This window comes from Capsella rubella, unplaced genomic scaffold, assembly GCF_000375325.1.
Source record: "Capsella rubella cultivar Monte Gargano unplaced genomic scaffold, Caprub1_0 scaffold_13, whole genome shotgun sequence".
NCBI classification, from domain to species: Eukaryota; Viridiplantae; Streptophyta; class Magnoliopsida; order Brassicales; family Brassicaceae; genus Capsella; species Capsella rubella.
In genome coordinates, this window is record NW_006238911.1 from 40,926 (window position 1) to 112,646 (window position 71,721).

At 36.0% G+C, this 71,721-nt stretch overlaps 4 protein-coding genes and 2 long non-coding RNA genes across 6 annotated transcripts; 3 read left to right on the top strand and 3 right to left on the bottom strand.

Annotated features, from left to right (window-relative positions):
- The first annotated feature begins 2,899 nt into the window (after positions 1-2,899).
- On the top strand, positions 2,900-4,269 carry LOC17874540 (prefoldin subunit 1). Its single transcript, XM_023778356.1, has 6 exons — positions 2,900-2,986; positions 3,091-3,144; positions 3,581-3,686; positions 3,775-3,781; positions 3,866-3,950; positions 4,046-4,269. Exons 1-6 carry the CDS (start codon positions 2,963-2,965, stop codon positions 4,154-4,156), a joined length of 387 nt encoding a protein of 128 aa, XP_023634124.1. The 5' UTR covers positions 2,900-2,962; the 3' UTR covers positions 4,157-4,269.
- Positions 4,270-4,394: 125 nt separating this feature from the next.
- LOC17874531 lies at positions 4,395-14,686 on the bottom strand. The gene is made up of 27 exons (XM_023778351.1): positions 14,592-14,686; positions 14,213-14,503; positions 13,868-13,927; positions 13,693-13,785; positions 13,321-13,540; positions 12,810-12,916; positions 12,514-12,576; positions 11,964-12,064; positions 11,708-11,802; positions 11,554-11,574; positions 11,217-11,312; positions 10,972-11,092; positions 10,753-10,890; positions 10,416-10,606; positions 9,609-9,880; positions 9,201-9,302; positions 8,767-8,943; positions 8,501-8,689; positions 7,498-7,739; positions 7,244-7,390; positions 6,581-6,809; positions 5,960-6,088; positions 5,744-5,872; positions 5,329-5,382; positions 5,049-5,231; positions 4,826-4,885; positions 4,395-4,730 (listed from the first exon to the last, which is right to left on the bottom strand). The coding sequence occupies exons 1-27, from the start codon at positions 14,595-14,597 to the stop codon at positions 4,656-4,658; spliced, it is 3,591 nt and encodes a 1,196-aa protein (XP_023634119.1). The 5' UTR covers positions 14,598-14,686; the 3' UTR covers positions 4,395-4,655.
- Positions 14,687-27,763: 13,077 nt separating this feature from the next.
- On the top strand, positions 27,764-30,565 carry LOC111829380. Its single transcript, XM_023778377.1, has 6 exons — positions 27,764-28,439; positions 28,567-28,712; positions 28,788-28,874; positions 28,934-29,139; positions 29,329-29,632; positions 29,765-30,565. The coding sequence occupies exons 1-6, from the start codon at positions 27,764-27,766 to the stop codon at positions 30,563-30,565; spliced, it is 2,220 nt and encodes a 739-aa protein (XP_023634145.1).
- A 5,272-nt stretch (positions 30,566-35,837) lies between these two features.
- On the bottom strand, positions 35,838-36,555 carry LOC111829386. Its single transcript, XR_002832872.1, has 3 exons — positions 36,474-36,555; positions 36,260-36,387; positions 35,838-36,146 (listed from the first exon to the last, which is right to left on the bottom strand). It is a non-coding gene; the product is annotated as an uncharacterized LOC111829386 (long non-coding RNA).
- Positions 36,556-38,639: 2,084 nt separating this feature from the next.
- On the top strand, positions 38,640-46,945 carry LOC17874538. Its single transcript, XM_023778381.1, has 9 exons — positions 38,640-38,647; positions 38,716-38,866; positions 43,282-43,549; positions 44,245-44,329; positions 44,415-44,544; positions 44,634-44,827; positions 46,242-46,365; positions 46,450-46,662; positions 46,748-46,945. The coding sequence occupies exons 1-9, from the start codon at positions 38,640-38,642 to the stop codon at positions 46,943-46,945; spliced, it is 1,371 nt and encodes a 456-aa protein (XP_023634149.1).
- An 8,959-nt stretch (positions 46,946-55,904) lies between these two features.
- On the bottom strand, positions 55,905-57,357 carry LOC111829387. Its single transcript, XR_002832873.1, has 2 exons — positions 57,314-57,357; positions 55,905-56,213 (listed from the first exon to the last, which is right to left on the bottom strand). It is a non-coding gene; the product is annotated as an uncharacterized LOC111829387 (long non-coding RNA).
- Positions 57,358-71,721: the final 14,364 nt, after the last annotated feature.

Here is a 71,721-nt window from a genome sequence, read left to right on the forward strand (position 1 = left end):
TTGAACATGTTTATCTTTGCAAGACGAATCAAGAAATTAACTGGGCTACCTTCTGCCTTTTCACATTCATCCCACATGTTTTCATCAAATCTCCCCCACAAAGTAAATGATAAACGGTTATCACTGCATATTTTTGACGTCACAATATTATAAGAGACCAATAAACCGGACATACAAAAGCAAATATCCATTATAGTTCGCATTACCTTGTGTCTTTGAGTTCTATTTCCAACCGTTTCGATATTTTTGCCATTTTGATCATGAGTTTTCATAGCTCTAACGCTCACGACCTGTCCTAACACATCTGTAATGTTTTTCATATGCAAAGAATCATTAATATCCGCACATACGTAAATGAACAGCCGAATTCGAAAACGTAATTTATAAAGCCGTTATCTCACAAGATCGTTTTATGGTTAAAAAATCTTACCAATCAAAATGTTCTCATTGAGACCATTCTCATCGAGGATGCTTCCAAAGCCAGCCAAATAGAGAAACATATCATCGAATAGGGTAGGTGAGCGGCCTATGACCGTCGTGTTAGTGAAGGTCATCTTGAACACATGTGCTCTATTTTCCCCCATTGATTTAGTGAGCTGAAAATTCTCAAAAGTCCTCCACTTTCCTAACACAATCATTATGTGAAACTAGTTCACTTGTTGCTTCTTAACAGTTGCATGGATCAGTGTTCCCTGAAAAATGGTAGTATTTAGTTAGTATAAAAACGCAAACAATTAAACATTAACTATATTTAGTTAGTATAGTTAATGTTTAATTGATTAAGCTGTTATACATGTGCTAATTAATGTAGGATTTTTTTATATATAGATTTTCCTTATATTGAGTATTTTTAAAAAAATATAATCTGCTGGAAATTAATTGGAAAGATCGAAACAAAAGATTTTGAAAATTTAAAGATCCGATTTTTTTTAAAAAATATCGGATATATATGTTTCTAAGGAGGTTTGGCTATAGATTTGGGATTACATAAAATGTAATTGTTTTTTAAGATTATATCATTTTTGAAAATTTAATGATGTAATTATTTATGTTATATATTTCTTCACATTTTATGCTATGTACAATTTTATTAGTCGCTTATTCATAATCTAACATAATTGTTTTTCTTTTTAATTTTCATAAAATATGATATTTCATTTTCTAATATATATGATCATTTTTATTAGGTGTTAGTGAATATAAATTATTATTTCTAAAAAATTTACAAAAGACATAAAACGAAATTAATATATTTAGATATTTTCAATTTTGAATTTAATAATCCAATTTTTATGGTAAACAAATCAATATTATTTCCATAAATATAGTAGATAGTTTTATTCAAATTTTTTTTGCTGTCTTTAAATGTGTTTGGCTACATGGTTGGGATCACATTTTATTTCATTCTTTTTATTTATTTTTGTTTGGCAACACTTACAAAAAATGCTTCCCTTTTAATAGTATAGATCATCTTATATAAAATGCTTCCATCTATCTTAACATTTTTGAAGTACATTTTGTACTAAAATCTATTTTGGGTTATAACCTTTTATTTGGTAATATTTGCATAATCAGACCCTTGTCATCTCAATAAATAACAAAACTTAAAAGTAAAATTTGTAATTAAATCACAAGCAAATAGCAAAATTGGAAACAAATATTTATTACATCAAAAACATTTCCTAGAATATATCTAATAAATTCAATCTCTCTCCAATATATTTATATAATCTTATTTGTTTTAAATTTATATTATTACATAAAACATATTTATAATAAAAAATACAATTTTTTTCCGCACATTTGCAATTAAAGTTTTTGAAAACGGACGTATATAACTCAATTGATAAAGGAAAAATATATGTAGAAGTAGAAAATTTTAGATAATAGTTTAAAACCATTACAAATAGTATTAATATGCTGCCAACTACAAATGAGCATGAAGTTTGATTTTTCAGGCATCCAAATTAAAAAAAAATATTCAGTTTCATCTGGTTCTTTATTTAAGAAATTTTTTTTTAAAAAAATTTCAAAATATTATATTTTTTTTTAAGTTTAAAATGTTATTAAAATTAAAAATTTCAAAAGCTTCAAATATTATCATATTTAATTAAGGTTTATAGACTATTAAAAATATTTAAAGTCTACAAAAATTTAAAGTCTACAAAAATTTAAACTATTATTTAATATTTTAACTCTAAAAAATATTCTAATATTTTACATAAATATGATTGAACGAGTTTGAGTTCACATAAATATGATTATATTTTTTTACAGATTGCCTATATTTAAAATCTTTTACGGGTTAAAAAAAAATTATAAAAAATATAATTTTTTTTATAGAAAAATTGTCTCGCGGTGTGCAGTGGTTTGACCACATATATCTATGAATATACTTATAATACAAATTCATAAAATTATATAAAATTAAAATGAAATAAACTAATTACAAAAAGACTAATTAATGAAATATATTAAATTATGGACCCGTGGTGTACCACGGGGTAAATCCTAGTTTTAATAGTATAGATGGAACCAGATAAGTTTTTAATCTTTCGTGGGTAAATCCTAGTTTTAATAGTATAGATGGAACCAGATAAGTTTTTAATCTTTGATTGTAGCCTAAGAAAAAAAAATCTATATAGTATATGCATAACTTATGTGGTTGACAAAAAAAAAGTATATGCATAACTTATGTGAAACACACAAAAATATCTGACCTGACTATTAAATTGATGTTGGGTTGAATTGGTTACGTTGCAAACACTGAATTTTTAGTTCGAGTTGAAAATTTACAAATGGGCCGACTGGACCTTAGTAAACCCTTGACAAACCGGGCTAATCCGCCTGAAACCCGACCCGGCTGGTGCGAACCCGAAAGTTGCAACTTTTTTCACCCTAAATCAAAAAGACCCATCTTTCTTTAGCACGTTCGGAGTTGGGAAGATCAAGATCTGCAGACATGGCGGACGAAGCAAACAGAGCTGTAAGTTCCTCTTCCGCTCAATTTCTATAACGGCTCTGAATCTTCTTGTTTCCCCAAATAAGAGATGTTGCCCAAAAATGGATTTCTAATGTGTAAAGTTACAGGCTTTTATGGAGATTCAAGCAAGCATGATTGAACTCACTGGGAAGCTGAAGCAGGTGAATCTTCCCTACATTTTGATTTTTCAATTTAGTGTGATGTTGTTCATTTGAGATTTGACAATAGTTTCAGTATGACCCATTAGTTGCTTTGTTAGTTCTTGAACTATGTTTTGAGTTTGGAATCCAAGTTGTGACTTGTGATTTTCAATGGTAGATTAGATTGGTATGAATATGATTCATTGTCACCTTCCTAGTTTGAAGTCTCCAGTTTCCAAATTGTATAACCTTGTTTTGCTTATGGTTTGTGTTAATATGATTCAGTATCTATGAAGAGAGTTACCTCTATCTATAAAAACTCTAGAACTTTGGTTCATGCTTAGTATCTGCTTGGGATCATGCGACTGGAGGGTGTAGAGACGTTACTATAATTGGAAGGACTGATGAAAAAAATTAGCTGTTGAAACTGACATTTGAATGTGTATGGCTTTTATAGGTGCAGAATCAGATGCGAAACAAAGAGGGAGATAAAAAGCGAGCTTTCTTAACGTTGGAAGAGCTGCGGCCATTGCCTGAAGATACAAACACCTACAAGTCAATAGGCAAATGATTCTCTTCTCTGGTTAGATAAGCATCGTAGTTTTTTGGTTTTACCATGTCTAACTTGTGTTAAATTATTCTTGTTTTCAGGAAGAACGTGAGTGGTTAATAGTCCTGTCCAACTAGGACCTTTGGAGAATTTTGAAGGCTGATTATAATTTGCTTCGTATATGGTGAACAGGTTTGTTCTAGAGCCCAAGGCGGTGCTGCAAGGTGAACAAGAGCAGAAATTCAAGGACAGTGAGGCTGCCATTGCTTCTCTACAGGTACATTATTTCCCGCTTTTAGATAGAGATCATCTTCGAGCTAATGGGTTATTGAAATGCTGATATATATAACATGTTTGCGGGATGATTGTCAGACATCGAAGGAGTACTTGGAGAAGCAGACAGCAGAGGTGGAGAACAACTTGAGGGAGCTGTTGCAGCAAGAACCTGGCATTGCTAAACAAATTATGTCCATGTCTATGTAACTTGTTATCCAAACCTTGAACAAAAAAAGTACACTCATCACTGAGTTTAGTTCTGCTTTATCAGCGCTTCTGGGATTGAAACCATACAAATGCCTTCTTTAATGTTTGTAAGATTCTCACCATGTTTTGTCAGCAGAGAATTATTTCAAAAAGTCTCTGGTATGTTCTGACAAGTAAACTGAGATGGCATTTAACATTTCGAACATCAACAATGTTAATGAAATCAGTGTTACAATAGTTAAAACTTGAAGTATATGTTTCTTTAGTTTTTGGTAAAAACTTAGTTGACCAATAAAAAAAGCATGGTAACACTAACAACAAGTGTCCAAAGACATACACAAACATATCAAACCCCAACAAATACATTCCCTCATGTACATGATTTTACACTACCTCTCAAGGAAATCATGGATCATAATGTCTGGGCATCTAAGCAATCTACTTAAGATGTCCATAGTGTTGGCTTCTACGTCTAAAGCCGTTCCCAAAAAAACCCGATTCAAGACTGATTGACGTAAAGGACAGGAACAAGTCCTGCCATCTTCCCATCTCTTCCAGGCCGCTTCTTCTTTACCTGTCATAGTTTATAAGTTGATCAAGGTTAGGTTTTAAAAAGCTTTACTCCTCACAAGACTCATGTGTTGTCTGCCTAAACTAAGTACTACTTACGTAAAACCAGCCATCGACTTCATACTCTATCTCCAATTCCTCTTCTGCCGTCAAGTTTAGCTGCAACATACCCAAATGTGTTTTAATGCTTCCATCATAGCGCATCATTCAAGAAGAAGATTACCACATCGGTTTTGTTGAATGGATAATATTGAACCACATATCACTGTTTAACTGGGGTTTTCCAGTACATACCAAGGGAGAAAGACAAAAGCAAGCTTACCTCATCATCTCCTCCCGCGGTGAAGTCATAGAGCGCTGTTCCAAATCTTGTACCAGTCGATTTCCTAGGTTCTTCATCATCTGATTGATAACTTCGAGAACCAGACCCTGCTACAGGGTTCTCAAACGATTCACGACTTTGTGGCTCAGAATATGAATACGGAGGAGGAGGCTCTTCTCTAATCTGAAAGGGAGTGAAGGAAGAATAAGAAATGGCCATGATAAAAAAGAATCAGCTCATTTCACAGCATACACAAACAGATAAAAGAATATCAGCTTACTGGGGAACCATAGCCTTCATATGTGGGCTGGTATTTGCTTCCACCCGATTTTGCCTATATGCGTTACCACATTCATATAGTTAAAATTAAATATTTGAACCTTCTTTATGCTTAAACTATACTCATGCCTTTTCCTTTTAAGACACAACTTGCATGCATATTATTATCTCTAGTTGCTATTGTTTATGAAGAACAGACTTCAGAAACATTTTCACAGATATTTATACTTTGTCGTCGAAGCATATTTAGTTGTCATATTGGTTTTCAGTTTTCATCGTGACTAAGACTTAAGGACATTAAGAAAAAACTTACTGAATGACAATATTCTAGCACCATATCACCGTATACCTAAAGGAGAGTCTCTGGCCAATACTAGGTAATACAGAATAAACATTAAAGGAATTCTGTGCCCTACCGTTGCTTGTGAGGAAGGCTTTGAGCTGAACAATGATGGGTAGTTCATTCCACCAAAGTGAGATGATATAGAGCTTTCCACTGATCCAGTAGAATCTGGAGACGATGAACCTGATCTAGCATCTTCTTCCTGTTAATACAGCAAAGTCATGTTTTAGCACCGCTAGAACAAGTCATTTTAAAGAAAGCTCTAAGATGGATAAAGTTGACAGTATACCTCCAATTCTGAAGTTTCTAATAGAGTCTTAGCCCACATATCATCATAGCCAACTGAAGGTCTAGAGAAGACATTCTCCTCCTCAACATCTGGTGCATCTGTTCCGACTCCAGCAAGGAATTCATTGACCTGACAAGTATTATATAGGTCTGAGTTTCATTTGGCGACATAAAATAGTAAGTACCATCTATAATGTCATTGTATGAACGATTACCGATAAATCATAAGTTCACATGACCAGAAAACCAGATGAATAGTAACTACTACTGAAGCCTTAATAGCATGTAAATGCAAGTAGGATCACATCTACTTTTACTGAAAAAGTCAACACTAAAACTAATCATCACAAGTATAGTCCCAAAGCATTCATTATTGACCCCATTCAGAACAGTTCCGGACAAAGTCATGGTAGTCTATTGTAATGTGAAAACGAGTCTTATTATAATTGGTAATCTACACAACCAATCAACTATTTATTACTTTCTGATTCCTTATCAGATTTTTTTGTGCCCCATATCCTTCATCTAACAATTAGAAGAATTTATCCATAGTACACACCGGCACTAAACTGCACACATGCTAATCTGTTATCTTAAAAGTTAGATAAAAATGGCAACTGACCCTACTCATTGCTGGGGCATTGTTTCCAAGAAGACCATCATCGCCAAGGTTGGCAGCCCAAGCATTCACCAAATCATCATCCAGACCACTTGAGTTTGAGGCAGCGGGAGCAGGCTGAGTGGACTCATAAATTAAGTCTGAAATTCCAGTAGCAACAACAGCTGGATCGGTGGACCCAGTAGATGCAGTGATATTGTGCTTTGTGCGGTATCTGTCAATCAGCTTTGCGCTTCATCGGTTACAAGGAAAAAATGAGTGTTATCATACGAAACGAGAATAGAGACAGAAAAGCGCCTAATGAATTAAAATATGATGTGGGAGTAAGCATGCAATATGCACAAAACAGGTCGACAGCAAGATAACAAAACATTAATAAAATGTTAATATATTGGTGACGACATCAAAACAGGTATCACATTCTTGATTTTTGCCAGAATCTGTGTTCAAATTCAGGTTACTTATATGCAACGCAGCAAACTCGGTTGAACTAAGCATACGACAAAACAAATATAATACAGAAAATCTTTTGGAAATATAAAAAGGGTTCAATGTTTCCTATTATTCCGTCCCATCTTCTCTATGCAAGATTAGTATCACAAGTAAGTATTACTTACTAGAATGGCTAGGCTGTCACTGGTTGATATAATGAATTCAGAATGCTACCTTATCGGGCCTAGGGGTAAATACTTGGCTCTCGGAATGTAGCAAAACATGGATACAAAATCGAGCAGCCTTTCATGATTTTCGTAGAGTTTTTTCAGCTCCTCATCCTTCCATTCTTTGTTTGCATTATCGTGATTTCGTATTTCCCTTACAATCACGGAAAAAGTTATATGTCAACCATTGTATCTCATATACAGGTTTCATGCATGAATCACAGGAAAAACACATAAAAGAAGGTAAGATTTCTTCCTTACTTAATTAATTCGTCTTGTCCTATGTACATTTCATCCAGAACTTTTAACATTGGAGTTATTAAAACTCCAAGTCCTGTACCACTAGCTCCTTGGTCTTCCCCATTACTCAAGTGCATTTCAGAAAGTTGAGACTGTACACCACCCTCTGCCAAGGTGTACAGAAACTCGTATATCTGGAGCCTGAAAGGTTCACCAGATCTAATGGCTATCGTTGTAAGAGCTTGAATTGCAACAATTCGGACCTGTGTATAAACCAAACATAAACACTTAGGCGGGAAACCGTAGAAGAAATACTCATCTTAAAAGCATATCCTGAGGGCATATCATGTCTATGCTTCACAAAAACTCTAACTAAAGTGCTTGGAAGATAATCATATATAGAATGTAATTAAGAATCAGAACATATAATCAGCGATTTTCAATAACAGTAAAGGCCTGGACAGTAATGAAGCTTTAAACAGATTGATAGACCAAACGAGATCATTCAAGTCACCTTAAGTTAGTTTACTTTTATAGTTTCTGGTCAGACACAGTTACTCCAGATTTCAAATTTTATTGCATGTAAAAAAAAAAAAAGAAAAAATGAAACCTGAAAAAGAAACAGCCACTAAAAGCTAGATAAACTAGACCATTCTATTTGTGTCAACTTAAAAAAAAAAGGTCTCAAGATATGGTATTTGCTCTAGAGTGTAAGTACAAATAGAGAACGGTGCACCACCACCCAAAATGCTCTGACACAAGGTTTAGATCAAAGATGTAAGACAATCAGTCATCTATAAATTAATAAGAATGTGGGTATGAAAATATCCCACATTAGATAGGAGAGGAATAAATCACAGCATTTTAGGACCTAAGGGAAACCAATCCCTTAAGCTAGCTTTTATAGTGAGTTCTATCTAAGGGTCTTTAGGGGTTTGGTTTCTGCCCAAGTCCTATGACAATTTCTCCAGTCAAAAACAATAAATTCAAATGAAAATATATCCAACAAAACATAGTTGTATACCTCCCAGCTTCCACTAAATGCACATCTCTGGAGGCGAGTTAATGCACCAGCTAGGGTAGGATTGCGAGAACTGGCAGCAGCAACCATTTTATCTGCATCCAACATCATAAGTGCAGTGCCTGGTGGAGTTGCAGATTCCCATGCGTATTCTGAAGCGGCGTAGTTTGCATTTTCTCCAAGGAACCATACCTGCCACAGTATTCGTTCTAAGATAAGGTGTTGAAACCATTACTAAAAGCATGTAAAACAATCTGATGAATGCTTACTGCTGCTTGCACCAATTTCTGCAGCGCCAGAGCTGACTTAGGATCTGATGCAGAGACCCTATCAATTGATGTCAATCCTGCCATGGATCCCGGCTGTGGAGGTGGTAAATCAAGTACTATAGTGACGGCTTCCAGAGCTGTGTGCTTCCCGTCAGGACCAGCTCCAACAAGACATGTCTAGAAGTAGATCAATTAATAACTTGTATCAAATAAAGTACTAGAGGAAGCAAAGTTCATCAAAATGTCCCACAATAATTTGAGCCTTACAAATCGACTTGCAATTACTTTTTTTTTTTCCAAATTTATAGCTACCAAAACTAAACAAGCATACAAACTTGAAAATGTCTTATAATGAAATATGAAACAGGAAGATCAAACAACAGCTGTAAGTAATATTAAATAGCTTTAGAATTAAATCAGCAAAAAGAGAGTACCTTCCAGAGAAGCTGTAAGACATCAGCGTCGATTTTCCCGGGAACTTTGGTGGCAAATATTCTGGCAATTTCGAGAAGAATAACCGCCATATCTGGAGTTGCCTGAGAAAGTAAAATAAAAAAGAGTTAACTAGACAGAAGAAAACAGTTCACATTTCATTCTTCAAAAAATCTGTTCAAATTTGTCTTCAGTTTCATCGCAAAAGATGAAATTTGTCGCAAATACCTAGGTGTAGAAATTTTCTGCCATATACCTCTTGTTACAAAATCTAAAAAATTAAAGGGATTCCCTACTTCAAAAAACTATTATATACGTCCTAGTTATAGCATTGTGACAACCAATAGAGCTGCTAAAACTTGTAAGTACTTTTCAAATACAAATCAAAAAGACAAGAAAATATTGTATACCTTAAAGCGAGCATGCAAAGTAAGCAAAACATCATTAACTAGAGCTGCGGGCCAAGAGGGATCTGAAAGCTCTGACGCAATGATTGATTTCAACTCATCCAACGATTCATCCGGACTTTGCATCCATATCAATGCTTTGATAACCATTGCCCGGACATACACACACTCGCATGCTACTGTTGTTCGAACCACCTCCATTAATGCAGCCAATAAACTTGCAATTGTATCATTGCGACCAGGCCCTGCGGATATGGATGATGTTCTCCGTATTCCTATAAAAGTCGAACAAACTTGATTGATAAAAATGAGGGTACACATGTAAACAAAGAGCGGGAAAGAAGATAAATGAAGGTGATTTGGAACATATTAAAACTCGGAAAAAGAAAAGATATCCTACATAGGTAAATAGTTCGGTAAAAGAAAATCAAAGTGATAGGAAAAACATGTTCCTCTATATAGGTTAGAAAAGAAGATTGGTAACCCATCATATCATTATAGCACGGACATCAGATCATTAAGTTTACTCACATTTGTACTTTTGTGACGATTTGAGCTACAATAAATCAGTCAGATAATATTGAAGCACCATCCAAGTATAGATGCAATGACATAATTCACATTTGTAGTTGGTGACCTTTTAAGGTATGATACTACAATAAAATTGAACAAAACTTTTATAGACCAAAAGCTTGCATAAATGTTGATGTTCCATATGAAATTAGAAATATATTTGTGCATCTGTTATATATCTAACAAGATAAAATAAAAAGACTGTACTTCATGTTAAAGAGTATATTGACAACGTACCTTCTGGGTGAGAATTTTCATTGGTCTCAGCGTCATCTAGAGCGTCAGAAAATGCATTTACATGAACGGATTCATCAATGTCCTGTAGTCCCATAGCAAATGCTGCTGCCCTGCTCTTTCCCATTTCTTGCACAACCCTTGCTGCTGCATGAAGTACTGGTCTTGAGAAACTGCGAAATGAGCTTTCTAACCTAAAAGAATACAATCAATTAGAGAAGTTCTTCTGCAGTTAATACAACCATAAGATTCATTACAATCCAAAGCAACGTTCTAGTGAAGAAAGGGAATCTATAAGATCTGCAATTATAGATATGGTCTTCCAGCAAGCTAGGATTACCTCCTCATTACAAGCTTAATAAGGGGCTGTGGACGCTTGGTTTTATGAGATTTATCCTTGGAGGACAAGGATGGTGCTTCTGGCAGCTTAAGGATCTCCCTGGTCAAGCGATACCACCCAGCAGCACGCTCATCCATCCTAAAAGATGCGGTAAATTTTTAATTAATCAATACCTTATAAAGAATGAACTAAGAGAAATCAAAGTCAATGAACTCATGCCTTTCAGTGCTATCGTACTTTCCCAGAATGCACAAAATCGCCTCATAGCAGACCCTTTCGCTTGGATCTAGGAGTAGCTGATAGAGAATTGAGTTGAACTGAGACCTAATATCAGGCCTCTCTGTAAGAAGATTGAAACAAAACTAGTAACTCGTAAGTCCTCAAAACAAGCTCTCCTATATAGCCAGATAAAAATAACAAGGCGAGAAGGGGCAGTAGAAAGAGAAAGAGCTCGATATACTTACCATCTAATGCCCGAGCTCTAGATATCGAGTGGCACAACCTAGCCAGGGAAACCCTAGCAAGAACATCATTCATATGTAGGATATCTTGCAATGGCCCTAGTTTGGTGTACAGAAGAAAGGTATATCAGCTAACCCAGATATGTTCTGAGCTCATCGTAATGGTCATATAAAGGAATTTGCTTGTGATTAGAATTAAGAGTATGTCTCATACGAGGACCAATATGTATAATGCATTTAAGACTCATGTTCCAGAGACGTCTTTATAATTAGAACAGGTAAACATGAAGTAACCAACAGACAAATTAATGTTAAGAGATAAAAGGCCTTGAAGGGATACCTGCTGGAGACGCAAGCTTTTCTGCAGCAAAAAGATCAAGAGATAGATCAAGTTTTGAATGACAAACAATTATGTGTCTAAAGATAAATAGAATGGAAAGACAATTTTAGTGGGAATAGAAAACAATTTAGGAGGAATAGAACAAATTATTCACCTAATGTCATTGCTACTGTATAGGGGTCTCTTGTGGCTAACTCAGATAGAATCTCCAGAGAATGCCTCACTGCAACAGGATCAGCAAAGGAAACACTGCAACATAACAGAGTGAATAGCAGAATAAGTATTTAATATACTGCATAATTAGGAATAAACTAAAAGTCCAATTGCTCTTGTGAAAACCACGTAGCTATAATTAATTCCAATACTATCACTTCAATAGAAAGTAGAAAGAACCCAAATTAACTTCTTACCCCTGGGCAGCACGGTGTAGAAAAAGTGGATTTCCTGGATCAAGAGGGAGTCTTCTCAGTGCACTCATAGCGGCATATTGCAAGTTACTCCGCATAATTGACTAACAAAAAGGAGATAAAACGCACAAGTTAATAAAAAAGTTTAAGCTCTGCAATCCAGAAGCTGTATAGTCAGTGGAAGACATATTGTATTTGACTGGGTAGATATCTAGAAGCTAATAAGCTATCAAAATTTTCAAAGTTTTCCATTCGCTTATGTAGAATTGTAATGTTTTAAAAAAATGGTATTATCAAAACTCAGACCTTAAAAAATCTGATAGCCAATAGCCAGAGTCTCCCAGATGTGCAAAGTCAAATCATTAAAGAGTAACTATGATATACTCTCAAGTTCCTAGTAGCCATCGAAAAGAATTTTGAGAAATCTATACCCCACAGCACGGGAAATTATATATAAAAAAAAGTACAAAAAAAAACTATGATATGCAGGGGACAGGACTTGTATGGAAGCCTTAAGTCTTTTATTGGGGAACCTAGGAGTTGAGAAAGATACCTCTTTATCACCCCCTTTTGTCCCAAAGACACCTTTCTTTCGTTTATGCGGAACATCACCAACCTGAAAGCGACATGAAACATAAATCAGTGCCTCTACATATAACTGGGAAAAAATCGAAATTAAACCACACTGATATGAAAACCGATAAGAACAAAGTAGTATAACCGTAAAGATAAAAAGCTAGGACTAAGGTTAAAATCACACCAAGTGTAGAAAATGAACTACACCAAGGCATATGGAAAATAAACAAAGTATCTTGTTAAACATCAGAGAGCACTGGCAGTAAGACAAACCTTTTCAAGAATGCCAAATACAATCTCATACAATTTTGACAAAAGCTCAGAATTGCCTGACGGTGAATATGTCAGAGCTTTTAGAGCTTGCAGTCGTCGAGCATGAACTGAAGAATAACATATGATAAGGTTAGAAATTCATCTGTATTCACATGGCAGATGGAAAATTGCAGGAGAATGTTACAAAGTAAGAAATAAAGTTCTCTCCACATGATGTCGAACTGTTAATTTTTATTTTCTGTCTTAGATGTTTAATCACTTCAATAACCCCCAAATTAATTAATTCCACACCATATCTAACATAACTATCTTCTGGCATCACTGCTCTCAGTATCTGGATCCATTATGAGAAAACTATAAGGGTACTGGGATATTTCTTAAGAAACATTTTAAAGCAATGAGATACTGACATGGCATTCATCTTCTAAGGCAGGAATATATAAATAAAAGAAAACACTAAAGCCTGAATCTGAAACCATGATGGCCAAATGCGGATGAAAATAATACTCACATTCGAATTCAGAATTTGTAGCTTCGGTTGTAAGTTGATTGACTATACGAGGAACAACATCGGCTCTTGTGACTCCTCCACCAGCATCAATATCTGCTAGAGCATCCCAGTTAGGAGTGGGGATACCACCTCCTGGAGTCATGCCAGTATCGGACAAAATTCTAGCTAAGTAATAATAGACATAACGTAGCACATTCCTGTCTTCACATTGCTGATTAAGCTGTATCAATAACAAGTGGAAAAACTGCTAAAAACCTGGTGCCTCTCTTTGACATATAGTTTTTAAAAAGCACATTTTTAGAGTCATGAAATATTAATGGGTAAAGAAAAAAACAACTATAAGCTGGTTGTCCAGCAAACAAAGCCACATACCATAAGAAGAGATGGGGCCAGAGAAGGATCAACGGAGTTGTACACAGCAAGCTTAGGGAACACATGATTCACAAGTTGTTTCTGAGAACTTTTCTGCTCACAAGAGAAGAAAAAATTCAGATACTACTTACACCAACAGCGGTGTAAAGGAAGAGAATAAGAACACAAACTTAACCTGATCCAAGGTGGCAGCTAATTCGTGAATACTCCTTGCAAGTTGCGAATAGGAAACTGGCTGTGAAGTGATTTCAAACATTAAAAAATCATGTTAACTACATCGACGAACAATACAATACATAAGTAGAGTTCATTTCTCTACTATTCTTATAACATCGAACAACGACACAAAAGTATATTGTATTCCTCCTGTCAACAGTTCAAATCTACAACTAAGCCTTCCCATACTTATCTTAGCTCCAATAGTCCAGGTTTCACTATGCTTAACGACTAAGGGAGTTCAAATGTGCCAAACAAATACTCCACACCAATTGGCACCAAAATTTCAATTAATAGATCGAACCTTCTTTTTCTGTCTCTGCCTCTGCGGCATGATATTGGCCTTAACAGGATTCAGTGCAGCTTTAGCAACAGATATAGTATCGTTCTGGATCTGCATCAAAGTGGCTCTCTTCGATTTCCTCTCACCCAGCGTCGTCTTCGTCGACATTGGATGGTTCAGATGCGAAGCCGCCGATGAAGAAGCAGGAGATGGCTGAGACGCAGTGGTAGATGCGGACGAAGAAGTAGATTGTGCAGGAACTGGGGTTGGATCTGCCGAGATCAGATCCATTAGCGTCATACCAGACGATTCCTGTACAAAATTGAAAATGGAATATAGGTAAACTTGGATATTCCGGTGAAGCTTAGAAGAAATACGGTGGAGATCCGGCGATGTTTACCGCCATAACTAGTGGCAGATCGGAGGAGGATTCTCGGAGACGATTTTAGTGACGGGCGATTCAACAAGGCAACGCAAACTTTAGAATTGAAGAAAATAAAATCAAAATTCTTGAAAGTTTTTGTTGAATTGTTACGAAGCACATGAGATGCACGTGGGTTTTTTTTTCAATTTGTTTTCGAATTTTTCTGGGTTTATTCACGAGAAAATAGTAGAGAAAATTGGGATTAATGCCATAAACAGTAACAATTTTTATGTGTATTGCCATTTATTCTATTGTCTTCTCATCTCTGCCATATAACACAAAACAATGATAATTTTACCATTTTAAGAATAAACATCTTAAATTTATTTTTTCCAGCGACGTGTCAGTTTACTTCCCCACATTTGACTGTTCACTGCAACACATATTTTTCTTCAATGGACAAACAACTATCACTAAATAATTTTTTTCATTCAAAAATTGCTCACACCATATTTTACTTTCGATCTAGTTCTATATTCTCATATGGAAGGTGAAGAACACAAAGTTGAAATTTCCAGATTTCCAGAAGACAAAGATTTTCTCAGCCTGATACCTAGACAAAAGTTGTTCCCAGAACTCCTCAATGTAAATTTCAATGGACCAGATCTACTGCACCTAACATGTCCATCAACACAGTTGTCCATATCTTTTACGATTTTTTTTCTTGTGTTTGTCCTTCACCCAGTTAAGAAAGCTTATGTTATCTTTACCAGAGTACAATAGTCTACTCACCCCGCATCGGAGGACACGCAATAGAGATGTCATTCGATACCCGTCGAAGTAAGTTTTTGATGGACCAGATTTACTTCATATATTTTGTCCAACAAAAATTCTACGATATCGTCTATAATCAACTTGTCTAGTAGTTTTTTTTATCACTCGTCCATCATTCATGTTGTCTACCTAGCTAGATCTCCGATGTCCATTGTACATGTAGTGGACGACAATATACATGTACTCACACAAACAAGTATTGTCCGTTAACTATCCCCATTTATTTATTTAAGTTGTCTACAAACATTTTATGTTTTCTAGTTGTCCATCGCAATCTCGATCTCCGGTGGACAAAACCGAAGCTAGTTGTCCATCGATACATACCCACCATTTCCAGAATAATTCTCTGTTACTTATCTTCCATTAAAACACACTCATATTTTATTTTATTTTTATTTTTTTTTTGCTCTAAAATCACTCACTTTATCAATTATCTTCTGGGTATTAGCCTATATTGTCTTTATTAAATGCTCTATGTTGCTGCTGAAAAACATGTCCCATCTAGTAATATTTTTTGAATCCAATGCATCCTCTCTTCTGCCAATAAGGGTGTTTTAGTCAACTGCTCTTATATTATTTAACCTAATATGGCACTAAAGAAAATACTTAATGGAAAGTGGCAATTTTAGTTTTTTGAGTTTCAAAAGTGGCATAGAATATAATAATCCCAAAATAGTATGTATTGGCATGAACAGTACCCAAACTTCTCGAAAATGCCACATTCAATACAATTTTTTATAAAATGTCATAGGACTCATTTTTAAGTCATTCAATTGACAAATTTATCTTTCTAAACCTATCTCTTTTTCTTTTTCATCTCATTTCTTTCTTTCTTCTCTTTCTTTATCTTTTTCTTTCATCTTTTTCTTTCTCTTCTTCTTTCATCTTTTTTTTTTCTTTCTTCAACAACAAATATCTTAACAATTCGGCGGACCAGTTCCGGTTTCAACGGACCAGATCCGACACATTTGTCTATAGATGGACTAGATCTGATGGAATAGATCCAGTGGACTAGATCTGATGGACTAGATCTGATGGACTAGATGTAGTAGACCAAATCCGATGAAATATCATGGACAAGAATTCATGACATATTCGAGCCATCAGTTGTCCATATACGAGTAAAATAGAAAAGTTGTTTTCCCAAATTTGGTCCATTAACCGTCGTAAACAAGACAACTCAAACACATAATCACATCATCGACTTCATGCTTCAAACGTGGACAACTTAACTTGACTCAAAGCCATGACCAGTAATGTCCATCAAAGAGAGATTTTCCAAGACATTCACACATCTCCGAGATATTTTCCTGATGGACATTCAAACACACAAACAAACATTTTAATTTTTTATACCTTTGTCTATCTTGTCCGTTGCTAATAACCTCCTAAGCTCGAAAAATTTTGGTTCTCTTTCTTCACCATTCACCACTTCCAGAAATCCTCTCTCTTACTTGACCTCCATTAACAACACTCATATCTTCTTTTTGTGGTTCAATTAACTCTCTAATTACCCAATAAATCGTTTGTCCTCGGGATAATAGCCTCAACTGTCACCATTTAATGCTTTCTGTAGCTACCAAAAAAATGTTCCATCAAACTCAATTTTTTTAACCAACACCAAAAACTCTCCATTTTACTATGGGTAGTTATGTCATTTCACATATACCTTTTCCACATAATATGGCATTACATAAAATATGTTATTGAAAGTGGCACTCTTAATTTTTTTGCTTATATAAATGGCACTACATATAATAATCCCTTTATTCACCTTTGTGCTTTGGACAGAATGTATATTAACATCATTGAAATACATTTTGTGTTCTACGTTTTTTTTTTGGTCGACAGTGTTCTACCTTTTTATTTTTCAATATTCTTATAATTAAACCCTTGCCATTTGATTAAATAGAAAAAGTTTAAGATAAATTTTGTAATTAAACCATAATAAAATTGTATAACTAGAAATCAACTTTTATTACATTTAACAAAATTTCCTAAAATCTCTCCCTAATAAATCAAATATTTCTCCAAAATCATTATATGATCTTATTTGTTTTTAAATTTATATTATTACATAAACATATGTATGATAAAAATATAATTTTTTTTGCAGATGTTGCAATTTGAATTTTTAGAAACGGATGTATATTACTCAAACGATACAAAAAATGGATGTACTAAAGTATTATTGATAATTGTGTAGCACGGGTCATGTGATGGAACGGGTTATAATTTACATAATTATGATTATAGATAATTTTATGGGTTGTCTACTATAGTATAACTCACAAAATATTTTAATATGAAATTATACTATGTAAACGAATATTATCTCAAAATCATTTCATTATTTTAAATATTATATTTATTTAATTAATTTGATCAAATTACGATTATATAAAAAATAAATTATCATATAATATTCTACGGGTTAAATCATAGAATTAACAATCAAAATATAGTTGTACACTCTTATATACTAAACAAAATTAATAAAAATAATACATTTTAGAATGTCGTCCCGCGGTGTACCGCGGTTTAAAATCCAATACAAATTTAAGATGACAAAACATGCTTAGAGTAGAATACGTGTCAGGGTGGGCATTTCGGTTTAAGTTCGGGTTCGCTTCGGTTTATTCAGTTATAACAAAACACTAACCATACTCAACCAAAGTTGGTTTGGTTTGTGTTCGGATCGGTTCGTGTTCAGTTTGGTTTGGTTTGGGTTTAGTTCGGTTCAGTTTTATTTTGATTAAAAGATAAATTAAAGTAATCAACAAACTGTAAATTTGATAATTCAAATAAAACAATAAATAAAATCCTAAAAAAAGAAAAAATCAAATGCCTAGCAAATAGCAATAGCAATAATAGAAAATTAAAATGAAATAATTTTCATGATTCCACGATATCATCAAGAATGACCTGCAACAAGTCAATAAAATGAATATAAGTTTATAAATTATATACAAACGAAAAGAGTAAAAATGTAAAACCGATGATCATTAATATTTCCATTAAGAACCAACCACTCCATACACTGTGAAAGTATATATATATATATATATCTATGAATTTTCACTAATAATATTGGACATGTTGGGATCTCTAAACCAAGCCAACTTTTCATTAGTATGATATTTTCCGCTTTGTGCTTACTCCCCGGGACATGCTCAACTTCAATTTAACCGTTCTCAATGCACTCTCGAATAAAGTGATACTGTCGATGTATATGCTTGCTCCGTCCATGGAAAACCGGATTCTTTGTAAGTGCTATTGCCGATCTGTTATCAATCCGTATAGTCACTTTCTCACACATAGTTCCGGTAATCTCACTTACAAGATCGCCAAGCCATATAGCCTGCTTTGCCGCCTCTGTTCCACTCATGAACTCAGCTTCACACGAGGAGAGCGCCACAGTTTCTTGTTTTTGGGAATACCAAGAGATCGGGCTGTCACCTAAGTAGAACACATGTCCGGCTGTACTCTTTCCATCGTCTTCATCAACATTGTGAGAGCTATCACTTGAAGACTAACCCGAGCGAAGTTGTTCCCTTTAAATACCTAAGGCATTGCTTCATTGCGGCTGCATGCGATGCTCTAGGACTATGCATGTATCGACTTAAGATGCCCATAGAGTATGATAGATCGGGTCTCGTGTGTAACAAGTATCTAAAGCATCCAATATTCTTCCTATCAGCCGTTGCATCCACCTCTTTTTCATGCTCAGATTTTGACAACTTCAAACCAACTTCCAGGAGTATGAACCGGATTACAATCTTTCATACCAGCCTCTTCCAAGATCTTTAGAGCATAACAACTTTGATTCAAAGTAATTCCTTCACCATGATGTATTACTTCAATCCCAAGATAGTAAGACAGACTTCCAAGGTCACTCATGTCGAATCTTGAAGACATCTCAGCCTTGAAGTTGTTGATAACATTCAAACTGGTTCCCGTGACTAGAAGGTCATCAACATAAATGGCTATAATTAAAAGATGCTCTTGAATCTTCTTCTGATACACAGTCGGCTCTTTGTCTCCCTTCTTGAATTGTAGCTCTAGGAGAATGTGGTTAAGTTTGTTGTTCCATGCTCTAGGTGCTTGACGCAAACCATACAAGGCCTTGTTGAGATTATACACCTTTTCTTTACTACCTTCTTTCACAAATCCTTCCGGTTGGCTAACATAAACTTTCTCCTTTAACTCACCATGAAGAAAGGCTGTTTTGACGTCAACAAGGTGGTGTATTTGCCATTCGTGTGATGCGGCAAGCTTAATAAGAAGCCTTATCGTCTCTATCCTTGCGAGTGGTGCAAATACTTCTTCAATGTCTACTTCATATTGTTGCACATATCCCTTAGCAACCAGTCATGCCTTGTGTTTATTAATACTTCCATCCGAGTTCTTCTTGAGCTTAAACACCCACTTAAGTCCAATTGGTCTTACACCTAGAGGCAAATCAACAAGATCCCATACCTTGAATCTTTCTATAGAGCTTATCTCCTCCTCGCATGCATTTGTCCATTCTTTTGATTCCCTAGCTTCACTAAAGTATCTTGGTTCGTCGTTTAAGGAGAGAAACAGTCGTTCACCTTCTTCTTTAGCAAGCAAGACATAATCGTTGAATTTCTTGGGCATATGAGTTTGTCTTTGTGATCTCCGTAAAATTGTTGAGGGTGTATCACTTGTTTCAGCTTCATCATAAAACGGATCATTTCCATGATCATGTTGATCAACTTTGGATTCCTCGGACTTGTCTTCTTCACTTTCTCGTTGTTCACTTGGTTCTCTTGCATTCTCACTTTCTGTCTCACCTTCAAGACCATGATTTCCAGAATTATGAAGTGTGATTATGAAGCTACCATCACCATCCCTTGTTGCTTCTCCATGCTTCCATTCCCAGCCTTTTGTTTCATCAAAGATAACATCACGACACACAATTATCTTTCTTGCTTGTGGATCAAGTAAACGATATGCTTTTAATCCAGGTTTTGTTCCAAGATGAATAAGTATGCGTGTTCTATCTTCCAGCTTCTTCAAGTGTGGTTTATCAACTTTCGCATATGCGATGCAACCAAAAATCCGGATGTGATCTATGTTTGGTTTCTTGCCTCTGTAGCATTCATAGGGAGTTTGTTCTTTGAGTGCTCTTGTCGATACTCGATTTAGCAAATAAGTAGAGTGTCTTATGGCTTCTCCCCACAGATAATTTGGCAAACGCATGTGGCGTGTATGGAGCGGTTAAGTGACGTTAGATCCCATTTTCTTCACAAAAGGAGTTGAACTCAAGAGAGACAAACTCTCCTCCACGATCTGTCCTGAATGTTTGAATCTTTTCTCCTGATTCTCTTTCAATCATAGTTTTTAAGTTCTTGAACTTAAGAAAAGCATCTCCTTTCTCCTTTAAAAGTATAGTCCACATGTAACGTGAATAATCATCAATAAGCACAAAGATATACCTATTGCCAGCACTTGTACTTGGAGTTATTGGACCACATAGATCACCATGAATGAGTTCAAGCATCTTTGTTGCTCTAAAAGTGGTTGCTTGAGGGAAAGAATGTCTAGACTGTTTTCCAAGCAAACATGAGCTGCAAATCTCCTTTTCTATAGTGATCTTTGGAGCTCCTTGAACAAGATCTGTATCTATCATTGCCTTTAGTGTCACAAGATTTACATGTCCCATGCGAGCATTGTTTCACTTAGGCTTGTTAGATCACACATTGTCTCTTAGATTCATTCGTACTTTGTACAATCGATTTTTTGACCTCTCTGCCTTAACAAAAAGCTTCCCATCACGATCACACATTGTCAAATACTCTCCCTTAAATCGTATGTCACATTCCAACTCTGTTGCTTGTCCGAGACTCACAATGTTACTTTTAAGATCGGGAATATTAAGAGAATCCAACAGGATACATGAACAAAATATAAGAACATGGGTGAAAAGAATAAACAAACAATTTCAAACTAAAAGAAAATAGAAACCCACCAACATCACAAAACTAATATATAGAAAATAAAGAATATTATTCATTACCTCTTCTCCTATCGAACGTGTACTAGACGTGTGCCTATCGTTCTCAGTCTGGGATATGGAGGACTAAACTCTACGAAAATAAATTAAAATAGATATATTAGACACAAGACATGATAAGAGAATAATTCTATAAATAATTGCCGTATGTGATTCTTAAAGAAAGATAAACTTAAATACCTTCTTCAAGTGAATCCATGAACTTGTTCTCTTCCTCTAAACTATCAAGATATTTCATTGCTTCTGAACGAAGTGAAGCACATAACCAGTCTTGAGTCAAAACCAACACTTCAACCATATCAGGAGTCAAAAAACTTCTATATTGATCTAAAATACGACCACCAGTGCTAAAAGCAGACTCTGATGCAACCGAAGATACTAGTATTGCAAGAACCTCTCTTGCCATTAAAGACATGATTGGGTATTTTGAGCTATTCATCTTCCACTAGCCTAGAATATAAAACGGAAGTCCCAGATTATTTTCAGTAGTTACAAGCACTTCGTCTTTTAAATACTTTTCCAACTCATTTACCATTTCTAAAGAAGTCTTTTTAGAAACCATGAACTTTAGAAAAGGATCATCAATGTCACAGAGTCTTGGTTTACTTGTGTTACATTCTCAATATCACAGTGATACAAGATTGGAATCACTCCACCTTTAGATCACTTGATGATGAAGAGATTACAGCTTAGCTTGCGGAAGGTGGAATTCACGAGCTGGAAGCACTCTCTCGTGAATCAAGGGGTGGTACAGGATATAGTTCAGGTGATTGACTCGCTCAATCGATGGGATAATCGACTCACTCGATCAATGAACGAATAAATGATGTTGAATCACTCAACAAACTTAATCCGCATATTCCATAGGCTTAAGAGACTCACTCACTTAAGACTAATGAATAACAATGAGAAAGACTTGAACTTTGACAAGAAAAACTTGGCTATTACTTTAAAATGATCAAGGGTGGTTTTAAAAATGTGACTAATGATCAGCTTATATAGGGCTGAGTACAACATTCTAATATCTAAACAAATAAATAAGATATGTGATCAAAAACTAGTCGTTGGAGTCTTTATGGTGGAATTCTTGGCCAAAGAGGTGATATATGATTGGGCTTATATCTGGACGGTTTTAGGGGATATGTTGAGTGTCTTGGGAGCTTCTTGATGTTGGAAAAAGCCTTAAACACGCCCGCAAACAAAGAAGGAATGAGCCGTTGTGTGTTGATACCAAACGGGTCCAAATAAGGTAAGTAGAGCTCAGACTTGATCCTCATGATCAAGTGTGGTGTGGTGCATCCTAGATGGTGTAGTGAAGCTTCTAAGTGATATGGAAACTCTCCAGGTCGCCATGGGAATATTTGGAATGAGCCATTTAAGGAAACATCCATTTTAAGCTCCAGTGAGATGAGGTGCACCAACTCTTGTGTGATATGGGCCTTGAATGGTGTAAAGTGTCTTCTAGGCTCCAATTCAAATGTCCGTACACACCATTACGTGGTGCAAGAGAAACATCTTTGAATAACTTCATCTGGTCTTGTACTACTTTAGGTTCGTCAGCGAGTACTTCAGGTCTGTCAGGGAGAACTTTAGCTAGTACGTCAGGATGTACCATCGCTGAATTAGTTGCATGGTAAATGATTCCTCCTGAACCATTGGTCTTCTTAGGGTTGATTTGCTGGTGAATAATTAACTCTAGGCCTTGAGCTTGTTCAGCACTCCATGTAGGTAAGCATTCTCCAAAATGCTCCATGTTGACCGGTTTGGTGTGTGGGCTGGTTTGCTCCCGGTTTATTCTGGTTTCGATGTCCGCATCATATCCTCTCTCTTGAAAAAGTTTCGACTTCGAAACTGTACAATCTGCACCAAGAGAAAGCAAGTTAGCCTTCATTTGATTTTTGGACTTTAGGGTCTTACCTTTGTATTGTTGTAGCTTGGTTATGCGTAGTGCATTAGGTGGTTCTTCTCCCAGCATGATGTTGTTGAAGTCATCATCTTCTTCTTCTTTAGTGGCTGAGAAACACGATCTAAGCTTTGAATATGGTGCATGTTATCACGCCTTGCTAGTTTCTCTGTTTTCTTCAAATTTAAACTCCTTTTGGATGTAGTTTCTTGATGGCCATTGTATGCTTCTATGGTTCCTGTATCTTTCTCGAAACTTGACAATAAAATCAAGTGCATTATACTTGAAAATGAATTATAAAAAACAGAAAAGATAAAGCAACGATGAATGGTGGAATTATTCCAATATCGAATAAGGTTATAAGTCCACTTACTAGTAGTTCTAATGGTTGCTTCTCAATGCTCATAATTCTTTCAACTTCTATATCCTTGTGCTCCATAGTGTGACCTGAATTAACATACTTTGACAAGAGCAAGTGTATCATACAAGAACCTGAATTTTCTGAACTTGTTGTAGCTAGACTAGCATTCGGTTTAAACTCTATAGTTTTTAACCTTCCTACTTTTCTAGCTGAACAATTTGCAGCAAAATGTCCTCTCTTATGACACCTATAACATATCACATCTTTTAACTTAGAAAGATTAGAAGACTTACCTTGAGTTCCTTTGCCTTGTGAATCATGCAATGACTTAACTCTCGGGTTTGTAGCTATGTTTTGTGGATTTGAATCTTTATCCTCTTTTCTTGTTTGAGCTGTTGACTTAGACTCATTCTTCTCCATTGGAGTACTTGTAGTTGTCGTCTTTGGCTTGGGGATTAAAGCTCTCTTAGGTGTAGCCTTCGGCTTTGTTAAAATCCATCTTCTTGGCTCGGGATTGGTGTAGATACGTAAATTGTATTGACGCATGTCGCTATTATCCTCCACAAACTCTTTATACAAAAGTTGCTTCATCTCTACCCAAGAAGCATTCGGTTCATCATATTCAAGACGAATATATGCATCTTGTTCCCAACGCCTAAACGCATCCTCCGTTAACGCATAAACCGTCTTTTCCTCCTCTGGAATTTGGTTAGATAATAACCAATCCTCCATGTCTTCTTCCCAACGCAAGTATGCTTCTGGCCCTTGGTGATGGCCTGCAAAATTAATGTAATGGGACTCATCTCTTAAAACTTCGCTTACTTCTTCATCTTCTTTGACAAACTCTCCTTCTGAATCATCTCTTCCAGCCTCACTTACGGCTTCATACTCTTCATTAAACTCTTCTTCAAGTTCTGATCTATCACCAAAACTTGCTTCAAACTCTTCTAAACTGAATTGAGATTCAGTTTCTCCTTGGTAATCTTCCTCATGGTCGGAGTAAGGTATTTCACACTATGGTCTCTATTCTTCCTCTTGATGGAGGTCTTCTTTTTCTTGACCGAACTGAGAATTAGTCTCCTCACAACATGACTCCTCTTCATTGCTGATATAAGAAACATCATCTCCACGCCATGAATCATCTCCATGGAATTGTTCAGCTTCACTCGCTTGATCGTCCTCTTCATTGTACCAACCTTGGTAATTAGTAGCATCTAGGGAGTGGTCTGGTGGCTTTGGTTCAGGTTCATCCTCATCAACTTTGTCGCTAAAGTCTTACCTTGAGTAATCTCATGAGGCCATGGTGTTGCCTCATATTCATCCTATTCATCAAACAAACTTTGGTTTGTATCTTCTTTCTCGTACTCAAAGGAGCTGGAGTCGTAGGACTCTTGTTCTTGTGTTGAATAGCCTTCCATGGCTATAATCCTTGAATACTCTCTTGCACAAAACAAAAGAAAGAGAAAGATCAAGAACGTATCATGGAAAGATAAAACAAGAAAGAAAATAACAAATAAATGGTAAAAAGAAATATGAATTTTTTTTCTTCAAATAAATTCGAAAATATTAAATAGCAAAATGGAAAAAAAAAAATTGTTATTATAAAAATAAAATTACGAAAATTAATTTAAAAATAAAAGAAATATGATTTTATGGCTTTTCTATTAATAAATCCGAAATACATAAGAAAATAAAATAAATCAAAATTTTTTTAATTTTTTAATTTTTGATAAAAGAATGAAGCAAATAATCAATAACAAAGCAAGAAATATTTTTTTTTGGGTTTTATATTTTTTAATACTCAAAAAAATTAAATAAAGAAATAGAAAAAAAAATATAGGTTGAAAGGATACAACCTTGGATAGGAGCTTTTGAAGCTCTGATACCAGATGATACAAGATTGGAATCACTCCAACTTTAGATCACTTGATGAAAAAGAGATTCCAAGCTTAGCTTGCAGAAGGTGGAAGTCACGAGCTGGAAGCACTCTCTCGTGAATTAAGGGGTGGTACAGGGGATAGTTCAGGTGATTGACTCGCTCAATCGGTGGGATAATCGACTCGCTCGGTAAATGAACGAATAAAGGATGTTGAATCACTCAACAAACTTAATCCGCAGATTCTGATAGGCTTAAGAGACTCACTCACTTAAGACTAATGAATAACAATGACAAAGACTTGAACTTTGACAAGAACAACTTTGCTATTACTTTAAAATGATCAAAGGGGGTTTTTACAATGTGACTAATGATCAGCTTATATAGGGCTGAGTACAACATTCTAAAATCTAAACAAAGAAATAAGATATGTGATCAAAAACTAGCCGTTGGAGTCTTTATGGTGGAATCCTTGGCCAAAAAGGTGATATATGATTGGGCTTATATCTGGACGGTTTGGGGGATATGTTGAGTGTCTTGGGAGCTTCTTGATGTTAGAAAAAGCCTTAAACACGTACACAAACAAAGAAGGAAGGAGTCGTTGTGTGTTAATGCAAAACGGGTCCAAATAAGGTAAGTAGAGCTCAGACTTGATCCTCCTGATCAAGTGTGGTGTGGTCCATCCTAGATGGTGTAGTGAAGCTTCTAAGTGATATGGAAACTCTCTAGGTCGCCATGGGAATATTTGGAATGAGCCATTTACGGAAACATCAATTTTAAGCTCCATAAAGTCATGTGAGATGCGGTGCACCAACTCTTGTGTGATATGGGCCTTGAATGGTGTAAAGTTGTAACGCCCGTGTTCCGATTTGGGTGTTGTCAATCGACACCACTGAAGGGTGTCGCTCGACACCAGCACTTTTCGGGTAGATCGGTTCGATTTTAATTGCAAAATCGTGTGGTTACTGAATGGTTAAACCTAGGTGCGACTTTAAAAGAAGTAAAGTGTCGACCTTATGTTTCTGTAGCCGGTTTTTATATTCTCTAAAAGTTTTGAAGTTCTCTTGAGAGGTTTTGTGAGGTTAGAGAGTGTTTTGAGGCCTGTTCTTGGTCATTCTATTCTTGAGAAGAGAGATTTTGTAGCAGTGGTGTTAGGAGGGTCCTTTGCTGCTGTTATTGTGAGCTTTTTGTCCTTGTTTCAGTCCTTTTTCAAAGGTGCGTACATGACTAGGCTGATCTAAGCAGATTTGATGCATATTTTGGGTGTTTTCTCTGGTTGATGATTGATTCATTTGTTTGTGCGCTTGTTTATGTGTTTTGGTGTCTTGGTACGAGCCTGAGGAAGTGTTATTTCGGTCATCGAAGCCGATCGACACCAGTGGCGAGTGTCGATCGACACCACTTTCTTTTCTGCGAGGATGGTCACGAGTATCATGCGACACCAGCGGATGGTTTCAATCGACACTACTCGTCAGAACGGGTCATTTTGTGTTGATACGTGACTTATTTGTGGTTGTTTGAGTTAATACTTGAATGTGTTCACTGCTACTTGTGTGTATAGCCAGTTGTGGGATGATTGCCTCACTAAGTATTTATGAAATACTTATGCATCTCTTTCTGTGATGCAAGTAAAGCAAAGGTGTGATCCGTGGAATCATAGCGAGGAGAGGAGGATGATCTAGACGCTCATTGGTGTTTTAGATTATTGTTGGATTTGTTAGGATGTTAGAAAGAAATTTAGGAGCATGTTAGGATGATCATGTTCTGGAATAATATTGTTGAATTGTTTGGTTAATGGAATTGTTTTTATTGGATTTTGGTTAAGTCCTCTGCTGGTTAATTATTGATTGGTCTGGTTTAATTGGTTTAATTAATTGGAGTTGTTTAGTTGATTGGTCTAAATGGGTTAATCTGGTTTGCATGTTATAAAAAAAAATGGGATGGGTTGTTTCAATTTTGGTGTCAGAGCCCTTACGGTTCTAGGGCGAGAATAAATTGGTAATTTTGATGTGACGTGTGAATTTCGTTGATGAGAAATAATGATGTGGATTGCATGCTAATTGATTTGTGTGTTAATCAATTGTGTGAGCATGGAGACCTAGATCATCCTCTTGACCCTTCAATGAGATTCCACGGTAAGTTGTGTGTTTTGGTGATGTTTGTTTGGTGTTCTTAGCCTTTTGTTGTGATGCAGATGGTTAGAGGTGGAGCTGGTGGTTGTGGTCGCGGTAGGGGGCATGGTGTTGCCTCGGGTAGCGACACAAGTGTGGACTGGAGTGCTACGGCCGAGCTTGTCAGCGAATTCCAGTCACATCAGGAGAGATCCTTGGGTGGTGCTAGTGTGAGTGCTGTGGGAGCCAGTTCGTCCGGCAACGGTACTAGTGTGGCTGAAAACCCGGTTGGGGGTGTTTCAGCAGGTAGAGCCCAGGGTCAGAATGATCGGCTTACGGATTTGCTGACGCAGCTTTTGGAGCGGTTACTGGAAGCGGTACCGGTGCAGGCTCTAGTTGGACCGCCAAGAGTGGCGGGAGTGCAGCCCGTTAGGTCTAGTGTGCAGCCCGTTAGGCCTGGTGTGCAGCCTGTTGAGCCCAGAGTGCAGCCCGATGTCGGGGTTGTGCAGCCCGAGGGGGTAGGTGCGGTGGTCGAGCAGCCGTACTATCTACGGATGTTAGAGCAGCTGCAGCGGTTTGGGATGTCCTTGTTTTTTGGAGGTTTCGATCCGGCTGTAGCAGATGAGTGGCAGATGCGATTGAAGCGGTACTTCCTTTTGATGAGGTACCCGAATGCGTACCAGGTGGACCTAGCAGTTCACTACTTGGTTGGTGATGCACATTTATGGTGGGGGACTTCTTGGCAGAGTTTAATGCCAAGTACTTCCCGGTGGAGGCACTTGACCGAATGGAGTCACAGTTTTTGGCATTGACTCAGGGTGAGCGGTGAGTGGGGAAGTACGATTCAGAGTTTAGCCGACCTTGGTGTATTCGGATGGTGCGGGAGATCCTGAGCAGATGCAAGTGCGTCGGTTCATGAAGGGTCTCAGCCACGACATGAGGGTGCGGTGCAAGATGAGAGCCTATGCATCGTGTGTGGAGTTGGTTGAGGTGGCGGCAAGGATTGAGGAAGAGTTAAGGAGTTACGGTATGGTTCCTAGCCCGTCAGTGCAGCCGTAGAAGGTCCAATCACAGTTGGTTTCGAGCAGAGTTGGCAAACCTTCTCAGGGACAGAGGAGGAAGTGGGATGACACTTCTAGAGCGAGTCAGGGGGATCGGAAGTGCTTCAGGTGTGGGAACACTGATCACGCGGTTGTGAGCTGCCCGAAGAAGGGCGACCAATGGATGGATACCCGTGTCTGCTACCACTCTAGAGAAATGGGGCACATCAAAACGAGGTGTCCTTAGATGCAACAGATGGCGGTAGCAGCGGTGCAGTCGGTGATGCAGCCAGTGGTGCAGCAGTGGGTGCAGCCAGGATTGAAGTCGTGAGGGCAGCCTGTGGCTCAGTTGGGAGCACCTCCGGTGGCGCAGATCGAGGGATCGCGGGGTTACTCGACCGTGGAGACAGGAGAGCCAAGTATTTTTTCTTTCTGTTGTTTCAGATTTTGTTTTCTTTTCCTTTGGTTTTGGGTGTGCGGTCTTAGTGAAAAGGGTTTGTGTAGGGATCCTGTTGGTGGGCGGTCTTAGTGAAAAGGGTTTGTGTAGGAACCCTGTTGGTGGGCGGGTTCTTGTCCCATGTGATGTTCGATTCTGGAGTTACGAATAGCTTTATTACTCTGGAGTGCACGGCGGGTGGTAACATCCGAGGAGATGATGGTTATTTCGGAGCCGTTAGAATTGCGTTGCTAGCGGTTCAGGGACGGACTAGTGGTGTGGATGTGCTGATTGCGGGAGAGTCAATGCCGGCAGATTTGTACATTAGTCCGATGGAGCTGTATGATGTTATTCTGGGCATGGATTGGTTGGATCGGCACAGAGTTCATCTGGATTGTCATCGGGGGAGAGTCTACTTTGAGCGGCCCGGACCTAAGTTGTACTGTCAAGGTGTGAGACCGATTTCAGGGAGTTTGGTGATTTAGAAGGAAAATTTGATTTGGAAGGGGCAGGAAGCCTACTTGGCAACGGTCGTGATGCCAGAGACGGTCGGAGAGGTAGCGGTAGATAAGATCCGGGTGGTTTAGGAGTTCGAGGATGTGTTTCAGTCGTTGAAGCGGTTACCATCATCTTGGTCGGATCCCTTCACGATTGAGTTAGAGCCCGGGACGACGCTTCTGTCTAAGGCCCCGTACCGGATTGCTCTAGCGGAGATGGCTGAACTGAAGAAGCAGTTGGAGGATCTGCTGGGTAAGGGTTTCATCTGTCCTAGTGTTTCACCGTGGGGAGCACTGGTGTTGTTTGTTAAGAAGAAGGATAGGAGTTTTCGGCTGTGTATTAATTATCGGGGACTTAATCGAGTCACGATGAAGAATAAGTATCCTCTACCGCAGATTGACGAGATGTTGGATCAGTTGAGGGGAGCTACGTGGTTCTCTAAGATTTATTTGGCGTCAGTATACCATCAGATTCCTATCGACGAGGCGGATATCTGTAAGAAGGCGTTCATGACGAGGTATGGACATTTCGAGTTCGTGGTGATGCCTTTCAGGTTGACGAATGCACCAGCAGCATTTATGAGGTTGATGAACAGTGTGTTCCAGGCGTTTCTGGATGAGTTTGTTATCATCTTCATCGACGATATTTTGGTGTATTCTAAAAGTTCTGAGGACCACAAGGGACACTTGCGGGTAGTGATGGAGAAGTTGCGGGAGCAGAAGCTGTATGATAAAATCAGCAAGTGCAGTTTTTGGCAGAGAAAGATGGGTTTTTTGGGCCATATTGTGTCTGCAGAGGGAGTTTCTGTGGATCTTGAGAAGATCGAAGCCATCAGAGATTGGCCTAGACCGCATAATGCCATAGAGATTCAGAGTTTTCTAGGATTGGCGGGCTACTATAGACGGTTGTGAAAGGCTTTGCCAGCACAGCTTAGCCGATGACCAAATTGACGGGGAAGGATGTTCCTTTCGTTTGGACACCTGAGTGTGAGTAGGGTTTTGCTAAGCTCAAGGAGATGTTGACGAGTACGCCGGTTTTGGCTTTGCCGGAGAAGGGGGAGCTGTATGTGGTGTAGACCGATGCTTCGAGAGTTTGTTTGGTTGTATGTTGATGCAGCTGGGTAAGGTGATTGCTTATGTTTCGCGGCAGTTGCGGAAGCATGAGGGCAATTACCCTACTTATGATTTGGAGATGGCAGCGGTAGTCTTCGCACTGAAGATCTGGAGATCTTATCTATATGGGCGAAGTATATATTCACGCAGCCTGAGTTGAACTAGAGGCAGAGGCGTTGGATGGAGTTGGTTGCAGACTACGATCTGGAGATATCTTACCATCCCGGTAAGGCTAATCTGGTTACAAATGCTCTGAGCAGGAAGCGGGAGGCTTCAGCTCGAGGGCAGGATATAGAGACCTTGGTGGGAGAACTTAGCACCTTGCGGTTGTGTGCTATTTCTCAAGAGCCACTAGTTAGAAGCAGCTAACCGAGCAGACCTTCTGACCAGAGTTCGAGCGGCTTAGGAGAAGAATGTGGGGCTGGTTAATGCTTATAAGGATACTGAATCGGAGTATCAGTTTACAACCAATGGTACTATCCTTGTGCATGGGCGGGTCTGTGTGCCCAAAGATGAGGAGTTGAGACGGTAGATCTTGAGCGAGGCTCATGCGAGTAGGTTCTCTATTCATCCATGAGCAACCAAGATGTTCAGAGATGTAAAGAGGTACTATCATTAGGTTGGATGAAGAAGGATGTGACTAAGTGGGTATCTGTAACACCCCCGAACCATTCTAGAGATAGAACGGCCTAAGATGCTACGTGATAACTCACGCGGACAGTCAACCGAGGTTCTCGAAACGAATTCGGACACCTTAGTCGTCCGTACCACGAGGTCATCCCACTCGAACACGGATCCAGGCTTGCCAACCCTTACCGTGAGCGAATGTTTGGACGGCCCGGACTAGACCATAATCATTAAGAGCCAACCGCGATATATAAAACATCCTTAGTATACATAATATATATCACATACGGTTCAAAACACATTACCAAATCTTACATGTTTTATTCGGGCGGGAACTAATCTCCAAAGGTTATTTACTTATACTTGAAAAAATAATTTTACAGAAAGGCAGTAAACCTACACTGGCTTTCCTAGCGTCCAGCTTTCCCTCTACAACAACCCTTTACTGGTTACCTGCAAAACAAATATGGAAGTATCATGAGTAATCTAGCATTACTCAGTGAGTCCGAGATCTCTACCGTTAGTAAACCCAACCCCATTTTCCCCAATCACAAGAAATATAATATTCATGAGCATAAGACGGCACTACGGCCACAATCAATATAATGCTACGAATAACGCTAATATGAATGTATCCACTATCCCCTGAAAGACCTTCTCTACGGATCAATGATATCCTCAAGGTAATGACCTACACTTCTAGACACTGAGTCTATAGAAGATCTGTCATTCCTTAAATCTACACCGTCATGTAGTCGCTCAGTCCATCGCGACCCGGCCCCGAGCCTCGTATATAATCACGTTACCTAACGTATCATACACGACGAGGATAACACTACCCGGCTATTGCTAATTATTCAACCCACACAATGCATAAGCATAACCAATAACATCACACACCAACAAGTAATCATCACAAAGATATCACTTGAAATTAGGTTAAGTAAGAAAACTTAACCTCATACTAATATAATAACTAAATAAATAAATTATTCAAATAACTACTAAAATGAATATTAAAATAAATAATAACTTAAATAATAAAATAAACCTAGTCGCGTGCTACCACACACGACCGGAACTCACAGAAACTCGATCGGCGGCTGAAGGTCTCTCCGAGAGCTCCTAGAGCAAGCGAGAAACTTTTTGGTGTTTAGAGTGGAAGTGAAGAATGATGGAAGAAGGGGGGGGGGAGGGGTATTTATAGGTTCGGTTTTGGAAATGGATAAGCTTCACTAACGGATAAGGATAAGAACGGATAAGCACGGACGGACGGACCAATCACGCTCGCACACGACTGAGAGGTCATCCTTATCCAAACAGTAAGGCGGCTTAACCCTTTAAGAAGCTTACTTGGCCACTCATTGGCCGTCTGTTCCATCCGCACATGGCACAAGGCCGTACCGAGAGATTTCCGACCACCGAACATACCTAAACGATCCTTATCGCACCGATTCTAAATCTAACAGACAAAATCTTATTTTTCTTAACCAAATATACCTAAGTCACTAAACACTCTTGGAAACTTGACCCAAGCTGCCAACACTTTACTAGATAGCCTTACCAATGGAAGGTACTAAGGTTGGATCGAACGTTACCATACTGCATGAATCTTCTCATAATCCGGGTGAGGAGCATTACAATATCTGAGTGTGATGTGTGTCAGCTAGTGAACGCTGAGCATCAGGTACCAAGTGGACTAATGCGGAGTCTTCCTATTCCAGAGTGGAAGTGAGACATGATCACGATGGATTTCGTTGTGGATTTACCAATGTCACGGTTCAAGGATGCCATTTGGGTTATTGTTGACCGTCTGACCAAGTCTGCACATTTCTTGGCTATTAAGAAGACCGATGGAGCGGCAGTTTTAGCTAAGAAATATGTGCAAGAGATTGTGAAACTTCATGGAGTACCAGCCAGTATTGTGTCAAACTGGGATTCAACGTTCACTTCTGCGTTCTGGAGTGCTTTCCAGAAGGAGATGGGCACTAAGGTGCATATGAATACGCCTTACCATCCTCAGAGAGACGGGCAGTTAGAGCAGACTATTCAGACACTTGAGGATCTATTGAGGATGTGTGTGTTGGATTGTTGTGGTCAGTGGGCAGATCACTTGAGCTTAATGGAGTTTACCTATAATAATAGCTACCATGCGAGTATTGGGATGGCTCCTTATGAGGCGTTGTATGGGAGGCCATGTCGGACACCTCTACGCTGGACTCAAGTGGGGGAGAGGAGCATTTATGGTGCATATTTTGTTCATGAGACTTCAGAGAAGATTAGGGTTCTGAAGCTGAACATGAAATAGGCACACGATTCAAAGCTGAACAATGTAAATACCATCTTACGACTATTATAGCACACATTAAAGGCCCAATTAGTATCACAAGAAACAGCCCATGAAGCCATGATACCATGATGGAAATCTCAAGACAAGAAAGATTAAATCTCATTTATAAGCTTTATTGTGTAGAGAAACTAAGAGAAAATAGATTTTTGATTGTCACGAAGATCTAAATGATTTTTTGATTGATCTCTTACAAAGATTAAGAAGAGAGTTACCACATGAGGCAACTCTCAAAGATACATATCTTCTTCACACTACACATGTTTATATATGTATCTCTCTTGATGAAAACCCAAACACAGTCGATTTTAGGGATCTTAATCAACGCCAATCCATCAAGATTTATCTGCAATCAGCTTCATTTTCCACACAATCTCGGAGCTGGAATTTCGTCGAACACTTAGAGTGCGTGAACTCAGATGATTTGGATTCTTCTAGAAGATTTAAAATTGAAGCTGAAAGTTGGGGTTCAAGCACAAGATACTAAATTAATCGGTATGAGGAACATGAAAGGTCATAAGCCGTCGTTCATATATGGTGTTTGCTTCTTCAACATAAAAGGTAAGAAGTTGTGGAGACGAAGAGAAGATGGTTTAGAGGTGGTATAAAGAGAGTTCCAAGATTGAGACTGTCACCAACGACACAAAATCAAGCGTACACATTACCATATTTAAGGTACCGTTTATGTTCCTTTTGAGACAGAACATGGAGTGTTGCTTTGTCATAGCTTGAGAAGGATAGCTACTGGTTTTAGATCTCTAGGTTTGGAATTGAGAAGATAGAATGCAAAAGGACTGTTTTGGGTTATGATATGGCTGCATATTTCTGATTTTTGGTGAGCGCGCACAAGATGTTTGGTAAACTGCCAAAAATACAAATTGTGGTTGGCTAGTAAAAGAGAAGCAAATAGCAAGTAGGATTAAGTAGTTGTGGGAAGAAAAATTTCTTTTTCATGAGACACATTAGAAGGGTTAAATGGGTAATGGACTCCCAAACTCTTAGTGAGATAGAGAAGTCACAAATACCTCTAAGTGAGATTGACTAAGCTCTCCAAGTCTAAGAAGTACCTCTGAGTGAGCCATGCGAAACTTTCCAAGTATAGAGATGAACTGTTCTCACACTTATGTTTGTTCTCCGTGGTGAGTTAGAGCCATCCGCCTACTTTTTAACGTTCTTACTTCGATAATGCATTCTCATGTCAATCATCTTCACTTGAGGTTCAAACTTGTTGTATTGCTTTCACCCCACACCAAGTTTGCAGAGGAGTATTGGAGCACACATTAAAGGCCCAATTAGTTGCACAAGCAACAGCCAATGAAGCCATGTGTTTAGTGTTTTCATCAAGAGAGATTTATATATAAACTTGTGTAATGGTAACTCTCTTCTTAATCTTTGTAAGAGATCAATCAAAAAATCATTTAGATCTTGGTGACAATCTAAAGTCTCTTTTCTCTTAGTTTCTCTACACAATAAAGCTCGTAAATGAGCTATCTCATTTCTTAGCTATCTTAAACAAGATTGAATCTTTCTTGTCTTGAGATTTCCATCAACGACGAGGATCAAGTACACCAGCCACTATTAATATCTTATTGATTTTTTTGTACCTTCCTAATATTTACCAAACTTGATCGCCATTGCAGAAGCCATATCTCTCAAATCATAATATTGACTTAAAGCCATACTTTGTACACCGGACTGAATTTTTCAAATCTCAGTAACAACCATTTGATGTCACCTTTATAGAAGGAGAGAAGGCTAAAGTCGAATCTTAGAAATTTTTCAAAAACTTTACCATATGACGAGCTTTATCCCAATCAATTGCCAATGGAGTTCCGTTCCTCTTCTTTCCATTAGAATCAAGCTCTTTGAACCATGCGTCATAAGGTTTATCCATATCAGCCATCCTATCAAACGCAACTCTATACTTAAGTGCACTTTTGAACATCAAGTAGGTTGAGTTCCACCTAGTAACACAATCGAATACAACACTTCCTCATTTTATCTTCTCAACCTCCACCCAACACTAAAATGATTCCAGCCTTGGAGTAGAAGATCTCACATACTTTACATCATTACAAACACTTATGATGCTTTTACTTATATCATCAAGACCTTCATTGGCAATCAAGTTAAGAATGTGTGCACAACAATGTATGTACATAAAATCACCACCCATCATCAAAACATCATTATTTCTATAACTCAACCTCTCTTTACATTTGCCTTACTTACCAGGGGAGGCTAAGGTTGCGGTTGTGGCTAAAAGTTGCAGGAGCGAGAGAGTATGATTCTGATTTTAAAGTTTCACTTGTTAAGACCTCATCATCGAATGCAAATCTTTGCTAACCAACACAGAACCGAAAGGAGATTTGAGATTGGTGATTATGTCTATGTGAAACTTCAGCCCTACAAACAACAATCAGTTGTGACCAGAGGCAATGAGAAGTTAGCTCCCAAGTACTTTGGACCTTATAAAATTGTTGATCGATGTGGTAAGGTTGCTTATAAACTGGCTCTACCTGGTGGTTCTCAAGTGCACCCGGTTTTTCATGTGTTGCAGTTGAAGGTGCTGGTGGGAAATTATCAAACATCAACTGAGTTACCAACGATAGTCCATGATGTTCTTCTCCAAGAACCTAAAGTTATCCTGGACAGGAAAATGGTTCAAAGGCAAGGTCGTGCTGCGATTATGGTGTTGGTTAAATAGTAGAATGAAGGTGAAGAAGAGGCTACATGGTAATACTTGTTTGACATTCAGCGCCGGTTTCCTTCTCTTGAACCTTGAGGACAAGGTTCTCCAATCATGGGAGCTTTGTTACAAGAAATCATCAATAAGCATAAAAATAAAGCTAACACATGTCACCAAATAAGAGGATAAGGTTACTGTGGTGGAAATTAACTAAGAGAATTGTGGTGGAGAATAATCAACGTGTGGAGCGTGTTCAGTCGATTGAGCTTAAGAGGAAGAAGCAAATATCATCTTCTTCATTACAAAATTGTTCCCGTTCTGATTTTTTAATCTTTCTCTCAATCTCTCTCTGTGTAATCGGTGCTTGCTCAATCTTATTGGAGTTGTTTCTCTTATATACTCTTGTAAGTTGGGAACTGGATCTTTGTTTCTAGCAAACATTGGTTCATTTAATTTTTGGGTTTATTGATTAATTGGAAGTGTGTTATTTCTATATCATTGTCACAAAGCACATGGTATCTTCGGCACTTGTCTCTCTTCCCTCTCTACAACTAGATGAAGTGCGCTTTTGTTTATCCGGCAACGTCTCTTGGCCAGCTTTGTTTGGAATCGTCTGGCTTCCTTCGCCATGATGTCCAGCTACTCGTGATGTAAAGCTTTATGTGTGATTTAAAAGCTTTATTGTTTTTGAATTGAATTTTTTGTACTAATTAAGCTATTTTCTTTTATTGTGTGATTTAAAAGCTTTATTGTTTTTGAATTAAGTTGATTGTACTGATTAGGGTTGTGTGTTTAAATATGTCGTGTGTTTACTAATATATTATACTAGTGTTGATCCCGTCCTATGCACAGATATAAACAAAATTGAAAAATACTTGGGTTCACCCCTCTTAATTAGCCAATCAAAATACAATAATATGACATGTCATTTTCTATTAAAAATAAATAAAAATTAGAATCATTAAAATCAAAAAAAGTTAAGGAAACAAACTATGTAGGATTTTTATTAGGAAATTATATTTTCGGTTTGAGTGATTTAGATTTTATATTTTCGGTTTGAGCAAATAAAATTATATTTTTGTTTGAGTTTATAAAATAGTGGTTAGAGTTTAGATTTTATGAATAAACAAAATTATATTTCAGTTTGGGTTGATAAAATTGTGGTTAGGGTTTAGATTTTTTAATTAAACGAAATTATATTTCGGTTTGGGTTGAATAAATTGTGATTAGTGTTTAGACTTTTGTAATTAAACGAGATTATATTTCGGTTTGAGTTTATAAAATAGTGGTTAGGGTTTAAATTTTATAAGTGAACAAAATTAAGACACAAAAACCAAAGGCGCCGCTTCCTTCGACGACATGAGCTTCTTCCACCAGTGTTGCTCCTCCATCAACCGCTTCTCTTGATTGGTGATTGTGATTAAGGTGAGTCCTTCCGGGTGATCCTCTGGTTACGTTTTGTTCTCCGACGAGCGCATACCTGAGATGATGATTTCCATTCCTCTGGTGTTCTGAGCCACTCTCGTTGCTTTACGATTTCTTCAGCCTCCTCATGCTCCTCCACCGGAGCTTCAGATCTGCCTCTTCTTTGGAGTTTCTCTTCCTCAGCCAATGCTTTCCAATCTCTTACAACCTTTGTCTCGTTCGTCCAATTCCCTTCTGCTAGATCTGGTAATCTGTCATTGATACTCCCCATGTACACTCTTTCTCTTCGCACTCTAACTCTCCTTTGATGTAAAGGATTTGGATGTTTGTTGAGTGTGTGGTTATGGCTTTGTGGAATACGAGGTTAGCAAATTTGATTGCTAGGGGTTTGGATACTTTGTTGTCTACATTTGTGTTCTCTTGTAGCACTCTTATCGCCTTGATGCGATCAATTAGTGCATTATGCAGATCCTATCTCGATTTGTCTCTTGTCTTGTGGCAGCTTGGACAGAGATCTTTCAACAACATCAACCGGCAAACTAATTTGGTTCATTGGAGCTTTCATAGCTATAATCTCTCCGTTACGGAGCTTAATTTCCTCCTAACTACTTCACTTGTGATTAGTGGTACTGTTATATGGAGCATTGAATCTAAAACAGTTCTGCTTGATGCATAAGCTAGAATTGTTGTTGATGACTGTTTTCGCCCAACTTTTGCTAGCTGTTTCGATCACTTAAATTTCCCTATTGCATGTCTCACTCGAAGCTTATCACAACACTCTAGCCATGAGGAGGTAGAGTGGTTTGTCGCTTATTGTTTATGATGTTTGGGATGGACGTTTAAAAGTTCTGATTGTTTCAGTATTGCACCTTTCCTTGTGGATGACTATGTTGCCACAGCCCTTGCTTTGGAAGCACTTGCATTGCAGAGATCGCTCATATTGGCAACTGATCAGCTGGATTTTGCCTTTCAAAAGGTGTTGTGGGATACTCAAGGCTGTGGGATTCTCAAGGCATGCTTTCACTCATCAATGCAAAGGAAACTACTATGAAGCTAAAAGGGATCCTCCATGATATAGTTTTGTTGTGCAACTCCTCTGCTACTATCTTTACTGCTTTTATTGCAGCTCTTGTTTTAGCCTACTGCTTTCTTTTGTTAGCCCTTGTGGGTATTTTCAGTTCCCCCTCCCATGCAGTGTAAAAATCTTTAAGTTTTAATCAGTTTCAGTTTGTCCAAAAAAATATTATATTAAGTTTGGGTTGATAAAATAGTGGTTAGGGTTTAGATTTTGTAATTAAGCAAGATTAAATTTTGGTTTGGTTTTATAAATATGAATTATTTTTATTAATTTAATTAGATGACATGGTTAATTCTGATTTGTTAGCTTAGAGGGCGTGAATGAGATAGGTTTACCCTTAGGGGTGAACCAAATAATTGTTCTTTACAAATATTTTCCAGTTTGAAATACTAACCATCTTTTTCCATATATAAATAAATTCATGTATATTGAATATTTGGTCAAAATTTAATATATTTTACATATATAGAGCTATCATATATAGTTAAACTAAATATGGAATACAAATTAACGGGTTGACCAAATTTTTAAATGATAAATATTCCAAATATTTTGAGATATTGCATTGATGGAGGGAACTAATTTTTGGTATATATATATATCTAACTCTAAGTGTTTCCATTATATTTCATCCTTAAAAATAAAATAAAATGGTTTCATCATGCAAATATTTCTTTCTTGTGTTCTTGTGTTTGGTTGTTCTCTTCATCCCAAGTATGCAACAATCTACAATTTCAATTTAAACATATATAACTTGTTTATTTATATTTTTATGTTTTGTAGTAATTTGTTACATATTACAGAAAATGTGGAAGCTGGAGTTATTGTGATAGGTTCTTGCTCGACAACTCCAGAATGCGACAAAAGATGCCATGAAAGGGGCTACCCTCACGGAGTATGTTACAGAGAGGAACCTGGTGCGCCTTTAAAAGCATGTGGCTGTTGGATATAAAAATGTTATTAAGATATTACATTGTGGAGATGTTGTCTTTAAAACAATCACAATAATAATATTGTTTGCGGAAATTTTATTTCATTTAATGCAGATAATAAAGATAAATTTTAATCGTGAGTGCTTACTACCAACAAAGTTCTAGCCCCAATCACTATTTTGAAAAGCAATTAAAATATTTCTTAAGAAATAGTCATATACATATGGAAATTAAATTGCTATATGTTATCACTTCAACTACAATATGCGTGGAAGGGCAATACATTGTGACAAGTAAAAAAGAGTGAGGAAACTCGATTGTTTTTTGTTATTTTTTATTCTTGAATAAAATGTTAAATTATATTAAAACAAAAAAATAAAATTTTACAACAGCTGTTTTTGAGGTTGCTTAATACAATGGGAAAAGTGAAAACTTATGACTGAAACAAAGCTTAATCCAGAGTCAAAAAAAAAATTTGTGTATGTGTAAGTGTCTTGTTTCAAACCAAGCTTGTAGAGCTCCTCGATATCGGAGGTCCCCTGTTTGTTGGATTGCCACAATCTTATTCCACATCAGTGAGACTCGATTGCCACACAAAGTACTTTTTCAGGAAATTATATTTTATTCTAACGGATGATATCTTAGAGGTTTTTTTCCATCATTTTGCATTCATGAGTATGTACTTAAGTACATATTTGCATTGCTTATGTCTCTTTTAGGTTAGATAAACTCAATTTGAGTCAAAATATAAAATCATGTTTTTCCACCAAAATATAAAATCGTGTTTTCCCGTCAAAACCGTAATACCAATGTTTTTCTGTCAAACCCGTAAAATTGTGTTTTTCCGCCAAAACCGTAAAAATAGTGTTTTCCGTGAAAATCGTAAATACATGTATTTCCGCCAAAACTGTAAAAAATAATTATATAATTATTTTCCATTAAAGTCAAAAAAATAATCAATAGTTTAAATAGTTATTAGCTATATTGTAAATTTACTATAAATTAATATATGGGTCTAAATGGGTTAAATGGGTAGAGAGCATTTAAATAGGTTTAGGACTAAATGGATCTAAACTTAAATGGGATTAAATGGGTTTGAGGTAAATGGGGTGAGGTTTAAATGGGATGGGTATAAATGGGGTGGGTTTACCCATATTAACATCACTATAATCAATATTTGAGTTTTGGCGTCACATGGAACAATAAGGAACTAAAATAAGAAGAATGAACCAATGTCGATAATAAAAATAGATTTAGGAGAGGTCAATGAATCATGGGAAGAATGACCAAAGAAAGATGAATGGAAGAACTAAAGAGATGGTTATCCATGATCGATCTGAATGAAATAAAATATCGCATTATATGAAGAATTTTCTTTATGATTTAGCTTTAGATTCCTTTATTAAAGTCTTAGGAAAAATGAATTGGCTTTTCAACGCATGTGATTTTGAGTCAAACGGAGCGGCGGATCAAGAGTTATATACATCCAAATCTAAAGCTAATTCATACAGTTTGTCCGAAAAATAAAAAAAATTCATCTGGATCAAGATTGGAGCCACAAAACATTTCAATCGACCTCAAGGTTGATTGGAAGATCAATGGGAGGCAATATAGGGTCTCCAACGTCACAATGATTGAGCCTTCAATCAATCGACTGTATTTCAAGTTAAACCAAACTTAAGGTTGATTGTGAGCTCGATTACAAAGTATTTCCACATTCAAGTTTCTGGTTTTGACTGGGTTTGTTTTGGGTTGAACTCATTCGTTTTCTTCCCCTATAAAATTATATGAGTGTCATTTATAGACTTATTGAAGCTAAACCTATTTTTCTCTTTATCAACTCTAAATTCTTGTGATATATGTTTATCTCACCAAAGGTATTTTTTTTTTTTTTGAATAATCAAATAGGTTCTGGACCGAAGCCCATACGTCCCCTCATGCCCGAAACCAAAACATGTTATATGGTTTCGTCCCAAGCGCTACTCGAACCGGCGACCTCACCAAAGGTATTAGAGCACTTTGAATTGAATTTATTGTACTAATTAAGCTATTTTTCTTTTAATGTGTGATTTAAAAGCTTTATTGTTTTTGAATTAAGTTGATTGTACTGATTAAGTTTGTGTGTTTAAAAATATGTCGTGTGTTTACTTATATATTATACTAGTGTTGAGCCTGTGCTATGCACGGATATAAACAAAATTGAAAAATACTTGGGCTCACCCGCTCTTACTTAGCCAATCAAAATACAATAATATGACATGTCATTTTCTATTTAAAAAATAAAATTAAATCAATAAAATAAAACAACTGAAGGAAACAAATTATGTAGGATTTTTATAAGGAAAGTATATTTTCGGTCTGAGTTTATAAAAGAGTGGTTAAGATTTAGATTTTATAAACAAATAAAATTATATCTTTTGTTTGAATTTATAAAATAGTGGTTAGATTTTAGATTTTATGAATAAACAATATTTTGGTTTGGGTTGATAAATAGTGGTTAGGGTTTAGATTTTGTAATTAAACGAAATTATATTTCGGTTTGGGTTGAATAAGTTGTGGTTAGTGTTTATAATTTGTAATTAAACGAGATTATATTTCAGTTTGAGTTTATAAAATAGTGGTTAGGGTTTAAATCTCTATATTAGTAAAAGAGGAGTACATCTAATAGTTCCGGGTCGGATTTTTTTAAAAAAACAACCCGAAATTGCATTGATGGATCCTCAACGAATTGGGTTAACCAATGGTTTCGGTTTTTGCCTGTAGCCACATTAATCGCAGCTTCTTTATTTAAATACGGGATTTTAAAAAGCCTTAGCAATCAAGTTAGTCGGAACAAGTTAGGAAAAGCTATAATTTCGGATATCACATTAATTAGCTAAGATTACAATATTCCAAATCACAACCAAATTATTTCCAAATATCTCAATACCAAACAATATTCGAAATTTATATCCTTAATCTACACAATTCTTCCTTTACGATTAGTATATTTGTTAACTAAATATTTGTCATTTAATTAGCCATTTAATTAGCCATCTAATACGAAACCTAATTGTGGCTCTCTAAGTTTTACTATATAAACAATGATAACCTAACAATATATTGTGTCGACTTTCTCTATTTTACAAATCTAATCGAAATGGCTTCTAATATCATCATCACTGATTTGCTTAGCATCAAACCTTACAAAACGGGGTAGCGCATTCAAGTGAAGATTGTCCACTGTTGGAAGCAAACCAGAGACTACTCTGGCGAGACCCTCGAAATGGTGTTAGCAGACGTATCCGTAAGTTATTCTTCTTACTTATACTAAAACGTTTAGAGATTGATATTGGATTCTTTTATACTAAAACGTATCCGTAATATTGGATTCTTACTTATACTAAGACGTTTTGGTATTGATTTTTTTCTTTGTAGGGTACTCTCATTCATGCTACTATCAAGAAACAACAGCTCTCTAAATTCCAGAGATTGATAGTCGCTGGTGAACGGAGAATCTTTGAGAACTTCATCTTGACTAAAGCGACCGGTCGCTTTAGAGTTACCAAACATGCTTACCGAATGGCTGTGATGAATATTACATCTATCATTCCTTGTGCGTCTCTGTCAGATGACATGTACTTGGATTTGGTGGACTTCGAAAGAATTCATAATGATGGAACCCTCACTGAAAACATCTTGATTGGTAATTATTCTTATAAGTTCTGACTAATAATATTTGCAGTCTTTAATCAACCGACTTTGTTGCTTCTTTAATGGTTTTTCATGTTACAGATGTTATTGGGCAAGTTGTCAACCTTGGTGAAATGAAAACTCATTTGGTGGAAAACAAAGAAAAAAAAAATTGGAGTTTGAACTAAGAGACACGAGGTAATTTTAGATAATGTTTATACTTCTATATAAAATGTCGTATACATTAATCTTCATTGTTGGACTCTTAAAAAAGACGTTTAGATTCAGTATAATAGTTTTGATTTAATATAGTGTTGCGTACGTACATTATATAGAAGTGTGTTATATGAAAGAACTTTTTTTCTCTAATCTTAAATATAGAGATTGTAAGAGATTTTAGTTGATCATTTCATTTGTTTACGAGCATCTGCTTTATAATTTTACTTATCCATTTTCGTACTTTATTATAGTTAATATAACCAAATATATTTTCATGTCCTTTTTTATAGGGACCAACGTTTATCGTGCACCCTTTGGGGGACGTTTGCTGAGAGCATTTTTGATGCTTGTGCTAACAATGGTGAAAACAAATTCATTTGTTTGTTGAGATTTGCAAAAATCAACTCCTTCAAAGGTAACATTGGAACACAAACTATGATTTAGAACATTAATTAAAATAATTTGCTCAATGACTTTGATTTAATGTAGGTGAAAGATCAATATCCAATGCTTTTGAAATGTCATTGCTGCAAATAGATCCTGACTTGCCAGCCGTTTTAGACTTTGTTGGCAAGTAAGACATTCGTATATATATTAGTCATATATGCATAGCATATTGTTTGGTTCAAACTGATATACTTACTCATTTTTTTTTGTAGTCTCCCCAAAGATGGCCTCGCTTTGACGGTTAAAGCAAGAGTTCCTAAGGTGGATAAAAGTAAGCAAAAAGCTGAGGAAAATCGTCGTCACCCGATCCAAACCATAGCTAATCTCTTAAATTATTATGAGGTAAACTCATGAAAACGCCTACATTCTTTTCATATTATATGTCTAATATTGGTTGCTTATTTTTTTTTTTTTATCCACATAAAATGTAGGAAGGAAAATTTAGGGTCGTGGCGACAATCTATGCAATTGATATCGAGTTTGCTTGGTATTACTTTGTCTGCTTGAAGTGCAACAAAACAGCCTACAAAGTCCCTAAAGTTGAGAATGATGTTGTAAAGAAAAACAAAAAAACGTTTTTCTCATGCAGAGGATGTCCTGAAATCCATACGAAGGTTGAACCAAGGTATCTCTATATTTGTAAAAGAGGAGTACATCTAATATTTCCGGGTCGGACTTTTTTAAAAAAATAACCCGAACTCTAAATGATGGATCCTCATCAAAATGGTTTAACAAACGGATCCGGTTTTTGCCTACTCCCACATTAATCGCAGGTTAATTTGTTATTTGTTTAAAAACGAGATTTTAAAAACCCTTGGCAATCAAGTTATTCGAATCATATTTGGGAATTATCTAAATTAGTATATATCAATAAATATTAATAACTACCTAAGATTTCAATCGTATGTGCGTATATTACGAAATCACAACAAGAAATCTCCAATACCGAACAAAATTCTCAATCATATCTTAACTCTCCTAATTTATTCCTTTACGAGTAGTATATTTGTTAAGTAAATATTAACCATTTAATATCGATCCTTTTAGATGCTAAAGATGGAACGAATATGCCGTAATACCAAACCCTAATTGTGCGTATCTAAGTTCTACTATATAAACAATGCTAACCTAACCTTATACTCTGTCCACTTTCTCTACTTTACAAACTTAATCGAAATGGCTTCGAACACCGTAATCACTGATTTGCTTAGCATCAAACCTTACAAAACTGGGTGGCGTATTCAAGTGAAGATTGTCCACTCTTGGAAGCAAAATAGAGACTACTCTGGCGATACCCTCGAAATGGTGTTAGCAACAATCTATGCACATTATTGAAGAGTCTTGCTTTTGGAAAGAATCGGTGCTGGTAAGAATAAAGACAAAGAAGAAGAAGGAAGATGAAAGGGAAAGTCTTTTGGTTCATACATTGACTATTAACAAAAAGGAAAACATTTCGGGCCTACATTTTCGAGGCCCAATACTCACAAATTGTTAAAATAGAACTTATTTAACAAAAGCCCAAAAACACAAATTAACAAGCCTTCACCCATAGTATGATATGGACTTATAATTATTTTCATAGTTAAAAAATTGGAATACTTAAATTTAAAACATAAATTTTTACCCACAAAAAAAGATTTGAAAACACCAAATGTGTTTCTCAAAAAATGATCTTCACATTTGAAATTAAGTGATACGAATATTAACTATTGGTGAAAATTACTTATATATACTTATGCAAATATCTTATAAAAAACATCGTTTACTTCTTCTCCTTTATTATTATAGACAAAGAAAACCCACTACACACTATTACTATCATTCAACACACCAACTACTTTTTTTGGTTCTAATATATATATATTTACTCATCATTATATATATATATATATTAATAATGTTAGCAAAATACAAGTTTTCCGCGCTGTAGCGCGGGTCCGAACCTAGTATATTTACAATAATATTTTATTAATTTTAGTTACTTTAGTTGTATCACCCAATTGTTCATGTAATCCTAATATTTCATTTTAATATTCTAGGTATAAGTTGATAGTTTGTGTCATGGATTCTACTGGTCAATCTAAATTTGTGCTATTCGAGACCGATGCAACAAGTCTTACCCACCAATCTTCTATTCAGATGCTCGATGGTAATTACGATGAGGTTAGATTTTCATTGGGTTGTAATTATGTACATTCTAAATATTTCCATTTAAAGTCTTACGATTGTTTCACTTTTTGTTATAAGATACAAGACCCAACGAAAATCCCTCAACCATTTCTGAACTTGGTTGGGAAGACCTTCCAGTTTGTAGTTAGTGTTGAAAAAGATAACATCAGAGATGGGAGTGATACTTACAAGGTTGCTCACGTTTTCCTGGGGCTGGATGATGAGATCAATAATGTTGAAGAACCATCGTTTGGGTCTTACGATTTAGCAAGTATTGTGAGTGGAGATCAGGTATAAATTCATTTCATGTTATCTATCACATACCATCATATTAGTATTTTCTTACAATACTGACTCGGTTATTTCGAATCTTTAGGAGACAGTTATGTTAGCTGACTCTCTTAATAACAATGACGCATCTGCTTCGGATTCAACTACTCCATCTTCCAAACGCAAAGATGAAGCGTTTGATGGTCCAGACGATCAAACGTCATCGTCTAAAAAAGTTTGTGTTGGTTCTATCACCAACGCTATTGAGGAAGAAAATGTTGGGCGCGTCGTGCAAAATGTGTGATCATCTATCTCTGGAATTTAACAATGAGGAGTCATGCACTATTTCATTATATTAAATGCTTTTAAAATACTTTGCAACATTTCAATAAGCTGAGAGGTTTCTCTTATTAGACAATAAGTAATATTGCTTTTGCCTTTACTTTATTTGGTTTTATTTGGTTTTAAATAAAATATGCTTCCTTTTCCTATTATTAATATTTCTGTGTCTTTTATGTAATGCTTTCTCTGAAATCATATGCTAAAACTACATAGTTAACGATAGTTGGTGGATATGTGTCTAATTGTAATGTATCTATATATACAAAAACGTCAGTATACTAAATGACATAAAAAAGTGACGACCAAAAAAGAACACTTAGCCCGCGTATGAGTATATTATTGATAAAAGACTTTAAAATCGTATGATAAGGGCTATAGGGTGATTAAATTGGTTTCAAATGAAATAAAACCAGTAATAACAAAATTATATATTTTGCGAACTGCTAAAAAAGTCATATATGAGATCTTAAAATAAATTATACCAAAAATAACAAAATCATATATTTTCTGAACTGCTAAAAAAGAAAATAATGAATATATAATGTAAATCGACTTTCCATTACATACCAAGTAAAGATTTAAAATTCTTCTAAGAAAAATAACACATATTCGTTAAATGCCATATAACCAAATTGTGTAATTAATATAGGAAATTAAATTAAGAATACACTAGGATCCTATATTTTCCACAAATCACGCTAATCTTATACTCGCAATATCGGAACAAATCGTTGAAAGAATTTTTCTGAGTCCGAGAACACCTTACAAGTAATATTGAAGCGTTGTTGAGCTCTATCATAACTTATTGGTACCGAGAAGATGAACAAGAGGAATGACGGTGCACCTCCGGATGAAAGTATTCCAAGAACAACGAAAAGAATCAGAATATTTTCAACTTCTTCTCCTCTGAGTAACGTTACTCATGAAAACCAAAGTGAAAGGAATTCTTCCATTTCAGTACAGACAGTTTTTTCCAGAGTCTTCCAAGATATAACAAACTTACCAAGAGCCAGACCTCACAGTGCTGAAACAACTCCACAGCGACAACTACCATCCTCTAGCAATTTTGTTAGACAATCTGGTAAGAAGAGAATACTCAGCGTTAATATAATACCAACAGTTTGACTTGGTACTTTTTAATGTCAAATAACCTAACAAACATTCTGTATCTTTCCACATACAGCACCCGGTTCAGAAAACAATTATACACCTCATTTCCCAAATATTTCTATCAGTGCCTCAAAGAGCACACTTTCCTCTCATGAAATCTTTCAAAGAAACAGAGAAAGGCACATAGCTTTCAGAAGAGATTCTCAATCAAACCAACAATACACATCACACAAAGGTAAAGAAATTGGTATGACAATTTATTTTCTAATTTCGTAGACACCTACTGCCATGTACCTCTTATTAATCACCCTCTGATTTGATTTCATTTAACATTTTGCCAGATGAGGATGATCATACGGCCTATGTCTGTTCTCGGTCTGATGGCATCTTAGTAGAAGAGACACAGAAAAAACCCATGAATACACCAAGGAACTTAGAAGCAGAATTTAATGACGCTTACTGGTCTCAGTCTTCTGAAGGTATTCTCATCAAAGCAAAAATAATCAAAGGCAACTTACATTGTATAATGAATATTACTAACAAGTTGTGCATCAAATGTAGATGAGCAAAATCATGAGGAGGACCAACATTATTATCTAACAAGCAGTGATGAAGAAATGACACAAGGTTATTTGTCAGAGGATGTATTACCATCTACATCACCTATGGCTCACGAAAAAATCAATAGCAATGGAAAACGAGCTACCAAAGGGAATGCTGCCAGAAAAAAGAAACAAGAAACATGTAATTTGGGCTCATGTAGCTGTTATATTTAATCATCACATTAAACACAATCCTAAATCTTAATTATGTTTCAATTTCAGCTTATTTAGACCATGGAGATGCAGATTATACATGTCAGTATTGTGGTGCTAAAATGTGGTATGCTGAGAGACTCAACAAGAGACGTAATGCTCGCTGTCCTACCTTCTCTTTGTGTTGTCTTCAAGGAACTGTCAAGCTGCCGCTGTTCAAACAATCACCAGAATTTCTGAGAAAGTTACTCACTAGTAAAGATAGATTAAGCAGGCATTTTCAAGCAAATCTTAGGGGTTATTGTATGGTTTTTGCAATGACATCTCTCGGAGGAAAAGTTGATAAAACAGTCAATCTAGGCACTGGCCCTAACATGTTTCAATTACAAGGAGCTAACTATCATCTTATTGGTAGTATGAAGCCTAAAGCCAATGATCATGCAAAGTTCTCTCAACTTTATATTGTTGACACAAAAAATGAGGTTTCCAATAGAGAAACAATTCTGAGGTTAGTACAACTTTGTCTAATTTGTTTCACACACGAATGGTCTTCATTATATCATTTTCTAATAACGCCATCCTTTTTATATACAGCAAAACAAAAGCTACTAATGAACCTGTTGGGAAGAAGATGCTCAAGAAGGAAATAATTGAACCAATGATAAAGATGTTGGATGATGCTAATCCATATGTTGAACATTTTCGAATGGCTAGAGACCGGTTTGCAAACAATGCTGATGAGACTTTCCACATGAGGATAATAAGTGACCGTATCGGGATTGATGGTAGGAATTACACTAATCCTACGGCTGGGGAGATAGCTGCACTTATTCCTGGGGATTTTGTTAAACAGATGCCAGAACGCGATATAATTATTGAAGAAAAATCTACTGGACTACTTCAAAGAATCAGTGAGATACATCCCTCTTATCTGGCATTACAATATCCCTTGATTCACATCTTTGGAGAAGATGGATTCAGACCAGGAATTCAGAAAGGTTACACTGACAAAATGAAAACTAAGAAGATCAAGTGCATAAGTATGAGACAATGGTTTGCGTTCCGCATTCAAGAAAGAGAATCAGAATCGCCTACATTGTTACTATCTAGAAGGTTGTTCCAGCAGTATGTGGTGGATGCGTACCCAGCTATAGAAGCAAACATATTGAAATACATCAAGTTCAACCAGTCTAAGTTAAGGTGTGAAAATTACAGCTCCATAAAAGAAGCATCAAATTCAGGAGTTAACATCCTAGGTGAGCAAGGTAATCCGGTTTCAATCCCATCTTCCTTCACTGGTGGTCCACGTTATATGGTTCAAAGCTATTATGATGCTATGGCTATATGCAAACATTATGGCTTCCCAGACCTTTTTATCACATTTACATGTAATCCCAAGTGGCCAGAGATAACTCGGTATGTAAAAGCACGCGGTCTTACTGAAAATGATAGGCCTGACATCATCTGCCGCATATTCAAAATCAAGCTTGACTCATTGATGGTTGACTTAACTGAAAAGAAGTATCTAGGGAAAACAGTGGCAGGTATACTATACATACTATATCTTTTAATTATTTATTCTCTGGCCATATAGAGTTAACACCTTATTAGTCACATTTTTTATTTTTTTAACTATCTATCATTCTACTTTCAGCTATGTATACAGTTGAGTTTCAGAAAAGAGGATTGCCTCATGCTCACATTCTACTCTTCATGGACAATAAAAGTAAGCTGCCAACATCAGATGACATCAATAAAATCATTTGCGCAGAGATTCCGGATAAAGAAGAGAAACCAGAGTTATATGAAATCATAAAAGACTCTATGATTCACGGTCCTTGTGGAGCTGCTAATAAGAACTCACCATGTATGGTGGATGGTAAGTGTTCTAAGATGTTTCCAAAGTCTCATGCGGAGTTCACTAAAATAGGGAAAGATGGTTTTCCTACTTATAGAAGGCGACAATCAACCAATTATGTGGAAAAAGGTGGATTCAAGTGTGATAACCGTTATGTAGTTCCTTATAATGAGAAGCTATGTCTACGGTACAGGGCTCATATCAATGTCGAGTGGTGTAACCAAACCGGATCCATCAAATATTTGTTTAAGTACATAAACAAGGGGCCTGATAGAGTAGCTTTTGTTGTGGAGCCAAATGATTCTACCGAGACTACAACTTCATCAAAGGTTGATAACTCCAACGCAAACCAAAAGAAGAAAAATGAAATCAAAGATTACTTTGATTGTAGGTACGTGACTTCACCCTCTCCTTTTGATTAAATTTACGTTAAAGTTATTTTCAAAGTATACGATCATAACATCTACCATAAAGCACGATTTTGTTAATATAAAGTTTGATAATTACTTGTGAACTAGGTTCGGATCCGCGCTACAGCGCGGAGGAAATATTTACATATATATATAACCTTTAACAGATTAGAATATGTTACATTTTAATTTTATTGCAATCCAGTCGATTACGGTGAATCATATATTTGTATAATAAGTTTAAATAAAATAATAAAGGAAAAAGTGAGTAAATAATTATATATTGAGTTTTGATACAACTAAAAACACGGTGATAATTTAACAGCACGAAATAATATTTGTCGATAAAATATTCATTTTGACCATTTTGTAGTAGAAGTAGGAATATATGTAAAATTACATATTTACAATAATTTTTTTGAAGGACCAACCCGTAACAGAATCCATTTTGTAAAAAACATTATTCATAACTCGCTTTATCATTATAATTGTGATTTAACAAACTACCCGTGAACAATATAAATTTTAAATAGTTTGATATATAATATATTTTATCAACTAAAATTATGTCTCCAAAATTACATTTATGTCTTAAAAAAAATTCCATATGATAAATTCTAAAGTTTATATATATTTGAACCTCTTAATCATAATATTTTGAAACTTTTAAAATTTTTAAATATGCTCATGTAACAATGGTTTTAATATTGGTCATACTTATAATGATTTTAAATCATTGTCCAAAATATTTAACCGAGAGTAGTTGAGTATTATATGTCCGTTTCAAAAAATTCAAATTGCAGTATATGCAAAAAAAGTTAAATTATTATTAAATATTTATATTATATAGTATAATATCATAAATTAAAAATAAGATCAAATAAAAGTGAAAGAAGAATAATAATTATTTTAATAGATTATATTAAATTAGTTAGAGAAATATTTGGAAATCTTCTAATTAGTTATGGAAATAATACAATCGTAAAATTAGACTAGATTTTTACCCGCGGTACACCGCGGGCAAATAATTTTTTTTTTAAATTCAGTTTTTTTTTCCGGAATTTACATAAAAAATTTTTTGGAGTTTATTTCACTATTATTAAGATTTCATAATACCAATTTTCATAAAATCAATTTAATTATACATGTCTTATATTAAGTAGTAAAATGAAGAGTTTACCCGTATTGAAATATGAGATTAATGATATTTTAATTTTTTATATTATTAATTCAAACGCGTCTCGTCTTACAACTCGTCTATGAATTATTTCAAAAAATTCTGCAAAAATGTTAATATAGATGATTGAAGAATGAAATATTTGTAAAATCTTAGTAAGTTCACTTTACAACGGCATGTTGTATATAACTGGATTTGGTTCTACTTCTACCATGAATGAGTTTAAAAATTATTTTTGTTTAAAATACTATGGATTATGTGCATTTGTGAGTGTTTAAATATTAGATTTTTATATATACAGGTAAATTAAAAATTTAAAAAGAGAGCAAAACAATTAAGTCAGAAAAAAATACAGAATAAATTTGTTATCCACCAAGCTTGAAACAATCGAACCTCAAAGAAAAAAGAAAAAAAAATTAATTTCTACAAAAGATGTTCTCTGTCGTCTCTCTCAATTGTGGAGTCTTTTAAGTGTTGATGATTGTTTAGCATAGAAATATGTAGTATTTATAGTGAATTATAGAGGTCGAGAGGAATAAATTCAGAATCAAATTAAGATATTCTTGTTAAAGAAGTTAAGAATATGCTATATAAAATCGGATATGGATTTTTAATAAATCACATTTAATAGTATTATTACATTTGAATTTGCGATGGAATAATAGGTAAGTATTTTATTAAATATTTACGAAATTGTAGGAATAATTGTAGGAAAATCAACCTACAATGTGGGGGTTTTTTTTTTTTTTTAGACAAACAACGATTGAATTAAATTAATCATTATTTCCCATCTAATTTATGGTCGAAATACATTATTTACTTGTTTTCTAATACTACAATTTGTGAATTAAAATTTGATTATACAACTTAATTTTCGTTGTGTCGATTATTTTGTTTCCTAAATATTTGCTAATTTTAAAGGTAGTAGTTAAACTGTATCCTAATTTATGGGGAGTAAGAAATTAATCATGTTAGTTAAATTAAACTGTTAATTAAGATTATTAAATATTTTCCTAATTTATGGGCGAGTTTGAATTAATATTTGCTAAGAAATTAATTACTTTCAATAAATACAATGGCAGTGATGTAAATAGTTTCAAAATCCAATGGTTTTTTCAAAAATTGCTCCAAAAATGTTAATATAGATAATAATGTGTAGGTATGTTTCTGCATCTGAAGCTATTTGGAGGATATTTAAATTCCCAATTCAGTATAGAACTACACCGGTTCAAAAGCTATCTTTCCATGTAGAAGGGAAGAAACCGTGCTACTTTAAAAAGGATGATGACATTGAAGAAGTTTTGCAAAAATCAGTAAATGAAGATTCTCAACTGACTGCTTGGTTCTACCTTAATCAGACCAATCCTTCAGCTAATCAGTGGCTTTATTCAGAGATACCGGCTCATTTTACATGGCAAGGTAAGAAAAAGCAATGGCAAGAAAGGAAAAGAGGTTTCTCTTTAGGTAGGATTAACTATGTTCCTCGCAGAATGGAAGCAGAGTATTACATGCGTATCCTCTTAAAGATAGTTCGTGGACCAAAATCCTTTGATGACCTCAAGACATATGAAGGTGTTGTCTATAAAACGTATAAAGAAGCGTGTTTTGCAAGAGGTATTCTGGATGATGATCAAATATTCATTGATTGTTTGATAGATGCAAGTCTATGGTGTTTTGGGGACCATTTAAAGAATTTGTTTGCTAATATGATTCTGTCTGAATCATTATCCCGTCCAGAACATGTTTTGGAAGAAACATGGTTATTTCTGTCAGAAGATATTGAGAGAAGAAAACAAGAAGAGTACAACAATCCAGGTAAATATCGCTGACTTGAGCTGCTTTTAATAAACGTAATTTAGATTATGTCATTTTATTTGTTTTTTTTATTTATAAAATCGTTCTTGGAGTAAACAAAACTAACCAATATATTTGTATTGTACAGAGCTGAAGTTGTCTGATTCAGACAAAAGAAACTACACTCTCATTGAAGTGGAGAAGCTACTTCTAATGAATGGGGGATCTCTAGCTACAATAGAGAAAATGCCGCAGCCTCAAAGAGAGAGTATTGATATTTCTAATCATTTGATTGTTGAAGAAATGAAATACAATAGGCAAAAGCAGAAAGAATATCATGAAAAATGGGTGCAGATGTTAACAACAGAACAAAAGGCAGTACTTGAAGAAATACTGGATGCTGTACTTAACGATAAAGGGGGAGTTTTTTTCGTTTACGGTTTTGGTGGCACAGGAAAAACATTCATTTGGAAGACTCTATCTGCTGCAGTTAGATATAGAGGCATGATAGTAATAAATACGGCATCTAGCGGCATTGCTTCTCTCCTGCTTCCTGGTGGAAGGACTGCTCATTCTAGGTTTGGCATTCCAATTGTTCCCGATGATAACACATCATGTACTATGACTCCTAATTCCGATTTAGCTAAATTGATGGAAGAAGCTTCTTTAATCATATGGGATGAAGCTCCAATGATGAGTAAGTATTGTTTCGAGAATTTGGATAGGAGTTTGAATGATTGTGTTAGGAAGGTTGATGATAGGCCTTTCGGTGGGAAAGTTGTTGTTTTTGGTGGGGATTTCAGACAAATTCTACCAGTTATTAATGGGGGAAGTAGAGCTGAGATTGTGTTGTCATCGTTAAATGCTTCTTACCTATGGGACCATTGCAAAGTCTTAAAGCTAACCAAGAATATGCGGCTTCTCAGCAACAACTTAAGTTTAGAAGAGGCTAAAGACATTGAAGAGTTTTCTAACTGGATTTTGGATGTTGGTGATGGAAAGATTGCAGAACCAAATGATGGAGAGGCACTTATTGACATTCCCGAAGAGTTTCTAATAAAGGATGTGGAGGACCCTATAGAGGCGATTAGTAGGGAAATATATGGGGATGTTAAAGCATTGAAAGAGATTAATGATCCTAAGTTTTTCCAACAAAGAGCAATCCTAGCACCAACAAATGAAGATGTCAACACTATCAATCAAAGCATGCTTGATAAGTTATCTGGTAAGTTATTAAATTGCTCCAATTAAATTAACTACAACTGTAAACATGATGGATCTTCATGGTTTGGACAATTCTAACATCTAAAGCGGCTACAATCTTAAATTTCAGGTGCAGAGAAAATTTACTACAGCAGTGATAGTATTGATCCTACCGATCTAGATTCAGCAGACAATCCTATTTTCACTCCAGACTTTTTGAACAGCATCAAATTATCTGGATTACCACAACACAGTTTGCGGTTAAAGATTGGGGCTCCGGTTATGTTGCTGAGGAATATTGATCCAAAAGGGGGGTTATGTAATGGAACAAGGCTTCAAATCACTCAAATGGCTAACCATGTTATAGAGGCAATGGTTATTACTGGAGATAGGAGTGGTGATTTAGTGTTAATTCCTCAAATGTTTATTAAGCCATCAGACACTAAACTTCCCTTCAAGATGCGGCGAAGACAATTTCCACTAACTCTTGCTTTTGCTATGACCATCAACAAGAGTCAAGGCCAATCATTGAAAGAAGTGGGTCTCTTTTTGCCTCGACCAGTCTTCTCTCATGACCAGTTGTACGTTGCATTGTCAAGAGTTACTTCAAAGAGTGGTCTGAAAGTTTTAATACTTGTCAAGGAAGGAAACCCCCAAACAAAAACGATGAATGTTGTTTTCAAAGAGGTTTTTCAGAATCTAGAAAAGTGAAGATGTTCAGTCGTAGTCCAGTGGTAATTTCCTTCTATCTATACTTATTAATTTAACGACTAAGTGATACAGGAATGTTTAACACAATACGGTTCCTTAGTAGTTTCATTATAAATTGTACAGGTACATGGCAGGAAGGCATGTGTAGACCAAGAGCTCCACAAGTTCTATGGCTACTATCTTAAGAGTGATGCATCGGTACTCTTTTTTTGCTACAACAATAAAAACGACATTGTATTAGTTGCAACCAGTTTACAATTTTTTAGTTCTACCTACGTTTACTATGTAGAAGACTTTGGAAACATTTCACATTTCATAATTATTATAAAAGGGATTACAATATCATTTATAAAAAATTAGAAGGAGATTGCATGTTATAAGAGAACATTGTCGAGGTTTTAAGGGAGATTTTATATATAAAAACCTAAGAATATATATTTGTACTAATCTAAACATATATTCATCATTAAGTTTCGTATTTTAAAAATAAATATGCATTGATCTGGAGAATATTCCATCATTTGCATATCTTCATATGAACCAAAAACAGAAATATACTCAATATCTGATATATTCAATGCTGTAAACCAGGGATCCAGAGATACAAAAAACCCTACCTCAAAAATCTATATAAAGTTAAAGGACGCAGCCTAGAAACCTATCAATTGATACACAACAAAGCAGCCAAACAATTCTCAAATACAGCAAACAATCCCTTTGAAAAAATGGTGAATGACCAAGCAATGAAAGATTTCAAAAACCCAATGCTACAAGCATGGTTCGATCTAAACGTCACCATTCCACAAGCTAAGGAATTAACTTTTGAAGAGATCCCATCATACTTTACTTGGGACCCAAAAGAAAAACGCTGGAGAAGAAGATTGAGAATCAACACAAGTAGGAGAGCATCTTTACCAAGTAAGTTTGATCGTAATTTGAGTTTAAAACTGCTATTCCGTTTCCTCAGAGGTCCATCATGTGATGAAGACTTGAGGAAGTTTGAAGGTGTGGTTTATGAGTCCTACAACGAAGCTTGTGTGGCGAGAGGTTTATTGGAAGATTGGTATGTTTTCAATTTCTTAGTTTTACATTCAAATTCACTATCCCCATTTCTATTTCACTATTTCAATTTCCGTTTGCAATGTCTGCAACAGTTATTTCATGTTCACAATAATAATCAATAAGAGTGTTTTTCCCAATCTAACATGTTCTTAAATTGAGCGATTTCATACAGTGGTTTAATAACTAAACCTATGCTTCAACAATCTCAATATATAACAACTCAAGTAGTTCAGAATATAGTCAAACTGACCTTATGGTGCAAGACTCAAATCCAACGGACAACAATAGTTTGTGAAGTCTATTTCGATGGTGTAAAACGTGTTTCGTGAAGGTAAACGGAGAAAACATTGTCAGAAATTAAGATATAAAACAATTGATTAAACACCTATCAATAGGAAACATCTGAAAACTGTTAAATGATTTTGGGTATACTTTAATTGAAACATGAGAAAACTCGAGCTTATTGTTACAGTAAATTAGATTTCGACCTCCATTTCATGTGAAACTATTCAAAGTGAATTTCAATTGAAAAGGTACCTAATCTATCTAATTGTACTCACAATGTTAACTAAAACTGCACCTTCTCTCAAGCATCGCAAGACGTTGGATGTGATTGACGTATAGACGATACTGCAGCTGCCGACATTAAAACGAAATTCCGAAATCGAACCCGCGCTCTGGAAGTCTTCGTCAATCTCTAATACCCAGAATCAGATTTGGGTACCATAGTACAATTTGCCAAGAAATAATTTGGAAAGTTATTTCTAAGGTTTAAAAAGCATTGATAAAACAGGGTTTCAAAGGGCAATCGGTTGTTCACATATGATGAGGAGAAGCTATATCACTGTCGAATTACTCTGTGTATTTAGTCGGTGGAGTTGCCTTTCATAGATGAGAGTTGTTGATTTTGCTTTAGTCTTAGTAAGACTTTTTTGATGGGCTACGTGAGTAAAATGGGCTTCATTATATTGCTTAAAAATATCCAACACAAATTGGAACTAAATATGTTAAGTTTAATAAAATTTCATACCCCACGTCCAAGTTTAGATGTATGTGTGTAAATTTATTTGCATAGTTATGCTCTTTATAAAATTCCACTAATTAATACATAAAATTAAAAAACCATTAATAAATTTTAAAAAACAAATTACAAAGGAATATTAGTAAGAAATTAAATATAATAATATTGTCCTTCTTTGATTTTAATTGGTTATAAGTAAAAATTGTTAAGTTTAATACCAAAAAATATAGTGCATGTAAAGTAAATGTGGTTTTTATTTACTATATGCTTTACAAATAAAATATTAACCCAAACCACTCAAATTTCCTACTACTTAAAAATAGCTAAACTCCCGGATAATATCCCGCTAGAGCAATATCTTACGTTATTTCACAAAATCAATTCGAGACATTTCCCCCGCGCTGTAGCGCGGGTCCGATCCTAGTTTTATAAGTAAACAAAATTAAGACACAAAAACCAAAGGCGCCGCTTCCTTCGACGACATGAGCTTCTTCCACCGGTGTTGCTCCTCCGTCAACCGCTTCTCTTGATTGGTGATTGCGATTAAGGTTAGTCATCCGGGTGATCCTCTGGTGACGTTTTGTTCTCCGACAATCGCTTACCTAAGATGATGATTTCCTTTCCTCTGGTGTTTTCGAGCCACTCTCGTTGCTTTCCGATTTCTTCGGCCGCCTCCCTTCTCTGAATCCTCCTCCTGCTCCTCCACCGGAACTTCAGATCTGCCTCTTCTTTGGATTTTCTCTTCCTCAGCCAATGCTTTCCAATCTCTTCACAGCCTTTGTCTCGCTCCTCCAGTTCCCTTCTGCTAGATCTGGTAATTTGTCACTGATGCGCCCCCATGTACACTCTTTCTCTTCGCACTCTAACTCTCCTTTGATGGAAAGAATTAGGATGTTCGTTTAGTTTGTGGTCGTGGTTTTGTGGAATACAAAGTTAGCAAATTCAATTGTCATTGGTTTGTATATATATATATATATATATATTACATTTGTGCTCTCTTGTAGCACTCTTATCGCCTTGATGCAATCAATTACTGCATTATGCAGATCCTATCTCGATTTGTCTCTTGTCTTGTGGCAGCTTGGACAGAGATCTTTGAGTAACATCAACCGGCCAACTAAGTTGGTTCATTGGAGCTTTTACAGCTATAATCTCTCCTTTACGGAGCTTAATTTCCTCCTAACTACTTCACTTGTGTTTAGTGGTAGTGTTATATGGAGCATTGAATTTTAAAAAATTCTGCTGGATGTAGAAACGAGAATTGTTGTTGGTGAATGTTTTCACCCAGCTTTTGGGAGCTCTTTCGATCACTTGAATTTCCCTATTGCATGACTCACTCGAAGCTTATCACAACACTCTAGCCATGAGGACGATGTAGAGTGGTTTGTCGCTTCTTGTTTATGATGTTTGGGATGGACGTTTAAAAGTTCTGATTGTTTCAGTATTGCATCTTTCTTTGTGAATGGAGCCTATGTTGCCTCAGGCCTTGCATTGCGGAGAGCGCTCATATTGGCAACCGATCAGCTGGATTTTGCCTTTCTAACGGTGTTGTGGGATTCTCAAGGCATGCTTTCACTCATCAATGCAAATGAAAGTACTACAAAGCTAAAAGGGATCCTCCATGATATAGTTTTGTTGTGCAACTCCTCTGCTACTATTTTTACTGCTTTTATTGCAGCTCTTGTTGTAGCCTACTGCTTTCTTTTGTTAGCCCTTGTGGGTATTTTCAGTTCCCCCTCCCATGCAGTGTAAAAATCTTTAAGTTTTAATCAATTTTAGTTTGTCCCAAAAAAATATTATATTAAGTTTGGGTTGATAAAATAGTGGTTAAGGTTTAGATTTTGTAATTAAGCAAGATTAAATTTTGGTTTGGTTTTATAAATATGATTTATTTTAATTAATTTAATTAGATGACATGGCTAATTCTGATTGGTTAGCTTGGAGGGGGTGAATGAGATAGGTTTACCCCTAGGGGTGAACCCAATAATTGTTCTTTACAAATATTTTCCAGTTGGAAATGCTAACCATCTTTTTCCATATATAAATAAATTCATGTATATTGGATATTTGGTCAAAAATTAATATATTTTACATATATAGAGCTAAGATATATAGTTAAACTAAATATGGAATACAAATTAACGGGTTGACCAAATTTTTAAATGAAAACAATTCCAAATATTTTGAGATATTGCACTTATGGAGGGAACACATTTTCGGTATATATAAAAATATATATATATATATATAACTCTAAGTGTTTCCATTATATTTCATCCTTAAAAATAAAATAAAATGGTTTCATCATGCAAAATTTAATTTCTTGTGTTCTTGTGTTTGGTTGTTCTCTTCATCCCAAGTACGCAACAATCTACAGTTTCAATTTAAACATATATAACTTGTTTATTAATATTTAATGTTTTGTAATAATTTGTTACATATTACAGAAAATGTGGAAGCTGGAGTTATTGTGATAGGTTCTTGCTCGACAACTCTAGAATGCGACAAAAGATGCCTTGAAAGGGGCTACCCTCATGGAGTATGTTACAGAGAGGAACCTGGTGTGCCTTTAAAAGCATGTGGCTGTTCGATATAAAAATGTTATTAAGATATTACATTGTGGAGATGTTGTCTTTAAATGATATTATTTGCGGAAATTTTATTTTATTTAATGCAGATAATAAAGATAAAGTTTAATCGTGTGTGCTTACTACCAACAAATTTCTAGCCCCAATCACTATTTTGCAAAGCAATAATAAAATATTTCTTAAAAAATAGTCATATACATATGGAAATGAAATTGCTATATGTTATCACTTCAACTACAATACGCGTGGAAGGGCAATACATTGTGACAAGTAAAAAAAGCGAAGAGACTCGATTGCTTTATTTTTTATTTTTTATTTTTGAATAAAATGTTAAATTATATTAAAACTAAAAAATAAAATTTTACAACAGCTGTTTTGAGGTTTCTTAATACAATGTGAAAAGTGAAAACTTATGACTGAAACAAAGCTTAATCAAGAGTCAAAAAACAAAAGGTTTATGTGTAAGTGTCTTGTTTCAAACCAAGCTTGTAGAGCTCCTCGATATCGGAGGTCCCCTGTTTGTTGGATTGTCACAATCTTATTCCACATCAGTGAGACTCGATTGCCATACAAAGTACTTTTTCAGGAATTTATATTTTATTCTAACGGATGATATCTTAGAGGTTAATTTCTCTTATTTATTCCATCATTTTGCATTCATGAGTATGTCCTTAAGTGCATATTTGCATTGCTTCTCTCTTTTAGGTTAGATGGAATCAATTTGAGTCAAAATATAAAATCATGCTTTTCCGCTAAAATATAAAATTGTGTTTTCCCATCAAAACCGTAAAACCAATGTTTTTCTGTTACACCCGTAAAACCGTGTTTTCCCGTTAAAACCATAAAACCAATGTTTTCTGCCAAACCCGTAAAATCGTGTTACCAAAACCGTAAAATTGTGTTTTCCGTCAAAATCGATAACACTTGTAACGCCCCAACTTCACCTCTCTTAGTGGACCCTATGTCCACTTCCACTCCATTGGCACACATCACTAAGTGGGTCCACGTCCACTCTTAGCCCGTGCGTCCACCTATATTTGACGGCCGGTTTGCTATGTTCGAAAGGCTTTGAAAACTTGTTTACCGGCCCAAGGAATCACCACATGATCTTTTCGCAGTTTTTTGTTTTCACTCGCATAGTTCTAGCGCACAATTACTTCATAGAAGGCCGCATATGCTGAGACTACTCGAGCATAAACATGGTTAACTATAGACTTCTTTCAACACTTTTGACCGAAAAGATAATTGCACTTTGGTAACATATATGACAATTTAAATTTTAAAATTTAAACTATAAATGTAATACAATTGGGAAAATAGCAAAAATCAACCCAGACTATTTGCTGGCGGTATTTTTATATCCAAACTACGATACCTAGTAGTTTTCTATTAAACTTGTGAACTATCAAACCGAATAAAAAAGTAAAAGAACATTAAAACTTCCAGAACCGGATTTATTATTGTAGTTGTGAAGCTAATCAAACTCGTCCGCTATGCATGCTAAGCAAGCAAGTGATTAAAATATTTTAACCCTATAAGATAAAATCCTTCGTAATCCACATTAGTAAATAATATGTCTACATCTGTTATGCATGAATTCACGTTATCTTATCTTCTCGTCCTGCATTTTATCAGGAATAATTAAGATATTGGGTTTTACTTTTAGTATTACCTGTACCTGTTACTTCATATCCAAATATCTAAAATAAATAGAAAAGTTGAAATTAAATTTAGCTATTTAAATTTTACGTTCCCGTATTGTAACTTTTATTTTCATCTTGTATTTTATGAAAAATTGTTTAGATAATGTTTTGTTATCCGAAGTATATGTTGTCTTCCTGTACCCGTTATTTCATGTCTCGATATTTTGAAATAAATAGGAAAGTAGAAATCGAATTTAGCAATCTAAGTTTCATGTCTTCGTACCGTAATCTTTATTTGAAATTTGAAAGTTGAAATTGAATTTAACTTTATGATCTTGTCTCCTAACCATTATAACTCAACCATATTTTTCTATTTATGAGAAATAGTTTAGATAATGTTAGTTTTTCGAATTATATCTTCCTATCTCATACCCATTCCTATAAGTATATATATTTTTTTAATCCATAACACCATTTACATGTTATAAAATAATGTTTTCATATTGATAAGTCTGTATTTCATCACTTTTTGAGCATGTATTCATCATCATTCACTTGTTTATTAGCGTCATATTGATCACTTTCTGCATGTTTTACATACTTAGGTAGGTTCTATGCATACCATGCATGTTTTGTATACATTCTGCATATTTGGAGTGTTTTCAGGTACTTAAGAGACTTGCAGAGACTAGCAAAGGAGCAGATATCACCCGACAGACATATGATCAAGCAGGATGATCGAGTGAGGCTATCGAGTAGGAGAAAGTGATGCAAAGAAGGAGGACAAGCAACTCGATCAACATGATCGTATTATCTCGAGTAAACGGATGCAAAATTATGTCACTCGACCAGCTACTCGATGCGTGTGATCGCGTGGAGCAATCAAGGAAACAGAAGTAGTCATGTGCCACTCGGCGGGACTACTCGAGGTGGACGATCGAGTGAGACGATCGAGTAAGCTAGAATGAAGAACAACAGAAAAACACGTCACTCAAGATGCTCACACGAGATGCTCACACGAGATGCTCACTCGAGACGCTCACTCGACCAACATGGTCACTACAACCTTTAAACCGCTTTTTACATTGTCGTTTTATGTTTTAATTTTTTCCCAAACATTGCTATAAATAGGTCTCTTTTGGCATTGCCCAAGAGATTGAGTTTTTAGCCTTAGATTTTTGCTGTTAGCCACCAAACAATCCACAGAATTGTAATTCATATTTCTTTGAAGTTATTAAGATTTTGCACTTATTTCTTGAATCATTATTGTTTATCTTCCTGTAATCTTTATTATTATGCATGTTTTGAAGAATTCTGGGTTGATAATGTTTAGCATGATTTCTGTGTCTGAGTAGTGTTAGGATTCTTGAGGATGGGATAGATTAGGTGGAGAATGTTAGTTTGCTAGAGTGTTTAAGTTAGATTCGTTTGTTCCTTTTTGGATTAGAGTATTCATAGCTAATTCCTCTCTGATCAATTGGAATTAGATCCCAGACATTTCAGCACCTACCAAGTATTTGATGAAATGTCTGAACAACTAATACCAGAGATATACTTGCTTAGCCTAAGAGATTAGATGTCTAAGAAGTTTATTTACATTAATGGACTGTTTCTTCATGCATGTTTACTTCATGTTTCATCAAAGAGATTTGAGATTAAGGAAGTGTTGTAAAACATGATAGTTTCTGCCAAGAGATTGGATTAACTAGTATTTGATGTTCGTTGTCTAGGGATTAGTATGTTTGTCGTTTGTTAAACACTCTAAGTAGATTAGCATACTCCACCTACATCAATAACCTCATCCTTAGGATCTTCTATCCATTTGAACTTTCTGTTTTATTTCCTTGCTATTTACTTGTTTTGTTCTGTCTTCTTGCTAGTATTGATAATCATTATGTTTCAGCTTACGCATGATAGTCTATGTTTTGCAGCCTTACATTTATCGTATGTTTAACATGTTCGCTTATGATCATTGAAAACCAAAATCATTTATACTTCGCTTGACTTAATTATTTCTGATATATCTTGATTGCTAGCATCACACATGACTGGACTGGTACCTATTATACTGCAATGACATGATAGTACTCTAGGGTAATTGGTAGTAAAATCTTAGTATCACATATATTTAAAATGTCATAGAATCGCCCAAAAGTAGAGATTTATAAATCTCAAAATTGAATTTTATTGAATTTGTTGGATTTTGATATTTAAATATAACTACCAACTTTTTTATATTCTAACCCGTTATCCAAAATTTATGTAAGATTTCAATAAGATTTGAGTAAAGAAGATCGAATGAGATTGAATGAGAAAGATTGAGAGAGTTTGCGAGTTTTGTGTGAAGAAAGAGAGAACTTATCTTTTCATACATTACAATTAACCTAGTTACAAACTACTTAAAGGAAGACAAAGAGAATAAACAAATACAAAATATACAAGATATTTTATGCACAACATGCGAGTGAAAGCGACGTGAGCCTTGGATGCTCCTTCCTTAAGTAAACATGTGACCTTCCCTTGTTTGTAGCTTCTTTTCTTGCGCCAATCTCCAACGGCCATAAGAGAAGGATCTAGAGCTTCTTGAGAACCTTATGAGGCCACCAAAAAGCCCATAAGAAGTTGGTTGCATATGAGTTAAGTGGGATTAGTCTAGACTTGTACGGACATACGGATGTACTGACGTGCATGGTCATGTTCGTTGGTCGAACGCTCTTCGTCGATGCTTGGTCGATGGATGGTCGAGGGTTGGTTGATGACTGGTCGAGACGAACGATCGGTAGATGAATTAGTCGAGAGCTCATGGTAGATGTTCGAGACACTCGGTCGGTGGAGAGATCGATTGGTCGATGGAAAGATTGATCGGTCGACGGGAAGATCGATCGGTCGACGGGAAGATCGATCAGTCGACGGGAAGATCGATCGGTCTCGATGGTGAAAATGGTGTTCCGGTTTTCACTCTCCCTCAAGATTAACCATCAAGACTTTGAAGGTTGAGCTTGACACAAGAACACCCACTTCATAAAAAAAACCTTAGTATAGAAAACCACATGGGAAAAACGTTACCAAGGGGAAAAGAGTGTGGGTATCATGGCTTGGATAGATCCATGAGGCCAAGCTTGGAGTGGATGTACTCACACACTTGAGGGCTGGCTGCCTTCGTGAATATATCAGCCAATTGCTCGGAGCTTTCAGTGTTGCATGGGAGAATGGCCCCAAGACGAACTTGTTCTCTCACCTTGTGGCAATCGACTTCAATATGCTTTGTTCTTTCATGGAACACCGAGTTGGATGCAATGTGTATTGCGGCTTGGTTGTCACAATGCATTGTGATTGGCTTTGATGACTCAACTCCCAAGTCTTTTAGAAGAGCTTTAAGCCAAATACACTCGGTTGTGAGCTTCCTCATGGCACGATACTCGGACTCGGCACTTGACATTGAAACCACCTTTTGCTTCGTACTCTTCCAAGTTACTAAGTTTCCACCAATGAAAGTGCAATAGCCGGTTGTTGAGCGTCTATCTCCATGGTCTCCGGCATAATCCGCATCACAATAACCAATCAATTCCGTACTTTTGTTGCAACCCATCTATATGCCTTGTCATGGTGCTCCTTTAAGATACTTGAGTATCCGATTCACCATGTTCCAATGATGCACCATTGGGGCTTGCATATGTTGGCTCACCTGGTTCACGGAGTAACAAATGTCAGGTCTAGTTATTGTTAAATAGATGAGCTTACCTACTAGACGTCGATATTGTGATGCATCTTCATATGGCTCATCTCCTTTCTCTCCCTCTCGATTATCTTGGAAATCTACTTCTAGTGGTGATGCCACCGATCTTGAACCTAGTTTACCAACTTCATTCAAAAGATCAAGAGTATATTTTCTTTGAGATAAGAAGAGACCTTATTTGGATCTACACACTTCAATACCAAGAAAATATTTAAGTTCACCAAGATCTTTAATATCAAATACGGATTTTAAAAATGACTTGAATTCCTACCTTGTCATTCCCGGATATGATGATATCATCAACATAAACAAGAATGACCACTATACCTTCTAGGCTATTCAATGTGAAAAGAGTGTGATCCGCTTCGGACCGTTTGAATCCCTTCTCCATTAGAGTAGTACTCAACTTGTGATACCACGCTCTTGGAGATTTTAGATAGCTTTATTGAGCTTCAACACTTTTCCCGGTCTTATGATGTCTTCTAAACCCGGTGGAGGCCTCATATAAACTTCATCTTCTAGTTCACCTTAAAGGAAAGCATTCTTAACATCCATTTGCCATAATTCCCACTCTAAGTTCACGGCTAAAGAAAAGACAACACGGACCGTGTGAAGCTTTGCAACCGGAGCAAAGGTATCGAGGTAATCTTCACCATAGGTTTGTGTAAAACCTCTAGCTACAAGCCGAGCTTTATAGCGTTCAATCTCCCCATCACTCTTGTACTTTATAGTAAAGATCCATCGTGATGTAACCGCCTTCTTCCCTTTAGGGAGATCCGCTTCATCCCACGTATGATTTGATTCCATGGCTTTAGTCTCCTCTACAACCGCATCTCTCCATTCCTTGTAATCTCTAGCTTCTTCATAACTTTGTGGAATCTAGTGAGAATCCACTTTGATGAGATAAGCTTGATGTTCCATCAGTAGATGTGCAAGAGTGCATACGGCTAGTATTGGATGGGCCACCGCCATGTTGTTGTAGTACACACGAGTATTCTTCCAATTTGATGGGTGATTCTTGATTCTTTCACTCCTTCTCAACTCAATAATTTCTTCTTGAGGTTGTTCTTCTTGATTTGGGTCATTGTACTCTTCTTGAGCTTCATTTACTCCCTCATTAAGTGAATTTAACCGTTCTTCTCCTTCCCCATTCTCATGATCAATGTCCACATTGTCATTCTCAAATGCCTCTTCTTCAAGTTGAGAGTTACTTGTATCATCTTCTTGGTCTTGATGAGTTTGTTCCAGAGATTTTGACTCGGAAGTTTCATATTTGTCTCGAGAGAGATCAATACCAAGTTTCTCCAAGATAATCCGAAGATTATTTGCACAATCGGATGGAGAGTTAGATAGGTTCTTGAGTTCCTCCCAATTCTTCTTATCATAATACCCTTGTGAGTCAATGAACTTCACATCTCTTGAAAAATGAACTCTCCTTGTCTCTGGATCGTAGCACTTGTACCCTTTTTGTGTAGAGGAATACCTGATGAGCATACATTTTGTACTCTTTGCTTCCAACTTGTTTCTTAGTTCTCCTGGCCTTAACACATAACAAACACTTCCAAACACACGTAAGTGATCAATAGACGGTTTATTTTTTTTAAGAATTTCATAAGGAGAGAGGTTGCTTAGTATTTTCGTCGGGGTTCTATTGATCAAGTAACAAGCTGCTACAACCGCATCTCCCCAAAATGTTTTAGGAACATTAGTATGAAACATCATTGAGCGTGCCACTTCCATGAGATGACGATTCTTTCGTTCGGCAACACCATTTTGTTGCGGTGTGTACGGGCAGCTTGTTTGTTGTTTGATTCCATACTTGATCAAGTGTTGTTTGAAGGCATGGCTAGTGTACTCCCCACCATTATCTGATCTCAATTTTAATCTTGGCATTATAGTGGTTAGTAGTCACATAATTTTGAAAATTCATGAAAGCCTCAAGAACTCTATCTTTTGAAGGAAGCAAGGTTAGCCAAGTATACTTTGATTTCTCATCAATAAAAGTAACATAATATTTTTGATTTTCTCTAGATAAGCAAGGTGATGTCCACACATCCGAGTGAATAATATCAAAACAATTCTCATAAATAGTTTTTGACTTAAGAAAAACAGATTTGCAATGTTTGCCAAGAATACAAGCCTCACAATCATCATTTTTAAAAGACATATTAGGAAATAAAAGATTTAAAGCTCTAGAATGAGGGTGACCAAGTCTAGCATGCCAAATTGCACTATTAGCACTAACATGAATAGAACTAAAACAAGAAGATAAAGTGGGGGATAGGTTCAAGTCCTCAAGCACATATAAGCCATCTTTAGTGGCTCCATGGCCAAGCACCTTACTTGTCTCAATATCATGAAAATGAATATTGTTAGGACCAAATATTGCATAACAATTTAAATCGGTAGTAGCCTTCTTAACGGATAACAAATTTGAAGTGAAACTAGGCATATAAAACGCTTTAGACTTCTTATCAAACAATTGTAAATCTCCTACTCCTTTAACCAGTACTTTAGTTCCATTAGCAATCACAACATTCCCAATAGCCGGTTTAATATCACTCATCAACTTAGAGTCACTAATCATGTGGTGAGATGCTCCAGAATCAACAATAAGCGGGTTTAAAGCATTTAGAGCAAGAGTAGCCTTACCGGACGACTCCTTGAGAGCTTTGATGAGAGCATCAAGGTCAGACCTCCTCACCAAGTCAGAAGAAGCGGCCATGGCTGCTCCACTTTCCTCAAGAACTTGCACGTTTGTCTCCGGAGCTTGAATCTCACCGGAAGCACTTGATTGATTTGCCCTCGGATCTCGGTTGTCTTCTCTTGGGGGAAGGTGAGGGTAAAGTACCCAACACTTGTCCTTGATACCCGGTTTCTTACAATGATGACAAGTAGGAACGTTCCTCTTGTTGTTGTTGTTGTGATCTCGGTAGTAGCTCTTGTTAGCTGCGGCTAGCTCCACATTGTTAGCCGTCATAAGCTCCCCCTTACCACCAAACAACCCCATGGAACCGTGTTCACGTTGAACTTGAGAGCACACCTCATCAAGACTTGGAAGTTTCTCGGACCGGAGAATGTGTTTGATGAGGTCATTGTAGGAGTGGTTTAAGGTCAAGAGAAGACCGAACACCTTGTTTTGTTCACGCCGTTCGTTAATGACAGCCGGATCTACTGAGCTTGGTCTAAGCATCTCCAGTTCAGCCCAAAGAGATCTAAATTTCCCAAAGTGTTTGGTAAACTCCATGTCTTATTGGCTAAGATTGTTGATAGCTCTCTTAACCTCAAAAACACGATCTAAATTGGTAACATTTCCAAACACATTCTTGAGAGTATCCCACAACTCTTTGGCCGTCTCGCAATATGAGTAAGCTTCAAGAATTGAGGCTTCGAGAGAGTTTTGGATAAGACCCAAAACAGTTTGGTTTTTGAAACCACTTCACTTCGTCGCAAGAAACAATCTCCTTGTCGTCTTTAACTTCGCTTGGAGCTTCACTCTTCTCGATGTGACTCCATAACCCACGGCCACACAATGCCGTCTTTGTGGTTCTTGCCCACAACAAGTAATTACTCCCCTTGAGAGTAACTGGTACAACCAACGAATTCTTCATGACCTCCATGAAACCAAAGCTTAACAATGGCGAGACTTTCTTGAGATTTTTCAAGAACCGAAAGAAGAAATTAGCAAGAGAGAATGAGAATATCTAGGATCTAAGAGAACCTGGCTCTCATACCATCTAAGATTTCAATAAGATTTGAATAAAGAAGATCGAATGAGATTGAATGAGAAAGATTGAAAGAGTTTGCGAGTTTTGCGTGAAGAAAGAAAGAACTTCTCTCTTCATACATTACAATTAACCTAGTTACAAACTACTTAAAGGAAGACAAAGAGAATAAACAAATACAAAATATACAAGATATTTTATGCACAACATGCGAGTGAAAGCGACGTGAGCCTTGGATGCTCCTTCCTTAAGTAAACATGTGACCTTCCCTTGTTTGTAGCTTCTTTACTTGCGCCAATCTCCAACGGTCATAAGAGAAGGATCTAGAGCTTCTTGAGAACCTTATGAGGCCACTAAAAAGCCCATAAGAAGTTGGTTGCATATGAGTTAAGTGGGCTTAGTCGGGACTTGTACGGACGTACGGATGCTTGGTTGATGGATGGTCGAGGGTTGGTCGATGACTGGTCGATACGAACGATCAGTAGACGAATTGGTCGAGAGCTCATGGTCGATGTTCGAGACACTTGGTCGGTGGAGAGATTGATCGGTCGATGGAAAGATCGATCGGTCTCGATGGTGAAAATGGTGTTCCGGTTTTCAATTTATATCTCATATTTGTCAAGGATAGTTCACAATTGTACGTATATGTGGGATAATGTTTTTAGATATTTATTTAGTATATCATTTATTGTTTGCTATCATACGAGTTTGATATTTAGTTTGGTTTCAGAATTTCAGCGAGATAACTAAGAAATATATATATATATATATATATTTTTTTGATAACTCAGGAGTGATCCCAAAGGTTTTCTAGGCCAACGCTACTCGAACCCAGGTGGCGAGACTTACCTCCTTTTACCACTGGACCAAGGCGACTTGGTTTCTACTTCTAAGAGTTTTTTTCTTAACTACTGGATTTTCTTTTTAATTTTTTTTGAAACTTACAAAAAATTCCTAGAATATAAATCATAAAAATATAATCCATTTATTATTTAATTTTCTTAATAATTTTTCAAACTATTTAAATGTGATATATCCACTTATTATTTAATTTTAATGTTCATATATGTTTATATGTTTATAATCTAAAAATGCAGTTTAAGATTTGATAAAATAATTAATTAAGATTTGGTAATAATGTTGATATGCAAATTTCTATTAGTGATATAGATATGCAAATTTTGTAGATAACCTGTAACAACCCGCCTCGTGGGACCCCCTGCCACAATTTGGCAACTGTTGTGGCTGCAACGCATCGACCATAATCTCTCTCCTGCGGGCCCAAACTGGCATGCATCCCTCTGGCCCAACAGGTAGGTTATTGGTTCGCTTGGCATTTCTCGAACCCAAGCCCTCACCCTTTAACAACTTTCCCACATGACAAGCGGTTACCACAGGAGAGAGGTTAGGATCGATGCGCTGCAGCGCCAGCAGCTGCCGAGTTGTGGCGGGGGTCCCACGGGACGGGTTGTTACATAACCGGTGTTTAACAAATACTAGGTAATGTCCCGCGCATATGCGCGGGTTGTTGTATATTTATTTAATTATTTTAATTTATTTATTATTTATAAAAAATAGATTAAATAAATTTTAATGCTTATGACATTTTTACATGTTATTTATTTAAGTCATACAATAGAAGCATACATCCATATCTTTTGAATTTATTCGTTGATTAATTGTTCAATTAATCAATTTTCATAGTAATTTTCTTTAGTACTTTTAAGTATTTATTGATAAAACAATAATATTGTTAATGATAAAAATAGGAATGATATTGGGAGAATTTAAAAAATACCCTTTAAAAATACCACTTTTTAAATTTACCCCCTTTTCAAACTTTATCAAAACAACAACTAAAAATGTTGAAATTTATCCAAATATGTGTGTAAACTTATAAATATACACAAAATTACCTTTATTTGTGTATAAAATTTTATTTATT

What these genes read in the sequence shown, in the direction of transcription:
- LOC17874538 (XM_023778381.1), top strand. An exon ending in CACTGAAAACATCTTGATTG is followed by an intron (nt 43,550 to 44,244) that starts GTAATTATTCTT and finishes GATTTAATGTAG; the next exon opens with GTGAAAGATCAATATCCAAT. An exon ending in ATCTCTTAAATTATTATGAG is followed by an intron (nt 44,545 to 44,633) that starts GTAAACTCATGA and finishes CATAAAATGTAG; the next exon opens with GAAGGAAAATTTAGGGTCGT.
- LOC111829380 (XM_023778377.1), top strand. Translation starts at nt 27,764, where the DNA reads ATGGTTAGAGGTGGAGCTGGTGGTTGTGGTCGCGGTAGGGGGCATGGT. An exon ending in AGTTAAGGAGTTACGGTATG is followed by an intron (nt 28,713 to 28,787) that starts GTTCCTAGCCCG and finishes AAACCTTCTCAG; the next exon opens with GGACAGAGGAGGAAGTGGGA. An exon ending in CGTGGAGACAGGAGAGCCAA is followed by an intron (nt 29,140 to 29,328) that starts GTATTTTTTCTT and finishes AGTTACGAATAG; the next exon opens with CTTTATTACTCTGGAGTGCA.
- LOC17874540 (XM_023778356.1), top strand. Translation starts at nt 2,963, where the DNA reads ATGGCGGACGAAGCAAACAGAGCT. An exon ending in CGGACGAAGCAAACAGAGCT is followed by an intron (nt 2,987 to 3,090) that starts GTAAGTTCCTCT and finishes GTAAAGTTACAG; the next exon opens with GCTTTTATGGAGATTCAAGC. An exon ending in CTGCCATTGCTTCTCTACAG is followed by an intron (nt 3,951 to 4,045) that starts GTACATTATTTC and finishes GATGATTGTCAG; the next exon opens with ACATCGAAGGAGTACTTGGA.
- LOC17874531 (XM_023778351.1), bottom strand. An exon ending in CAAAAGGGGGTGATAAAGAG is followed by an intron (nt 12,065 to 12,513) that starts GTATCTTTCTCA and finishes CCTTTTTGTTAG; the next exon opens with TCAATTATGCGGAGTAACTT. An exon ending in CCGCGGGAGGAGATGATGAG is followed by an intron (nt 4,886 to 5,048) that starts GTAAGCTTGCTT and finishes GGTATGTTGCAG; the next exon opens with CTAAACTTGACGGCAGAAGA.